Source organism: Hakea prostrata, chromosome 4 (assembly GCF_041222555.1).
Source record: "Hakea prostrata isolate BN-2017 chromosome 4, UWA_Hpros_2, whole genome shotgun sequence".
NCBI classification, from domain to species: Eukaryota; Viridiplantae; Streptophyta; class Magnoliopsida; order Proteales; family Proteaceae; genus Hakea; species Hakea prostrata.
Window position 1 is genome coordinate 53,165,848 of NC_142603.1, and position 64,675 is coordinate 53,230,522.

Below are 64,675 nucleotides of genomic sequence, written 5' to 3' on the forward strand. Positions count from 1 at the left end.
TAAGAACTCTAGGGTTCCATTGTTGCAGTAGATCCTGTAGCTATAGAATGTCCACAGTCATCAGCAGCGCTAAGAGGATATGGAACTTCCATTTGACCGCATTTAGAACACTGGTCAAATGTAGATACAAGAGCTAATGGAATGAACATAGAAACTATGATCATCACCACCTTCTTCATCATGGCTAGGGTTTGCCAAAGAAACTAGAAAAATGGTTATTTGTAGAAGTTCACTTTTTCAGTGTAGTAACCAATATGCACCCATTCTAATTGTATAATACTTCAGTTAATTCGAGTGCTTCTTCAGGTATCCTACTAATGTTTAGACACACAATGGCATTCCCTTTTAAAAGAGATCCCTTTCATACTCAAGAAGCATTTGACAACCCAGCCAAAGTATTGATGATCCATAAATGCGATCCAACAGTGACACCACTTAGGCTTTGCAGGACAGCAAGGTGAAGTTCCAACTCGATTAAATAGCTATCTTTGCTGTAGTTTCAATTAATACGACTTTTGCTTCTTTAACAAAGCCTAGCTATGATGAAGGTGGTGATGATCATGGTTCTATGTTCATTTTTTTACTTCATTCATCTGCACATAACCATTGCTCAAACCATAGCGAAATGGAGGTACCACACTCTCTTAGCACTGCTGATGACTGTGGAGTTTCAAGTAGAGTCTACTGCAGCACTGGAACCCTAAATTTCTTATCTGAATACAAGTCTTACTAAAAGATACTAAGCATCGATACAGATGCTTCCAGGCTTATAATTAGACCGCTGGAGATTGAGAAGAAGAAGCATTACTCATCTGATGTTATAGTTGGAGGATTGAAGATCCATGAGAGCTCTCCATTCCATCTATCTAAACGCAACACAGTCATGTTATTTTTTGTATAAGGGTGGTTTTTATATGTAGGAGATAGGGATATTACACATACAATTAGTGAGAGTCAAACCTACAACATCTTCCTTGAGAGGTGTTGATCTTACCAATCGAGCAACCTTGCACAGTCATGTTATTTAATTGCACAAAGGATATCGTTAAATCACCCTTTGAACTGTTCTTCAAGCACTCTGTGTAGGGAGCATGAGGAGAAAATCAAAGAAGGAAGAAGACTTTGCAAACACCCTATCTTGTACCTTCTTGAAAGATGCATCAATTACTTCCCACAGGATCAAAGCGGGTTGGAGGTTGCACTGCATAAACAAGTGTGGAGGATTTGAAGGTTCAAGACCCTCCAACTTCTTGGAATTATGGTATGGAACTTCAATGGATTCCAACAAACTAATTGTGGGAAGTTTATGTGTTTTTGACTAGGAATTGTTATATGTAATTGGTCTTTCTCCACTTTGTGATCTGGCTAATAACATAATCTTCTTGTTACCCTCTATTATTGTAAGGGCTAATATGTAATTCAGCCATTTGGGGTTGAACCGGAGATGAACCTATTGGTTCAAGCTTTATGTATATATGTGTTCTGTGGTTTGGCTTGTGAGAGGTTAAGTCATTTTGGTGGGGTTTATATTTTGAGCTCTATTCTCTCTCCTCTCTCACGCGATCGGAGGTCTTGCGTCACCGTTGCCGCTGCTATTAGAGGTGATCTTCTCTTGCAACCGTGATGCAGTTTTAGGCGTGGATAACGTCAGAATGGTGACAGTTACCTCTCTCTATTGAACATATTCTCCAAAAGTCTGTAAGATTCCAAACCTTTAATATTGCGATTGAACTCTCTCTTGAGTCCTAGAGATGTAAGTCGTGAGAGCAAACTCCGTCATCAAATATCTCGCCTATTATGTGTGTTTTCTCTTAATTCTCATAAGGATCGAATCGTAATGGCCGAATGGTGGGTTCAGAGCATCAATTTATTGGTTTCCTGATTCAGTCCTTGGTATTTTTTAGGGTTTCCTTGATTAGTATCCCTGTGGTTATGGGATAAAACTATCCTATTTGATTCTTGTTTTTTTATGGAATTATTGTTTGTATTTTGTTTAATTATTTTCATGGACTCAGTTCAGTTCTGGTAGGTCTAATTGTTCAATTTGTGATTTAGGATCTCTATGATGATTATTGGCATGTTAATTGATCAATTTTGCTAACAATTTTCTGATTAGATTAACTAATTTTTTTCATGGACTCGAATTTATGTTATTGTCTAGTGGGTTGGTTTGCACCAGTGTTGCATGTCAAGTTAGGTCATGCTAACAGTTGGACTTTAGAGCTTGTGAGCATTGTGTTCCAGGCATCGGCATAGGTGATTGGAGTTTGGTGCCTCATCTTGCGTTTCGCTAGTGTGGTCTTGTGGGATCAGTGTAGCTGTTGAGTCTTATGTAATTTACTTATTTTCTTTGTCCCTAGTTGTTGTCTACTCTATGTGACATGGATGTGTCTGGTAGTTGACTTGGGCCCTCCTTGTGGTGTATGGGTGGTGAGATCCTATTTGAGTAGCGGTTAGTAGACCAGCAATGGAGTTAGGAGAATGGTTGCCTTTGGTTTTGACTTGAATGATTGTTTCTTGATATCTTCATTTTGTTGTTAAATGTAAGTCAACAAGAGTGTTTGCTATCTTGAGTTGCTCCCTTCATCATATTTTGGGTAATTGGATGCTTGTTGTCTTTCTTCATACTAATGTAAAAGAGAGAATTTATTTGCAACTTCTTTAGGCTTTTTTAATAACTGAATTGAAAATATGACTTGTAAATGAATCCTCTTGTGGTTTTTTGCGTAATCCCTTGGCATTGGCATATAAGACTTGATATATGAGTTTAGCATTGTGTTTGCACTCATAGATTTGACAGTTGCCTCTATTTTTTCATTTCTTTTTATGTGCCTTATATCTGCCATTATGTGGTTTATATATTGGTTGTGTGTCCTATTTTTTAGAAATTTTAAAAGCAGAATTTTGAAATTGAAGTACTTGGATTTGTTAGGGATTTCCTAAGGTTTGGGATCTACCTGGTTGAGGGGGAGAGATCTATTCTTATTTATTTGAGTTTTATTTTGACAATGATCACTGGAAAATTAACCTTTTGTTTTCTATTTAGGTAAAGTTTCTTTAACTGGTCATGTGTTGTGTATATATATATATATATATCTTGAATTGTTTAAATTTATCTTCTCTAGTTGTTAAGTCCTCTTATGTATCATATGATATGTATTAGACTTGACTTGACTTATATTATTTGTGTAGATTCATGGCCTCTTTTGGCTAGATTTATTTGTTTGGTTCCAAGTTGTTCATTGTGATGGCCATGAAACTCTATTGACCTAGTTTGTCTTAGGGTGTCACCATATTTTTTCTTTGAAGATTACACTACCTTGTTTTTTTTTTTTTTTTAAGAGTTACTTGTTTTTTACATTCATATATGTTATACTTATGCTGGCATGGGTAAGTCTATTTGATGGTTTAGCACATCTTGTTGGAGTGTATTCTTTGTTTTTCATTTATCATTGGTATAGTGATGTCCAGGTGTGTTTGATTGCTTTATTAGGTTTTTTTTCTTCATATGTTGCATTTTTAGGGGAGATGCTGCCCAATTTTTTACAGCTCTGATTCATTCTTTGTCTCTAGTTTTGAGATGTATGCCTAGTTTGTGTATGGTTGTTTTGATCAAATTTATGAACTCTTGAGTTGTGTTTTATGGAGCTTCTACTACTACATGAGTTTGCATTATGTACCTGTAGTTTATGCTTTCTTTTGGCATAATCTAGATTTTGCTAGGTGTTGTTGCATAGTAGGTTGTGCATGTTTTATTGTCCATATGTAGTTGGTTCAGATTTATGCATTTTTTGAGCTGATTTATCGCTTCATCTAATTTGCATTCATTTGCATTTGTACCTACTAGATTGTATGTTCATGCCTATTTTGTTCAGGTTTTGCTTAGATATATGGTTTGTTTATTTTGATTGGTACTGTTGCATTTGTGTTTTTTGTTGTTTTACAGGTACATGGAGGAAAGTTCTTATAGATTAAGGGGGAGATTTGTAAGGGCTAATCTGTAATTTAGCTTTTGGGGTTGAGCCGGGGATGACTAATTGGTTCAAGGTTTATGTATATATGTGTTTTGTGGTTTCGTTTGTGAGAGTTCAAGTCGTTTTGGTTGGGTTTCTATTTTGAGCTCTGTTCTCTCTCCTCTCTCACACGATCGGAGGTCTTGCATCGCCATTGCTGCTGCTGTTAGAGGTGATCTTCTCTGGCGACCGTGATGTGGTTTTAGGCGTGGATAACTTCAAAATGGTCGCTGCAGTTAGCTCTTTTGTTGTATATAATTTCTCCAAAAGTCTGTAAGATTCCAAACCTTTCATATTACGATAAGACTCTCTCTTGAGTCCCGAGATGTAGGTCGCGAGCCCGAACTCTATCATCAAATCTCTCGCCTATTATTGGTTTTCTCTTAATTTCAAAAAGGATTGAATCATAATGGCCTAACTATGAGATCGATCGGCTAAGATATTTTTGTTTTATGCTTACTTTGTTTGGTAATTTGTATTCTTAATTTTATCCTCTAGATGAATTTCAAGCTTGGCGCAGTGATCAAGTACTCACTTTCTGAACATTTGATCACTGAGTGCATTGGTCACTTGCTCAGTTTTTAAACATTTTGATCACTGATTCAAATCTTAAAAATTAACAATACAACTCTCTATCAATAAGGATACATAAGGTTATTAAGATCTAGCCCTTTCTAAAGCCTGCTAAATATAGAAGTGTTGTGCGTTAGGTATGACCTTTATTTTTGTCCTTTAGATATACCAAATTATTCTAAGTTCATAGACAAACTTGGCCCGTTTCATTAACTATAATTATATATAAATGCAACATGAAGATTACATTATCATATAATTACAAAGTGGAGAAAGATAAGCAAATCCCTAGTCTACCAATAACTCTAAGACAAACAAACTTCAAAAGCTAGGCAAAGTAGTTCACAAGTAGATATTGACAGTTTAAAGACATAAGTTATAGTTATCTGGGTGGAATCCATTGAAGCTCTAAACCACAACTCCAAGAGTTGGGTCTTCAGCGTTCAAGTCCACCACACTTGTGTAAACACTGCAACCTCCAACCCTTGCTCTGATAAAATGCGAACTCAGTCCTGTACAAATCATTGGTAGAGGAACTAGCATAGCATGTAGGAGAGCTAGGTGGTGTCAAGAAAAATAAAATGTGTTTAAGGGCTGCATGTACCAAGGATTCAACAAACCTAGAATCCTGTTAGATTTATTTTAATAAAATCTATTTTCTATTAGGTTTCGAAGTTAGTTTTTGCATTTTTTTTTTTTGTTGGTATTTTGCATTTTTCTTTTATGTTAATGGATTTGCTTGTGTGTGACCCATGAGTTAAGGATGGTAATTTGGCCTTTCACGATATTGATTATGATCGATGCATTTTGACTTTGATCATGGATGGTGATATGGTTATGAATATCAATCGCAATTGATATATGAGCGTTAAAGACTTTGATCATAGGTGATGAAGTGGGTTTGTTTATTGGGTGGGATTTAGTCACATTCAAGCTTAGGTTACCATTGACCCAAAGTCCTTATTACCACCTCCATGACCATTCATGATCATTACCATGAATAGAGTTAAGGCAATTGAATGGATTAACTACAACTCATAACTATGAGAAGAATATGAGAATTGATTTTCTACTTAATGGGGAAGGTTGGGTCAAGGTGATTTATTCTCCACTAGTTGAGAAAGGACAAGATCATTAATTCTCCATTGATACGAAAATTGATTCTTTCCTTTTTGAGGGAGATGGGTCAATACAATTCAATGGTCCAATTCATTATCATGAGAAACTAAAATGACATAGGTTTAGTCTTGGGCTGAACTATATAGTTCATAGACAACACACGGTTGCATTATTACTTTCTTACTTTCTTGCAAAGGTCTTTTCTTTTGAGTTTATCTTAGCGTTGTGTTATATCTTTTAGTTTCTTGGAGGAAATAGAAAAATTTTCTTGTCTTCTAGTCAAAAGGTGTTTTTATCTTGAAGGTGGTGATATAGAAGAACCCCTCGTAGTACAATGCATCAATTACCTTAAAGGCAGCACTAAACTTGTGGCTGAACCTCATCCATTGGTAGTTCATTCTATTACAATATTAAGTTTTCCGGATCAGCTGGGGTTCTTCAAATTCTAAATTAATGTATTGTAATTTCATTTCTTAGTGTAAGAATTTGTAATACAATTATCCAACCTGTAACATTTCTACACAAAATTCACCTAACCAGAGACAGCATTCTTTACAATCAGCTAGACAATATATCAAAAAAAAAAAAAAAAAAACCCTTGAAACACTGTTCTGGTGTATAAAATATATACTGTTAATTTATTCATTATTGTAAGAAATCTCATTGCCTTTGTAAGTGGAATCCAAGTAATAAGATAACAAATTTATACTATTTAAATCAATCTTTTTTCCTACATTCACGGAGTTTGTTTCTCCAAGCAACATAAGTATTTTTTTTTATTCCCTAAATCATGATAATTTTTAATTAAATGATGGTAAAGTTGATTGTAGAAAGCTTTAGAAAACTGGAAGAGGTCCCTTCTCCAGGGTGGGCGAAAAGTAATGTTAGTGGGAGCTTAATTAATAACTCAGGGACTCCAGGTTTAGGGCGACACATGTAGGAATATCATACATTGTTTCTGATGAACAACTTCGTAAAGAACTTCATAGCAAATCTGGCAAAAGATATAGTTTTCTGGTAAGATTCAGGTTTGGCCCAACTTAGTTCGATAAAAAATACATAAGAATGCAAATGGGTAATGCTTGGTGATAATCATGGTTTCTATGTATCATTTTATTAGCTCAATCATCTGCACTCAACCAGTGCTCCAAGATCCACTGGTGTTGATTTTTATCTGGGTTCTTTATTTTTCAACCTAATCTGTTAAGACTTGTACCTTGGTTCAAAAATCTTCTTCAACCATGATGAAAAGGCTCCATGCACAGAACCTCAGATTAGGATTGAAGGTATACTTTTAAAAACCTTAAAACAATACGGATGAGTGGAACGTCTCTTTCCCTTGGTCTTGCATCACAGCTTCACAGGTGTTACTTAAAGAAACGGTGACAGCCAAACTAGAGAATCTATTGGTTTTTTGAGATCCAACAAAGAACACCACTTAGGCATTTTGGATTAAAGAGGGACAGGTGGTACTTTGTACAATTGCACAATTAGGGCACTGAGTATATTTTAGGTTTTTTTTAATAAGTGAAGGCCATTACATGTGTCTGAACACTACTAGACCATGTCACAAAGCACGAAAAGATTATTGTAAAACTTATATTAGTGTATCTCTGTTATGCATGTGGTTTCTAGAGTCAGTTGAACCTGTATAAGTAGCCTTAGTTTTTACTTGCATCTTCCAATAGAGTTTCTTTGACAGGGCCTGGATAAGCCCTGATGCAGATGCTTTCCAGGCTTATTATCTTCTGCTTGTGCATTTCTGAGTTCCTGAGTAGGGAGCTTGTCTTTCTCTAATTCGTGTGTACTTTTTCAAGTTTTCAACTAGAGCTAGGGCTTGTCTGTCTTCCTCCACTTTGCGGTCTAATAATATGATCTGTTTTTGATATTGTCTTCAGTTTATCTATGAATATTTGCTACGGTTACCATATTGATCTTATTTTGTTGAGAATAATTTCTTATTCTGTGTGGTTGACGACTACATCTGGAATGTAGGAAAACTTTCTACCTTGATGAAATACCAAATCTAGCTATATATGATGAAACTGAGGTCCATGCATGAATTTCATTCCCAATTGTCAATTGAGTTTTTTGGTTTTTTTCGTAAAATTTCCTTATGGGTGGGTTAGCATAGTCGTCATTTTGTTCTTAAGTTGGATTGATGAGTACCGGCTGTTGCAGAGTTGATTAGCTCAGTCCATTATACACCCATATTTGTTATTTAATTGCTCAAATGATATCCTTTTGTCACCTTTGTACTGTTCTTCAAACATTCTGTACAGGACACAAAACTCTAAACCCTAAGGGCTAGTTGACCTTGTAATTAAGGAATACCTCAGAGGTCTTTTAGTCTGAGTTCTCATACTTTTCTTACATGAGGTGTATAGTCTTCTTTTACTATCTCTGATAAACTTTAACTGGTCATTTTTCAACCATGACATTGCTCAATTCATCTTGGGTTTAGGCATTTTATATTTTGCGAGTTCATATAATTATATTTTGGTTATACTAGTAATTGGAACAGGTTTTTGGTTCAATTACGTGCACGGGATAAAAACTTTACAAGATATAATTGTAACTATATGGAAATTAGTTTTGAATTTTCATATAAATAAGTAGTCTCAAAAGTTAGCATTATGTGAGAATTTTTTTTTCTAGTAAATGTAGACAGTTTTGCTGAATTATATTTAATTTTGAACATAAAAAAAACTATATAAGGTACTGGCATTAGAGATTTTTATCAGCTCCTGTCCTCACAAACTCTTGTTTTCTTCGGTTGACTATTAGATGATGAGCAAATGTCCACTGGCACCATCACCGAGCTCACCATTGACATATTTTTCCATGAAATGATATAGATCAAAAATAAAATGATTGGGAAACCCAATACTCAAAAATGGGGGAAACCATTGGTAATCTTTGATGAAGTTTCTACAATTGTTCGCATGAAAAAATTCAGAAATCATGACAGATTATCAATCTGTCAGGGTGAAATCTTTGATATCTTCTTCACAAGGATGGAAATCAGCTGATTTCTGTAAAGTAGAAGTTTGGCTTAGAAAGTGTAACCCATTTCTCACACAGACACGCAGAGCTAGTTAGATTCTTCCACTTATGAGAGTCAATGGAGATAGACTTCTTGTTTCTTTTGATGTATCGGGCTACTTTGAGGGACAAGGAAGATCCATGCTCAGATATACTCGCCTGGGGTTATCGGCGTTTTCATGATATTATCTCTACTATTCCAACACAAAGCTTTTTTCTTTTGTCTACCAAGAGACCGATGGGATAAAGAGTTTGCTTTATTGCAGGCTTGTCAAACTCAGATTCTTCTTTTAATATCGTTGTGTGTGTTTAGAGGGTTGAGATAGGATCTTCGCAAGGTTATGCTCTACCCGGGAATTTGGTTGAGTTCGTTGGTTGATCCTCTTCTGGTGGAGATATTTATGTTAAGGAGTTTATTGCTGTTGCAGACTTTGTGCTGGTGGCGCCGGTAGTGAATCGGTGTTCCCACGGCTGAAGAGGGAGAAGGCAGAAACGACAGAGAAAAATCAGGGTCGAAGGTTTCTCGGTGGCTCGCGGTGCTATCGTGACTCGTCAGAGGAAAAAACTGAAGTGGTCGTACGGCTTTTGGTTTTAGATTGTTCTTTTTTCGTTTTTCAAACAAACTACTTGGTGGGAGCGTCTCGAAGTGGAACAGAAATAGGTAAAAAGAAAAAAGTTAATTGATTCGGTGGAGGAAAAACAAAAATGAAAAAAAAAATGTTTTGCTTTTATTAGACTTTTTTTGGTAATAATTTACTTTTATTAGACCGTACAGGTTATTTCCATAAGTTTTATTTACAAATATTGGCGTTTTTAGGATTTTTGGGCATTCTAAAGTTAGTGGAGACGAATTAAGGAGATTTCGTTCTACTGGTATTGATCTTGTAAATACATATGGAGATCAACGGTCAAGTTATTTAGGTGGATAATAGATATGATGTATATTGCACAGTTTGTATAGAATGTTAAAATAGGTAGAGCTCAAGTTGACACTCAAGCAAAGAGTATAGATGATAGCAGAATTTGTAAATTGTTCAAGCATCCAAAAAAGGCAAATTTAGAAAGAGGCGGATGACTTTTCCTTTAGTTTTGGTAAGTGGCGGTCATCTCTCAAAGTAGGCTACAACAATACGAGACGTAGAGCCGCGTCACATCTTATCGCAGAGGATGAATTGTACGAGACACCCTATGTGGGTGGGGGTTGGGGGGAGGGGTGCACTATGCTAGTTTAAGTGATTCCAGTTAGGAAAAGTATGCCTAAAGGGGATATGGGTTTTATGCAGTAAGGTGTGGCGGATACACAAAGACGAGTGATTGTAAATTAGACATCAACAATAGTTTTCCTTACGGTGGTTTATAGAATTCAAATCAAAGTGAAATTGGTTAGGTTTGTGTCTTATATTTTGTGGGTCCATAAAATTATGATTGTACTTATAATTGGAAAAAAAAAGTTTTTGTATTAATTACTTATACATAAATAAAATTGGAATTATATGAGAATTAGGATTTTTGGGTTTTTCTATAAATAGGCTGTGTACATGAGATAACCTAGAACATATACATGCATGTCGTAGAAGGAGATAACAGGTGGAGCCAACGACCCACTAAGACTAACGTATCTACAACTACATCCCCGAGCGGCAGTCAAACGGGGCCTAGAGGGGATGAGGAGCAAGCAAAGGTTTGTTAAGGTATGAGAGGGTGAGGTTTTCAAGAATAATGGAAAACATTTTTCTCTTTGGTAGATGTAAACGGTTTTGCTCAACCACATTAAATTCTTTACTATTGTGAATATGTTTTTCACTTGTATTCTTTTTCATGATTATGCATCCATCCCCAACAATTCGTGCAAATGTAAGATCAATATGAACTTGAAGGATTAACATACTTGGAGGCATCAAGGATTTCACATTAGGAGGTTTGTGTTGCACAAACAATTGTGTTGGGAATCATGATATCATATCAGCTGCAATGTACAGCATCTGGTTAACCATATAACTTATGTCATTAAATTTTCTGTTTCGTGTCAGCTTTTTATGAGTTTTTTTACCAGGGAACTTGTTTGTTCATCTTCCAATTCTTGTTATCTTTCAAAATCTTTTGAGTAGGAGGAGGCTTGTTTCTCTTCCACCAGTTTGTGGTCTAATTAATATGATATAATTTTCTTGTTGAATGCCCTCCATAGTTTATAAATAGGCCAAATAATTTATCTGTGAAAATTTAATTGCAATATATAGTTTGTTGCTATGTTTATTTATTTAGAATAATTTCTTTAATCAACAATATATAGTAAGAATAACAAAACAAATTAAACATAAAAGAAAGTAAGCAATTTTTTTCTGACAGACAAACTTGACCATTTCATTAAACTATAGTTGGCAACAAGAAGATTTACTATATCAGATCACAAAATGGAAAGATAATCAAGCTCTCCAGTTCAAAAGAAATGGCCAAAGACTAACAGGCTTCATAAAAAGGTCACCATTAAGCAGAAATAGCAGAATTAAAAACATAAATTATGTTTAATTAGGTGGAACCCATTGAAGCTCTATGCCATAATCCCAAGAAGTTTTTGGGTCTTGATCAACCTTCAAATCCACCACACTTGTTGATGCGGATCAATTATGCTTCTGGATCCGACTGAGCCTCCTCTCGTATCCGGGACGATGAGTCCTGCAAGAAAGGTTAGATGCGGGCCGGCTTGTGTGCCGGGCAGCCCCCTCCGATGGCAAAGTTAGATGATGAACCGAATGAGGTCTCGTGCAAAAGCTACACAAGATTATGCTCAAAGTGTATTGGTTGCTTACCGGAGGGGTAGATCTGTGCATTTATAGTGTGGGTGTTACCTTTTATGTATTTGGTAAGTTAGCCAGACAAGGGCTGATGTTTCTCCTCGGATCATGCTCCCTTGTCGTTGGTCCCATTCAATCAGCTGCTGAGTTGACCTTCTATAACAAGGATGATTGCTATATATGTGGCGTATGTTACGCTTTTGGTCATGGATGATCGGCATCTTTCCCGATTAACTAGCATGTGGAGCCCCATCGGGGTCAGACCCCATCGGGTAGAAATCTTCCGTATCATAAGCCCCCAATTCCGGCGTTGTTTACATCGTGCGGGATGGGAAGATTAAAAAGGTGTAAGTCCTTATGGAAGGCGTAAGTGAATGGGTTGACCCTATTCAAATTATTACCTTAAAGGGTGTTACCTTAAAAAGGTGCAAGTCCTTATGGAAGGCGCAAGATGATGGGATTGGCCCGATTCAAATAATTACCTTAAAAAGGTGCAAGTCCTTTGGAAGGCGCAGATGATGGGATTGACCCAATTCAAATTATTACCTTAAAAAGGTGTAAGTCCTTATGGAAGGCGCAAGATGAATGGGATTGACCCGATTCAAATTAGTACCTTAAAAAAGGTGTAAGTCCTTATGGAAGGCGCAAGATGAATGGGATTGACCCGATTCAAATTAGTACCTTAAAAAGGTGTAAGTCCTTATGGAAGGCGCAGATGAATGGGATTGACCCGATTCAAATTAGTACCTTAAAAAGGTGTAAGTCCTTATGGAGGCGCAAGTTGAATGGGATTGACCCGATTCAAATTAGTACCTTAAAAAAGGTGTAAGATGACCGGGATTGTAGAAGGACCCACACGGGTTTCCAACCGATGTCTTTGATCATTGTAAATTCTTGATCCTCCCGATCGTCGTAAATTCTCGATCCTTTCGATCATTGTAAATTCTCGATCCTCTCGATCATTGTAAATTCTCGATCCTCTTGATCATTGTAAATTCTCGACCATCTTGATCATTGTAAATTCTCGATCCTCTCGATCATTGTAAATTCTCAATCCTCTCGATCATTATCAAGAGCAACACGATCGTTATCACGAGCAACACGATCGTTATCACAAGCAACACGATCGTTATCACCAGCACCACGATCGTTATCACGAGCAACACGATCGTTATCACGAGCAACACGATCGTTATCACGAGCAACACGATCCTTATCACTAGCAACACGATCCTTATCACGAGCAACACGATCCTTATCACGAGCAACACGATCATTATCACGAGCAACACGATCATTATCACAATCTTAGTCTTTTTTCCGCTCCCGATGATGATCTTGATCCGAACATCGCGATCTCTGTTGTATTCTTTCTTAATTTTTAAGTTGTACAAATTCGCCAGGGGGATGCATCACCATCATTGTAGAATATCTTCGAGCTTTGAGGTCTCTTAACCTCACTTGCTACTAGTTTGCTCGCGTTCGAACTTTCAAACTTGGCTTTGATTGCTCTGATTTTTCTTGTCCTCTTCTTATGTTTGAGAGAACATGATATGGCGGGCTCATCGGGAGGCCATTAGATTCAATTCCAGCAAACTAGTTGCGAATATTTAATGCATTGTAATTGTAGAGAAGCTCTTGCAGCGAACCTTCTTGTTTGAGGCGTTGAACATCCTCCAGAATTATCTCCTCAATCTGGGCAAGATTTTGCTGTTTACACCTGGTATTAGCGTGGCTCCCATCAGTGGTGGAAGATGCATTGATCAATTCCGATCTTACCTATGATGCTGCTACCCACCTTGAATGTAATTAGTTGGTCGAGATGAACATGGACCAAACACTGGTTTAAGGCCAAGTGTTTAGATGCCATGTTGACCCTAGATCCTGTTCAACTCGGGTTGAGTGGACTCCATCGTCTTGATGTGTTTGATCTTCGGGAATTTGATTCCCGCCAACATTTTCTATTCGGGAACGTCCATTATTTCCTCCTCGTCTTGGCATGACTTGAAGTTTTGTCGTTCCCACGGGCGCCAAGCTGATGCGGATCAGTTGTGCTTCGGATCCGAATGAGCCTCCTCTCGTATCCGGGCGATGGTCCTGCAAGAAAGGTTAGATGCGGGCCGGCTTGTGTGCCGGGCAGCCCCCTCCGATGGCAAAGTTAGATGATGAACCGAATGAGGTCTCGTGCAAAAGCTACACAAGATTATGCTCAAAGTGTATTGGTTGCTTACCGGAGGGGTAGATCTGTGCATTTATAGTGTGGGTGTTACCTTTTATGTATTTGGTAAGTTAGCCAGACAAGGGCTGATGTTTCTCCTCGGATCATGCTCCCTTGTCGTTGGTCCCATTCAATCAGCTGCTGAGTTGACCTTCTATAACAAGGATGATTGCTATATATGTGGCGTATGTTACGCTTTTGGTCATGGATGATCGGCATCTTTCCCGATTAACTAGCATGTGGAGCCCCATCGGGGTCAGACCCCATCGGGTAGAAATCTTCCGTATCACTTGTATAAGCAGTGCAACCTCCAAGCCTTACTCTGATAAAATGTGAATGCATTGATGACTTCTTCAAGTAATGACAGCATAGGGTGTTGCCACACAGTTTCCCTCCCTCAACTTTCTTCTCATACTGCCTGCACAGACTGTTTGAGGAACAGTTCAAAGGTGACCGAAGGACACTCTCAGAGCAATTAAATAACATCACTGTGTTGCGTTTAGACACACTGAATGGAGAGCTATCATTGATCTTTAAACCTCCAACCATAAGGTCTGATGAGTAACACCTCTCTCTGTCCATCTCTGGTGGTTTGAGTACAAGCCTTGAAGAATTTGCATCAACGCTTAGTATCTTATAGTAAAATTTCTTTTCAGATAAGAACTCTAGGGTTCCATTGTTGCAGTAGACTCTGTAGCTTGAATCTCCACAGTCATCAGCAGTGCTAAGAGGATATGGAACCTCCATTTTGCCACACTTAGAACACTGGTCAAGTGTAGATACAAAAGCTAAAGAAATGAATATAGAAACTGTGATCACCAGTTTCTTCATCATGGCTAGGGTTTGCTAAAGAAACTGTATTGGAAGATATAAGTAAGAAATGGCTATTTAAGGAGTTCGAGTTCAGTACTCTTCACTGTAGTAACCAATATGGAGCATATCCATGACGGATCCAGCCATTCTAATTGTATAATACTTTAATTTAATTTGAGTGCTTCTTCAGTTGTCCCACTATATAATGTTTAGACACATAATGGCATTTCCTTTTAAAAGTGATCACCACCCTTTGAATAAACTAGTGCCCAGTTGTACAAGCACAATTAAACAATCTAATCCTGTTTTTGTGACCATTATAAATAGATTAAGAACTGAGAATTTTGGTAATTAAACCAGCCATGATAGGGTTGACATATACGTCATTCATTCAGAGAGGTTGTTCCAGAAAGCAACATAAACACTTCTGTTTCCTAATTCATGTTACTTTTCTAAAGCTGCAAGAACTATCCAAAATAGTTTCCATCACATATTGAATCTGGGTTTGGGTTTTGAAGCTGTAGAAATAGAAAGGCATTGTGTCACCTTCTTAGTAGAAAATTTCCCATCAAAGAATACCTGCAATTTCCACACTGAAATTCATCGATGAAGTTGGGTAATAAGATCCAACTCCAACCATTTTTAAGTCTTAAATTAGAGACTAAAGTAGAGTTAGAATAATGTGCAGGAGAGGTGGGTAAAGTGTGGGATTTAAGTGCAGGAAACAAGGATCATGCCATGGGAACGCATTGTTCACTAGGCAATTTCCATGAAGGCAATTTTCTTACAGGAAAGGAAGAACAGAAGCTACACAAGTAATATTCTAAAGCCTCTTTTAGACAATAAAATCTTTTGATAATAAAAAAAATATTGGAAAGTGGGAAATATTTTTGTCCCAAATGATGTACGGGCAAAACTTACTATAACACTACCGATTACAATATGTATCTGATGGATTGATGTGATACATAATACCTCGGGGATATTGGAGAAGAGATTGACATTAGCTGTAACGCATTTTTGTGGATGTTGGAGAAGAGATTGACGTAGCTTTAGAAGAGATGGATGTAGCTGTTACGCATTTTTTGTGGATATTGGTGAAGAGATGATGTAGCTGTTATGCATTTTTTGTGGATATCGGAGAAGAGATTGACTTCAAATATAAAGACATACATGAGTTGTATGAAAACATAATCTCTTTAAGGTACTTGACCACCTCTTATTGTGTAGACCGAATTGACATTGATGTTCACACTTGCAAGATAAAACAGCTTCCAATCCCAATAACAAGCATTCCAAAGGCAAATACTTTCAAAGAATGTCTAAAGATAGTACTCAAGCTCATGAACAAAATATACACTTCAATGTAAAAATCAAAACACTAAGATTTACGTGTGGGTCCTAACTAGACTAATATTTTTAGTCGCCACTAAGTATATTCAAATTTCAAACGTAGAGAGACCAAAATGACCCTCAGGTTATTAATACATTGTGTTATATATATATTTCATTAAGGGGCCAATATAAAAATGAGTCTCCTAATTAATATATTTTAAAATATAGGCAAAGGACATTCTTAAGCTCTCAATGGACCTTGACAAAATAGGGTGTGAGAGGGCTTTCTTCTGTTGGATGTTAAAAAGATCGACTCTTTTAACATTCTGAATATCCATTTCCTTTCATACTTCTGTTTCTTCCTGGAAATTTTGATCTGTACCTGTACCAGTAGTGCCCTTCAACTGTTCAACGATCTTTTTGGCAGATCAGACCTAGAGTTCCTGGTTTGCCTCTAGTGTGACAGTCGAGGGGAAGACCGGCTATGGTCTTTATAGCTTCATTAAAGAGAATCCCTGGTTCAAGCTTTACTAAAATCTTTTCATAGAAATGTCGGAAATCCAGGAATTGGGTAGAGATTTTCATCAGGTTTTGAGTTAATGAAGATCAAAACATTTCCATACCACCCTGAAAAAATATTTTGTATACTCAATGAAACAACAATTCAAGAAACGGTCAGAGTGGTTATCATCAGGCAACCTGGTTAAGTGTGACATCTCCTCTGAATCTGGTGATAAATGGGAAGTGTACCAGCAAGTTAAAAGCAAGATGAGAATTCCCTCAAAGAGACAGTAGCATTCTTTGGGCAGGTTGAAGAACCACAAGTCAAAGAAAGGTTCTGGGGGTGGGAAAATTTGTTTTTTTACAAAACTTTGATGCTTCAGCAGTGCGTATTTTTACAAGAAAATGAGTTCCAGAGTAATGTTGAGATATCTGGCTAGAATAGTCCTTCCTCTGCCAATACAAATGAGAGCTTCAGAATATGATAAAAATAATAATAATAAATAAATAAATAAGTAAAAATAAAAACTTTGAACATAACAACACAATTAAATAGAGTAGGGACGAGAACTTACTTAGATCATCAAAAGAAATGTTGCTAACACCTTCTCCGGTTTTTATAAGACGAATTTTTCCTGCAGGAGATAATTCACAAGGCACCAAGTTAGGAAATCTGCATAATCTAGCTGGACTAATGCCAACATGAAAGAACTGGTGATATCCAACAAAAGAAGCGAGTCAATTTCTGATTGACAACATAATTTATGGGGTTACAAAGGGTGAATAGGGATGGAAAGAAATCCTCGGCACAGTCATAAGCTTGCTCCACTGTGACCAAGTAGTCACAGGTTTAAGTCCAGAATTAGCCTCTGCAAAGGGGGAGTAAGAGCATATCTTACACCCATCCCCTATTTATTGGCAGAAGGCTTTATGTGACGGGTACGCTCATTCAGAGATAGCGAATTGGGGACAACACGATTTGTGGCACATGAAGTGGTAAATTTATGAGTCCCAATTCAACTAGTATTCTGAGTATCTATCTATACAAATCTAAAACTATGCAGTACAGGTTTGGTTGATATTCGAAGTCCTGCTAGTTCTACCAGATTTTCTAGATGAGAAGCTCTAAAAAGTGATTCTTGCACTCAGACATCCCCCCCCCCCCCCCCCAAAAAAAAAAAAAATCCATAAACCACCTTCCTCCACCCCCAGACTCCGCTTCTGTGAACCACACTGAGAAGCTCTCCCAAATCTGCTTTTAAACCCCACACAAATAATTGTGTTTATGTTTGCAACAAATATAAAGGACACATTGACTTAAACAACCTGAATGCTCAATGCATATTTTGACATCATGAAATAATTATGTTGATCAAGTACTACATTATAATGAGTGAGCATTGGGACTTGAAAACTACATTGCATACGAGAGCAATCAAGTCTAAATAAATCAATTCACTTGCCCTCTCTCACAGTCCCTTAAAAGGCATCTTTCAGTAGACAATGTTTTGACTATTTGTGCAGGTCCTACAGGATCCTCTGAGTTATCCATGCTCTATTGTACTCAAAACCTCATAGCTTCCCCAACACCTATCACTTCTTATTCCTATATGCTTTGGGTTTGGTTTGTTTATGCAATAAATTGATCTAGAGTACATCAAGAGGTAACAATTATATAGGCACACTTTTGGGTGTTACAGTAATTTTTAAATTTTCCACTAAGAAAGATGCTGCCAAATGGGAATATCATATTGCAAAATATAATAAGATCAAAGGAACATTTTTCCTGAAGAATTTGATTTTTTTAATTTTATTTTATTTGGGGGGGGGGTGAGGGTGGTGTTTACAGGATTGGAAATGGTATAATATTTTAATCTTTGCTTTTTCCTTTTCTTCTCTTTACTTGCCAAACAAACACAGCCTAGGGCTCCTTAATTACATAATAAGCATCCCATGAAATTCAGTAAATATTAATTTATAGTTACACCTTCATACCAGATAGACACGTATAGAGGAATGCCATTTCCCTTCCTTCTGAAGTAAATCCCCGGCATGCATACATCTTCCCAACAAAATGCCTAAGCTTTTGTGATACAGTGGATTTCAAATGGTTCTGAATATAACTCCCCCCCCCCCCCCCCCCAAAAAAAAAAAAAAAAAAAAAAAAAAGAAACCACCCCAAGGGGGCATCTTTAGCTGGTATCACAGAGCAATATAAAGAATGATTTCCAAAAATTAGGACTCACAAGACTTGCTACTCTCTCGATAAGGTTAACTCCATCATGTAACCAGAATCAGCAAGTATAGGGTCCATCAAAATTTGGACCCAAAACAGGGTCCTAGTGACGCAACAAAGGGCTGGCCAAAACTTCAGAAGCCAATTTGGTATTTTCCCCACCACTTTGGCCAAAAAAGGGTCCAGTGATATCCAAAATAAGTTTAGGATCATCGATCTACTTTCTGTTTTTCAATTGGACTAGTGGCTAGAGTCTTGATCTGACTATTAGTCCTAATTGGTATCCAATTTTCAAGTAGGACTCCTAGTAGTGGTGGCTTTATTTTACAAGTTGTCTTTGTTCAGGAGTTCTTGAAAAGACTCCTTTTCTAGTTGTTTTAAGTTGCTGAGTTGTCAAAGGAATCATAATCCATAAAGGATCCCCTAGTTGATTCTTTGTTGGTTTCCCTTAATTGTAAAGCTGTAGCCCCCAAATCATTGCACCAAATCGGTATTTGATATTGGATAAAAATTTCAGACTTGGAGTCGTGGGGAACAAAGCCCATGACCTGGGATTTTGAGGGTTATGAGTTGTCTTCAAATTCTGCAAGTTGTTCTTCATCTTCATCTTCTTCAAGCCTGCACAACCCTGGGAGCTGAACCAACCTGCTTTCACTAAAAGTCCCCTTTCCGGTCAAGTAAGTGTAATTCCAGCTCCCTCCCTACCCCATTCCACCCTCCTAACTCCTACACAGCCCTCCCCCTTCTCCCCACACCTTGTGGCACCCTCCCCTATCCCCAAACCCTAGTTGTGACTATCCCAGCCCCTATCTTCATTGCAACCTTCTTCCCTCTCCCTAAGGACCCCACCGTTGAGTCCCTTCCCATCCCCAACCCCTTTTCTCTCATTCTCTTCTTCTTTTTCTTCTTTCCTCTGGCGGCAGAATCTGGATATTCCAGAATTCGCAAATTCTGTTAAAACCCTAAACCCTAGGAGGAACCATCCATACACCCCCTCCCCTTTTACACACTGCCTTCGGATTAGCATTCCCATCCCCTACCCTACATTCAACCCCGACCCTGACCCTAACCCTAGAATCTCCAAAATAAACCTAACTTGTGAAAACTCTGCAATTACAGTCCTATTAAGAACAGAATATTTTATCTTATTTTCAGGCCTAATTCTAGTCAGGCCGAACTCTAAACCCCTCCCCCAATTAACCCTACACCTATCTTATACCTAGATCTAAGAGTTGTGAACCAAATCAGATCTAGCTGCAGGGATACTTGTGTGTTTTTGAGTGCCCTATAGCTGCTGTCCTCTGAGATTTTAACCCAAACAGCAAGGTACTGACCCCTAGATTGCCTGCTTCTTTCTTAGAAAAGGTCCTACTAGTGGCCCTGTATCCAGGGTTACATCACTCCAAGCAAGACAGTATTAACCTATCAAATGAAAACCAACCCCTATAGAAGATGAAGGTACCACCATAGCTCCATCCATAATTTCCCAAGGACAAAGTCATGTGGTGACATAGAGGAATTGCTCAGAGAATCTTTTAGGTTCCTAAAGAAGAAAAGCAAGGTTATTTTCCCCCTTTCTTTCCTTCTTTCCTTCTTTCCTTCTTTCTTTCTTCTTCTTCTTCTTCTTCTTCTTTTTCTTCTTCTTCTTCTTCTTTTTTTTTTTTTGGGGGGGGGGGGGGATGGTTTGCCGGAGGGTAACTGGGGAAGCGGGAAAAAAAATGCATTTATTTCAAAATCCTGTTTACAACAGGAACAAACAAAGAAGAATTGGAGATGCTACAGGCATGGTAGGAGAGATCTTGCTACCATGAGAAACCGAGATATCAACCATCTCGGTCGAGATATGTCATTTTTTGAGCGTCAACTCGGTAACCCACCTCGGTGGGTTTTAGGGTCCCAGTTGGACTAAAACTTGGTATTTAGCCAATTTAAGGCCTTTTGAACACACTAGTGGCCTTGGATTTGTGAGAAAACAACCCTAAGTACGATTTCTAAGCCTACCCATAGTGTGAAACCGAAATGTTGTAGGATTAGAGAATGCAAAGTTATATAACATGTAATATAAAACCATTAATGCTGTAGGATTAGAGAATGCAGGTTATATAACATGTAATATAAAACCATTAAGGCGTATAAATGAAAATCAAGTGTATCAAATAACTTAAATGTCATCAAGATCACATTCATATGAGTATTACAATCTTGACTTTCGAGAATAGAATGATAAAAGTATACAACCGTTAGAAGTTCTATATAAGTCATTAATGCATAAGTTCATAAGACAAGTAGAGGATGATTGAGCTTCCTTTGATGTTGTAGATGTGCTAAGAGTAGTTGCAAGCAAAAATTTTTCTGAAATCCGCAAAAAATTGGGCAAAAATTGAGAGTTCCAGCGAGATATGGCAAGATCTTGAGCTAGATATCCCATTTCGCAGATCTCGCCCTTGATCTCGTCTCAGTTTATGAAAAAACCGAGATATCTCGCGAGATCTCCCACCATGGCTGCAAGTATGAGCTTTACTAAAGGGACTTCACAATCCATTGTACATCTTAACCATTTCTTTCAATCATTGCATGCTTTACATAATATTGATATTCAGATTGACGGCTGTATAGGTGTCAAATATTTTCGCAACCCAAAGTGATGCAAGACAATGGGGCTTGAAGAGGAAGATGACTTTAGGAAATTGACCTAACTACCCTGGGAATATGGTTTTGGAATTGACGCAACCTACCCTTGGAATGCTTTGATGATCACAAGCACATATAACTATGAGCTAATGATCTACTTGGGTGTTCAAAGATAGGCCTTTCATACATTAAGACATACGTCCAAGTAGACAACGTATATTGCAAGGAAGCAATCCAACTACAATGAAAAGAAGATTTTGAGGACTTGAAGAGTGGAAGACCAAGGAATGGACATCCCCAAATGCAAACACAACCTCAAGGTTCAAGAATGACATGAAGCCCTCACTTGAAGACCACGCATATAGATTAGGAAAATGGCACATGCAAATACATGCATTTTTCAAGTTAGACACTACAAGAAACTAATCGCACGGGAAAAGAGGACTATTGAGTGATTGAGTCAATTCTTAAGGGTATAAATGTCCATTTGCTGCTTCATATCCATAACTGAACCCAAGAATGCCAAAGAGGCCTTGACTGACCCATATTGAGTTATAGCCACACAAGATGAACTAAACCAGATCAGTGAAGATGATGTACGGGAGTTAGTTCCTAGACCCAAGGACCAACCAATAATTGGGACCAAATGGGTATTTAGGAATAAACTAAATGAGAGTATGAGACTAGAGCTATAGTAAGAAACAAAGCTCCGTTTTATGGCACAACAATATAACCAACAAGAAGGCATAGATTATAATGAGAACCTTATCACCCATTGCAAGACTGAAATCAATTAGGAAGCTCTTAGAATTTGCTTGTCATCAAAACTTCAAACTATATCAAATGGATGTTAAGGGCGCTTTCTTGAATGGAGCAACCTCCAAGGAAGTTTTTGTAGTTCAACCTCCATATTTTGAAGACTTGAAATTTCTAAAATACATATACAAGCTGAAGAAAGCCCTCTACGGACTTAAGCAAGCACCAAGAGCCTGGTACAAGAGGCTCAAGCAAATTCCTACAAGAGCAAGGCTTCAAAATGGGTAAGGTTGACACCACCCTCTTCATCAACAACAAAGGCAATGATCAAATCATCATCCAAATTTACATAGATGATATAATATTTGGTGGTACTAATGAAAATCTTCACTCTGACTTTAGTACTTGTATACATAGTGAATTTGAAATGAAAATGAGGGGTGAGTGGACCTTCTTTCTTGGATTGCAAATCAAGCAACATGAGAAAGGCATATTTATAAATGTAAAGTAGAAATATGAAAGAACTTACGAAGAAGTTTGATATGTCACCCAAAAATCTGCTAGCAACCCAATGAGAAGCTCCCATAGCCCTACTGAGGATGCAGAAGGCACTCCTTTTGATCCAACATGTTATCATATAGTGGTATGATCAGAAGCATGGTATAAATTTCGACCAAAACAATCAAAATTTCAGTCGAAATAATTGCATTTTTTAAAAAACATGACGAAATCTCAAATATTTCATTTCGTCGTCATGTTTTGACCAAAACGGAATAAAATTTTGGCTTTCCGATCGAAATGGTGTGATATTTCCGCCAGTTCCACCAGGTTCCGCCACTCCAAGTTTCAACCCCTTCACACTTTTTCTCTGATTTCTTTTGGTTTCTACCCTTGTTTGAGCTGATTTTAATAACACTTTTGCATTCCAACTCCACTCTTGCTCCTCTATTGTTGGGTGTTTGAGAATCAAACATGGTTAGTTAACAAAGTTCTCCATTTTTTATTTCTATTTAGTTTATGCCTCAAATCAACTTAAATTGCTTTCAAATTAAAGTATGTTTAGTCTAGAGTGTTGATTTATGATTATGTGAAGTTAAAATTAATTTTTGGATATTGCTACTATTTTTTTATTTTTCTGTATTTAAAAATTAATTTTCAAAATATGTATATTCCTAAAATACACATGTATACACTCATGTATGAGCTTCAAATTGATGAATGTGAGACACCATCACTTGATCTACTAGGCATGTATTAGGCAGACTTGTACTAGGTAATCTTTTCAGTTCTACTCATATGGTAGTATATTTGAAAGTTAACTTTTCAATGGTTTTTTTTTTGGTAAATTAGTAGTTTCATTGTGTTTATTATGCTTGAAATAGGAGGGAGGCAAGAATGCAAATCATTTTGAAGCCATATAAGGCTCGAAATTGAAGTTCGAAACTTCAAGAAAAAGTCATGTTTCGACCGGAATTTCAGTCAAAACTTTAAAATTTTGGCCTTTTCTTGGGTTGAAATTCAGGTTTCGACCAAAATTTGTTCCTTAATCGGAAATTTTTTATACTTGACTGTTAGTGGACCCGACATCATGTTCAATTTATGTGTTTGTGCTTGGTTCCATGCAGAACCTAGACAGCCCGATGCTAGTACTGTTAAGAGGATACTAAAGTCTTTAAAAGGAACCATGGACTTAGGATTATAGTACCCCATGAATAATGAGTTTGAATTGTTGAGCTTTTCCAATGCAGACTTTGTCAGATGCTATGTGGACTGAAAGGGCACTATTGGCACCTAAGGTTTAAAGTATCCCATGATACGATTAAATACTAGCCGATACATATCCTTATTGTATACAACCGATACAATAAATATATATATCAATACATCTCTTGATGGCCTTACCATCAAGAAAATGAAGTTTGAAGACAACTCCCTAACTCCACCTCCAAGCAGAAAAGGATTTGAATTCATAAATGATGCTGCTATAGAAGATAACGGGGAACAATTCTGATGATGAGGAAGATTATGCTACATGGAAGGTTCATCTTTATCCTCAAGAAAAATTACTTGTGCAAATTTGAAAGAGCTACGAAAAGAGATGCCTCATGCTCATAAAAATCTCTTGAATATTATTAGAGCTGAGCACATGAAGTGAGAAGTGTTAAGAATTGAAGAAGCTGACCTCCTCCAGCTTTCTAGACTAGGACTAATATTATTATTTTTACTTCAGACGTACCTTAGTAAGTCGATGTTTTTATATTACCATATTGATGTGAAAAGGGTTGAAACAACCCCACCCCCAAAAAAAAAATAATTGGGCCCAAAACCCAGACCCAAAAGGTCCAATGCAAAGCTGGCTGAATACCCTAGGGGTATTTTGGTCATTTTCAGGCCCTTTTGGGGCTCAAGAAGGGTCTGGTTATAACCCCGTCAATCCAAGGGTCATGGATCTATCTTCAGTTTTTTATTTGGGTTAGTATTTTGCAAGATATTTGAGTCCTTGTGCAGGTGAGATTCCCAGTAAGGTTGGGATCCTATAACTTGAATCCACTTTGATCTGCTAATTGTTTGGACACCATATCTACTCTTAGAATTTGGATGGGAGTCCTCTAGAGTTAGTTACAGAGTTTTTGGGGGTCAGAATAGTTGGTCAAAATTAGAGTCTCCTAATTGGACTCTATTTTAAATTAACATCCTTTTGGATAATTAGGTGTTATTTTCCAAGATGGTTTCTTTTCATTTATGGTTATTATTTATTGAGTTGTAGAGGTGATCCTAGTCTAAAAGAGATTCCCTAGCTGAGTCAAGTAGTTTCCTTATTAGAGTCCAAGTCTTTAGTAGGCTAAAAAAAACCCTATTCTTTTTTTGTAATTTTCTCAAATCAGGATGAATAAATTTATCAAAATATTGCAGCCAAGAAAGGTGCAGCAGCGTCCTATTGGGTAGGACCTTGTGGTTATCTAGTTCTCTTGTTCAGCCAAGTCTTCCCTGCGATCCAGCAAGAAATTCCAGCAAGTCCAGCAAGCTTCCTTCTTCTAATCCAGCACTCAAGTTAAGTACCAGCACCCTCACCACCATTTCTTCTTCATTCAAACAACTCCAGCCCACTCCGTCACCTCCCAAACCCATCGCAAGACCTCCCCTACCCCTCTCCTGTTCTGTGCAACCCTAGATCCCACCCCTGCTGCTGCACCATTGGCAGCACCCTCCCAGCACCCTACAATCCCTAGAACCCCCTCCCCTACCCCTACTACACTGTCTCTCCCCTCCCCCACCTCTCCCATACCCTATGACACCCTCCCTCCCCTTTTCTAACCCTTTCCAGCTCCCTCTCTCTTCTCTACTGACTTGCGGCAAGTCTGGAAACAGGGGGAAAATGAAGAAAGAAACAGAAAGATCCAAGAAGATTGCCCAAGATCCATTCTCAAATCTTCTTCCATTTTAAATTCTTAAACCCTAAACTTTTCCCTATCATCCCATTTAATTTTGCTAAACCCAATCTTGCCCAAACCCTGCCCATTTAGATTCCAATTTTATCTCCTTGTCCATCCCACCATTTTTAACAAATATTATCCATCCCATCCAGATTTGATAATTATTTTTCTGGTTTAAATAAGATTATCCTAGGCAAACTCTTAATTTTAGGGAAACCATCCTCAGAACCTTAACCGTAAATTTTGGTTTTCATCATTTGGTATTAAAGCCACAGTTCCAGCAAACCCTAGTACCACCATAGATGAAACAGCAATCCCTAGGGCTATGGAAGAATTAGTAGACAGTCCTAGTGTTGAATGTTACTTTGAATATGGCCCATCGATGAACTTTCTTTCCAAGATTCTTGTGTCTGAAGTTGAAGATGAAGATTGGAGGAGGAGCAGCCATTTCCATACACATTAACGGGCAAGTAGATCTTTGGTTAGAGCCATTAATGATAATGGTTACAGCACTAATGTTATCTCTGAAGCAACCTACAGAAGGCCAAGTTACCAGTGGAAGGCCATCCAAACCCTTACACAGTTGGGCTCCTCAATCATGAAATTGTAAAGCTAAAGTTAGATGCTTAGTTCCTATCAGCTTAGATTCCTATACTGATGAGGTCTGGTGTGATATGGTTCCCATGGGAGTAATTGATGTAATTTTGGGTAGACCGTAGCTTTGTGATAATGATGTAAATCTGTAACAATCCATGGGGGGAATTAGGCATGGGGGGAAAATGTTGTGTTCCTTCCCTTGAATCTGCAAAAGGAAGTAAAGGACACACTCTAGAAATTCAGCCTGAAGTCCTTTCATTCTAGGAAAAGTTCATCATCATCAAGCCTTGTTCCAGCTAAATGGGGTCAGCGACATGGATTCTTGCCTTCTAATCAGCTCTATTTGAGGCCATACTAGATACAAGGCCTAAGCTATGCATATCTTTTTCATCACTTCTCTTAAGGTTATCATAGGTCTACCCCTGGCTCTTAAAATTCCTTCAATATAGATTATATCTCTTTTTTGTACAGGGGCATTTACAGCCCTCAATTGAACGTGGTCATGCCCCCGCAAACGACTTTCTTGTAGTTTATCACTTATCAGAGCAACTCCCAAACTAAATCTAATATGACCATTCCTTATTTTATCGTTCCTACTTTTGTCACTCATCCATCTCAACATCCTCATTTCTGCTACAATGAATTTATCTATATGATTATGTTTAACGGCCCAACACTCTATACCATACACCATACACCATAGATGGTCGAACGACGATCCTAAATAATTTTCCTTTGAGCTTTAAAGGAATACGTCGATCACACAAGACCCCGAATGCACCTCTCCCGTCATCCACCCTATTTTAATTTGTTGGCAAACATCATCATCTATATCATCTTTTTTATTTATGATTGAACCAAGGTACCTAAAACAATTGCTCCAAAGAATCTCTTATCACCAAGTTTCACCACCTCATCATCCACCTAATCACGACCAAAGTTACAAATGAGATATTATGTCTTCATTCTACTTAGTTTAAAGCCTTTTAATTCCAAAGCTACTATCCATGATTCTAACTTGATATTAATCCCTACTTGAGTCTCATCTATCAACACAATATCATCAATAAAAAGCATACACTAAGGAACCTCATCTTGAATGTCTTTGGTTAACTCATCCATTATAAGTGCAAACAAATATGGGCTTAAAGCTGATCCTTGACGTAGCCCAACTGTAATTGGGAATTCATTACTTTGTCCTCCCACTATTCTTACACTAGTCACTGAACCACCATACATATCATCAACTATATCCACATATTTACTTGCAACACTTCTTTTCTCTAGTACTTGCCAAATTAATGCTCTAGGAACTCTATCATAAGCTTTTTCTATATCATATAAGTCTTTCCTACACTCTCTATACTTTTCCATAAATCTCCTAATAGGGTAAATAGCTCATGTTATAGATCTTCCCAGCATAAAGCCAAAATTGGTTTTCCGTAATTGTGATTAATTGTCTCAAACAATTTCAATTGCTCTCTCCCATAATTTCATAGTATGGCTCATTAATTTAGTGCCTCTATATCTCCTTTATTTTTGCCAATTGAAACCACGATGATTCACCTCCATTCATCTAGCATTTTCCTTGTGCTTATAATCTTATTAAACAAGTTAGTCAACCAAGCGAGCCCATAGATTCCTGAGATCTTCTATACTTCTATTGGGATTTCAATATGACCTTGTATCTTACCTATTTTCATCCTCCTTGGAGCTTCTTTTACTTTGGACATCAAAATTTTTCGTAAATAAGTTCGAAAGTTGGTGCCTTGGTGAATGGTGTAATCGTTTGAATCACAAATACCTAAAGTATGCTCATTTAGTAGACTAGACTAATAGATTTTCCATCTCTTCTTAATGTCCTTATCATGTACTAAAACTTTATCATCTTCACTTTTAATACATCTAACATGGTCTTCCCCTTTTTTTTTTTTTCTTATTTTTTTTTTTTTTTCTTTTTTTTTTCTTTTTTTTTCCTTCTTCTTTTTTTTTTTTTTTTTCCCCCTTTTTTTTTTTCTTTTCCCCCCCCCTTTTTTTTTTTTCCCCCCCTTTCTCCTTTTCCCTTTCTTTTATATTTTTTTCTTATATGGTCCCTTTTCCCCACCTCTTGGTGGGAGATCTCGCGAGATCTCGCCGAGATCTCGTGAGATATCTCGCCTTTTAGGGCGAGCGAGATCTCGCGGGCGGATGCGAATGAAACGGGAATATTTTTGCTGCTTTAGGGGCTTTTAAAGCCCCTATCTCGCTCGAGAGAGGCATCTCTCGCCTCTCTCGAGCCTCTCTCTCTCTCCTCTAACTCGCTGGAAGCCCATATTTGGCCGGAAAACTTCATTTTTGGCCGGAATTTGGCCGGAATTTGTTGGGGATTCAACATAGCAACATCATCAACTCATCTACAACAACAAATTGAAGCATATTTGTAGTGATTCAAGCATATTTCAAGGGATCTTCAAGAAATGTAAGATTTTCCCCCAAATTTGATTTTTTTCAAATACAAGGTTCTACAATGATTGTATGAGTGTGATATAAATATATGTTGATGTTCAAGCTTAGATCTACACTTTCATGGAAAAAATTTTAATTTTCTGTTATTAATTTTTTTGAATTTTCGTATTTAAAAAATATATTATCTAAAAAATTAAAATTAAAGATTATAAATAAATACTTATGATATGAATGTGATTATTATTTATGTTAAACTACATTTAGAGGGCTACAATCTCATGTATTAATATTTTGATTATCATGCTTGATGTATTTTTTTATTTAAATAATTAAATAAAATAATTATGAAAAATAATATTTTATTAAAAAATTATCTGTTTTTTTTTAAATGATGCTTATATTATGTAGTTTATTTTAAAAATACAAACATGTCTTATTGAGCATTGTATATATGTTATCTTAGAACAAAGTGTGTGTTTTGTTGTTTTATATATTATTTTTACATAAAATAATTATAAAAAATAATATGTTATTAAAAATTTATCTGTTTTTTTTTTTTAAATGATGCTCATATTATGTAGTTTATTTTAAAAATACTAACATGTTTGTTTGAGCAGTGTATATATGTTATCTTAGAACAAAGTGTGTGTTTTGTTGTTTTATAAATTGTTTTTACATGTTTTTATGTATCTAAAAATTATTCTAATGATTATTTGGGAATATTCATGATTCATGTATGTATTTCAGACTTTCAGTGCTGTACATTTGAATCTTAAATGGCAACTAGTGGGAGTGGCGGCACTGGTAGTGGGACTCAGGACATTGCTTGGCAACATGGGGATCCACCGATCGGCCGACAAGAAGAAATCCCGATGCAAGTATTGCCTCAAGACTTTGAATTCCCGTGGTTCAACCAGATTAAAGCAACATTTGGCTGGTGGTTATAAAGATGTTGCCAAGTGTCCCAGGGTTCCTTATGAAGTCCAAAAAAATTGCAGCAACTTTAAGAGGAGGGAAACAAAAAAGGAAGAGATGGCACAAAAGCAAAGGGAATTTGAGGATATAGTGCTATCTAGACCTACTCTTGATGTTGATGAGGAATCAAGCGATGATGAAGAGAGGAGGAGGGTTATGGGTGTTGAGTCACGAGCCGAATGGAGACAAATGAAGGCTGCAATGGAAGCTAGCAGACAGTCCTTACATGCTGATAGTGTGAGGCAATATGAACAAACAAGGGGAGCAGGTGGTTCGGGGTCAGGGGCATCCATGCCACCTAGACATAGTTTTCGGGAACCGAGACCGAGAGGACCGAAAGGAGGAGGAGGAAGACTACACATTATGATTCCACATTTGACCAAGACCCCTCCTCTTCAACCAACAAGACATCTATCAAAGAAGCATTCCCTATATGTTTGCCGGAGGTAGAGAAGGCGAGGGAGGAGGAAGCTAGGTTAACAATCAGCAAATTCATGCTCTATAACAACATTGCACCCAATGTAGCCAAAACACCATACTATCAGGGGATGATCAATGCAGTTGCTAGGGCAGGTGTAGGGGTTAAAGGCCCAACAGCTTGGGAAGTAATGAATAAATATTTACCCAAGGTAAAGCAGAGGTGGATGAATACATTGAATCATTAAAAGAACAATGGAGTACATATGGTGTTACCGTGATGGCTGATGGATGGATTGGTCCTACTAGACACCCATCATTAATTTCATGGTGAGCTGCAATGGAAAGACATCCTTCCTCAAGTCGGTGGATGCCTCGATAAGATCAAAGATGCCGACTACCTTTACAAGCTTCTTAGGGAGGTGGTACTCGAGGTAGGGCCAAAGAATGTGGTCCAAATTGTCACAGATAATGGTGCAAACTTCAAAAAGCTGGTGAAATGTTGATGAGGAAGAAGAGCAGCAGGATCCACCTCTTTTGGACACCATGTGCTGCTCATTCGATTGATCTTATGTTGAAGGACTTGGGGAAAAGAAAGTCAATCAAGATCTGTGGTTGAGAGGGCTGAAGGGTAAGTAATTTTATTTATAACCATGGTTATGTGCTCAAGATGATGAGGAACCACTGTAAGGGTGATCTAGTCGACTGGATTGACTAGATTCGCCACCAACTATGTAGCTCGAAAAGCTTCCGAAGAAAGTGGTGGGTCTTCGGCACATGTTTGCAAGTGAGGAGTGGTTTGGTTGGCGTGGATCTAGCCATCCCGATGCAGACTAGCCCAACAAACCATTGCCGATGATTCCTTTTGGAGGCAATTGAATAGGACACTCGGCATTATAGAGCCTATTGTGTTTGTTTTAAGGATGGTGGATTCGGAGAAGAAGCCCACAATGCCCCACATATATGCTGCCCTCCAACGAAATGAAAGAGTTGGTTAGAGCTGCTGCCCCTAGCACCTTCAAATCCTACGAGAGGATCATTGATAATAGATGGGAGATGCACTTGATGCATCCTTTGCACTTGGCTGGTGAGTCACTTTTAAGTCTTTAAGTTTTTGTTGTATACTTTAATTTAAATTCTTTATTTGTTATAACTTATAACTTATAATTTATAAACAAGTAAGTTAGTAAACAACCAAATCACTAAGTCATTAACCAAATTTTTTATTTCCACAATGCAAGCTTACTACCTCAACCCAAAGTACCATTACAAGAATGATCCGGGGCTTGATGTAAAGTTGATGATCGGTGCAAGAGGTGGTGGAGAAGCTTGTGTCAAATCCCATCATGCAAGGGACAATTAATGGAGAGGTGAGAACTTATTCAATTGTTTCTTCAACTTCTTGCATTAGTGCATTAGCCATTAAGCATATACATGATAATAGTATAATACAATAATTGAAGAATTGGTGAATTGGTGTACAGATCGGGAGTTCAGGATGCCTCCGGGAGTTTTGGAAAGCCTTCATAGCTTGCAACCAGGAAAAAACTGATCCCGGTAAATAGTTTACTACTCTATAAGTCATTAAGTCTATAAGTCTATAGACTCTAAGTCTATAACTTTATAAATGATAACCGATAAGTTATATAAATATAAAGATTTGCTTGCCTAATGCATTCTTATTTTTGGTTATGCAGCTGATCGGTGGTTTCTATATGGAATTAGTGCGCCAAATCTCGTGGACATAGCAATTAAAGTACTCTCACAGACTTGCTCATCCTCCGGCGCGAGAGGAACCGGAGCACCTTCTCGCTCATCCATAGTAAGGTACGGAACGATTGGGGAGTAAGAGGCTCGAGAACTTGGTGTATGTGCATTACAACATGAGATTGAGAGTAGGGCACATACAAAATAATATAGATGACGACAATCGTGAACCGATTGAGTTGACCGATATATTCCACGAGCCCCCGCAGAAGATGAGGAAGATGATGTCATATATCGCTGGGTTAGGGATCGAGGTGGCCCAACGCCGGATGGGCCGTAAGGGCAGCCCGATCCTACCATTGCCGCCGCTGTGGGCCCGATGCGTGGTCGAGCACCTATCTTCCGATGAGGGTCGCCGCCGAGCGGCATCGAAGGATCAACCGACCATTTGTGGAGCCACCGGTCGACTTCAAACAACCGAGGTGACAACTAGTAGTGGGGATTCGGATGATGATGCCGATGATACCACTCATACCAGACGGCCAAGTGGCCCAAATCGGACATCGAGTTCGAGTCATGGAGGCGGCAGCTGGTCGTGTTTCCGGTGGAAGTCGGCGCACAAAGGGAGTCACCCGACTCACCTCCACCAGGTCCGAGTCATCCGACACATGTGAGCCACGCTTCCCCTATCTCTGGACTTATAGTAGGAGCTCGGAAGAGCAGATCAAAGCAAGGGCAGGGGCAACCGAATGATGATGCAAGCATGCATGATCTTGAATTGAACATGGGAAGCATGAGCCTAGATCGAGTGATTCACAACAGCAGAGCCCGTCATCGGGGTACCAATATGGGGATCACAAGACCGGGTCGACTACAGGGGTATTCTTCTTATGGAGGTCATACTATTCCTCAAGACCCTTCACCTGGAGAGTATGCATATGGGAGTGAAGGTGGGTTGTTAAATGAGTGGTTTAGAAATCCGACCCAAATACTCAACAACTATATGAACAACAACAACAACAATGGCTCTTTCACCCACCCATGATTGACGTTATCCGCATCGCTATTCCTCCAGATTCGACATGCAAACATATAATGATCATATAAACCGATATGTGACATACTTCATTGATCAATTGACTTGGGAGTCATATGTGGCCACCGCTCGAATCAATTGATGCGGAATGTTGAGTGATACTCTTAGTCTTGTAAGTTGTAAGTTGTAAGTTGTAAGTCTTCTTAATTCTTATGGAGTTATGGTTGTAAAATTTTGAAGACATTTAACTATTTAAGTGTTTAACAATTTATTACTTTGAATCTTTGATAGTTTGAAGTTTGAACTTTGATCACTTGTTGACTTGATTCTTGAATACTTGATGTGTAATGTTAATATGTTATTATATATTTGTATTTGATACTTGATGGTTGATAAATGATAACTCATTAACTTGAAGTCTTGAATTACTTGATATCTTTACATAATTACATTACATGTTGTCTATTCTCTAAGACTATAACTTTGCATTACACAGAATTTCGGTTTTACACATAGGGTCGACGTAGGAGACATAGTTAGGGTTATTTTCTCACAAATCTAAGGCCACCAATGTGTTCAAAAGGCCTTAAATAGGCTAAGTACCAAGTTTCAGCCCAACCAGAGCCCTAAAACTCACCGAGATGGGCTACCGAGACTATCGCCAATTTTCTGGCATATCTCGACCGAGATCTCGCCATCTCGGTCGAGATCTCGGTATTTCTGGGTGGCGAGATCTCGCTCGAGAGCGAGATCTCCCACCATGCACACCATCCCACCAATAATCTATAGAAATTGGAGCTTTCCTTTTGTTTCACCTATGACATATTTGGCCACCTTGCTAATACACGTAGCTATTTCATTCCACATTGCATTAGTGTCCCCCTCAAAATCGCATTTTCCTTGTTTGACTACTTCATTAGCAAAAATTTCAAGCACTCTTCTTTCAAATTCCACCATCTTATCCTAAGATAGTTAACCTCACAGCTTTTATGCATTTTCGGAGTTAGGAACATATCCAAGATCACTAGTCATTGTTAAGTGGTTAAGTTTTCCCCTGGTATCACCTTTTTATCCTTACACAACAATCTATTAGACCTTTTTAGGAAGAAATCAATTTGGCTTCTATGATGTCCACTTTTAAAGGTAACTAAATGTTTCTTTCTCTTTTTGAAGTGTTTATAATAAATAGATCAAAAGTAACAACCAAATCTAAACTTAATAGCCATTCCTCATTCCTTTCTCAAAAACCAAATCCTCCAAGCTCTTTAATATTTCTCAATATGTCCATTTAAATCACATCCTGTGACAATGTTTTCTCCTTCACAAATTCCTAGCATTAATCCATTCATATTTTCCCAAACTTCTAACTTTAGACTTTCATCCAATCCTACTTGAGGTGCATATGCACTAATTATATTATGATCTCTTTCTCCATTACAAGCTTGATAACAATGATCCCTATCACTTAATCATTTAACATCCACCACATCATTCTTAAAATCATTACAACAACAACTACAACAACAATAAGCCTTGTCCCAACTAAATGGGGTTGGCTACATGGATTCTTGCCTTCCAATCAGTTTTGTTTGAGGCCATGCTAAATACAAGGCCTAAGCTATGCATATCCTTTCTCACCAATTCTCTTAAGGTTATCTTAAGTCTACCCCTAGCTCTTCTAGTTCCTTCAATCTGGATTATATCACTTCTCCATACAAGCGCATTTATAGGTCTCCGTTGAACATGGTCGTGCCACCTCAAACGAATTTCCTGAAGCTTATCACTTATAGGAGCAACTCCCAAACCAACTCTAACATGATCATTCATTATCTTATCCTTTCAAGTTTTGCCACTCATCCATCTTAGCATCCTTATTTCTACTACACCGAGTTTATCTATATAATTCTTTTTAACCGCCAAACACTCTGCACCATACATCATTCTTAAAATCATTATCCACTATTATATCTACTCCACTTTTATTACTTTTATCCCAGATACCAAAGTTTAAAGTCATCCAACTATTTAGCTTTTTAACCCTTCTATCTAATCTCTTGAATGCAAGCTTCATTAATCCTTATTTTCCTTATAACATCTATTAATTCTAAGTTTTTACCTGTTTAAGATCTTATGTTCCAAGATACCAACCTAATCCTACGTTTCTAGACTAGCCTCTTTACCAGCACTCCTTCATGGCATGGGAACCCTTGCCTACTCATCACAGCATCCAGGCACGAACGCAGCACGGAGCTTACGAGGGATGCCCTAGCTAACCCTTTCCCATTTATCACTACACCCAGGCCATTGTGTAGTGCATCACTTCTTTTGTTGGGGAACGCCCTCACATAGCATTTATTATACAAGGTTGAATCCATAAAAAGGGTTTGGCTAGATTTTTTTCAATATCGGCTGTCGATCTGACGCACCAACCCTCCTTTACCCGGGCTTGGGACCGGCAGCAAACATTAGCGGACTTCATTCCAGGAAAGTTAAAGCTAGAAATTATAATCTAGGAGGTTTTACAAGAGGACAGCACCATTCATGATCAAACAAGCAAGGTCAAACTGCTTCTTCCAGATACTAGGCCTTCACCACCAACCCGGACACTTCCTCCAAAGGTAGTGCCAAGAAAGTAGATAAAATCAGCACTCCAGAGATTGTTATAATGAAGATCACTTAGCCAAAGAGCACCACCAAAGAGAGGAAGTTGCTGTCCACCACATTCACCAACCAACTCCTAACAAAACGGCCCCATGGCCGCCTCCAAAGGCAGCCCTTGAAGATTCCACTCGTAAGGTAGCACAGTTGGACCAATGCCAAGGCCTTAGTGAGATGACAAAAGAGACAAAGCTGCTGTCCATGACAACTACAACCACACTAGAGGAGTTTAATGGTGACAGTGGAAGTCAAGGAGACTCAAGTCCTTGATGACAAGGACATAATAGTTGACCAAGACACACCCACAAAGTACAGAGACATGCCCAAATCAGCAACACCAACCAAAGAGGTAATTGATGAGGTACCCACTCCACTAGAGGAGCCCTCTGCCCTTGACATTAAGGTTAGAGTAATGCTGCTCATAGACATCAGGGCCACAACAGCCCCTATTCCTTGTGTAACTGCCCCCCCCCCCTAGGTCTAAGATTTTTTCTTGGAGGAGATACTACGAGGACTCTCAAGGCTCTAGCTACGGTGTTGGAAGAGGTGGTGACAAGGAAGGACTCCAAGAGCAAAGCCCATTGACTTTGTCTTTCCTCCTTGGGCTTTTGATAAGAGGAACCTTAAGATTGAAGACTTCATGCCCACCAATCTTATCTTACCCAAGTTCTATCCAGGAAAGGTGCAAGTGGCACACATATGCTACTACCTCCCCACTGTAAGATGCGAGGGTGAGTACACACTATAGGCTTGCAAAGGATTGACCCAAGAGATTTGATCAACACATTCATCAGGAGATGAATACTTTCAAAAGGGGGAGAATTTATGTGATCAGAGCTAACCCCCCCCCCCATAATTGAGCCAAGACCTAGACCCAAAAGGCCCAATCCCAGAGCTAACCGAATACCCTAGGGATATTTTGGTCATTTTCAAGCCCTTTTGGGGCTCAAGAAGGGTTTGCTTAGAACCCCCTTAATCCAAGGGTCTCTATCTTCAATTTTTATTTGGGTTAGTATTTTGCAATATATCTGCAAGTCCTTGTGTAGGTGAGATTCCCAATAAGGTTGGGGATCCCCACAACTTGTCTGCTTTGATCTCCTAATTGTTAAGACTCCATATCTACACTTAGAATTTGGATTGGAGTCCTTAGGGTAAGTTACTGAGGTTTTGGGGGTCAAAATTAGAGGGTTCTAATTGGAATCTATTTTTAAATTAAGATTCCTTTTGGATTTAGGTGTTATTTTCCAAGATGGTTCCTTTTCATTTGTCGTTATTATTTGTTGAGTTGTAAAGGGGATGCTAGTCTATAAGGAATTCCCTAGTTAAGTCAAGTAGTTTGCTTATTAGAGTCCAAGTCTTTAGTAGGCTATAAATAAGCCAACTCTCTCTTTTAATTTTCTCAAAGTCTGGATGAATAAATTTGTCAAAATACTGTAGCCAAGAAAGGTACAGCAGGCTCCCATAGGGTAGGACCTTGCAGTTATCTAGTTCTCTTGTTCCGCCAAGTATTCCCTGAGATCCAGCAAGTCCAGCAAGCTTCCTTCTTCTAATCCAGCACTCAAGTAAGTACCAGCAGCCTCCCCACCCTTCCTTCTTCCTTCACTGCAACCCCAGCCCCCTCCCTCACCTCACAAACCCATCGCAAGACCTCCCCTACCCCTTCCCTGTTCTAAGCAACCCTAGGTGGCTAGGTCCCACCCCCTTGCTGAGAGACCATTGACAGCACCCTCCCAACCCCCTACGATCCCTTAAAACTCCTCCCCCCCCCCCCCCGCCCTCTCCCCTACCCTATGACACCCTCCTTTCCCCTTTGTAACCCTTTCGGCCCCCTCTCTCTTCTCTACTAACTTGCAGCAAGTCTGAAAACAGAAAAAGAAAAGAAGAGGGAAAGATCCAAGAAGATTGCCTAAGATCCACTGTCAAATCCTCTTCAATTTTAATTTATTGAACCCTAATATTTCCCTATCATCCCATTTAGTTTTGTTAAACCAAATCTTGCCCCAAACCCTGCCCAATTGGATCCAATTTTATCTCCTTGTCCATCACCCCACATTTAACAATATTATCCATCTCATCTAGATTCGATAATTATTTTCCTAGTTTAAAGAGGATTATCCTGGGCAAACCCTTAACTTTAGGGAAATCATCCTTGGAACCTTAACCCTGAAATTGAGTTTCCATCACCTATTTTGGATGTTATAACTATTTTGATACACTGTGGTTTCATAGATGCTATACTTTGATGCTTAATATGGATAATGAGATTGTGTTAGCTTATTTCTGTCCACTTTTAATTAATGCATCCATTGTGGAGGAGCCTGCTCAGATTCACCAAGTGTGTCTTAATGATGGGGAGCATATATTATGTCCACTACTCCATCCATTCACAGGAGCCTCGCCTTTTGACACGACAAAGGGGGAGAAGTCATATGATTCAATCTGCTCATTACCATCATTTCTAAAGTTTTGCATCTTATGGATATATCTTGCTATTTCCTATCAGCAAAATGAAAATTTGAATCTTCATTCTTGAGTTGAGATACATATGATCAATATGGTAGACAAATTCTTGTTTACATAATTTTGTCTCTATCGAATCATGTGTGTTTGTCATCATCAAAAAGGCAAAGATTGTTAGGGAATTGACCTAAATTCCCATGGGAAAATGGTTAGGGAATTTACCCAACTACCGTTGGAATTTTTTGATGATCACAAACACATATAACTTTGAGCTAATGACCAACTTGTGTGTTCAAACATATGCATATTCATACATAAAGACATACATCTAAGTAGAGAGCGAATATTGCATGAAGCCATGAAAGCAGTCCAAATGCCATGAAAAGAAGATTCTAAGGACTCAAGGAGTGGAAGACCAAGGAATGGACATCCCCATATGCAAACACAAGCTCAAGGCTCAAGAATGACATGAAGCCCTCACCTGAAGCCCATGCATATAGATGAGGAAAGTCGCACATATAAATGCATGCATTTCACGTTAGGCATTATAAGAAACTAATCTCATGGGCAAAGAGGACTAATGAGTCAGTCCTAAGGAGTATAAACAGAACCCTGCAATTACTATTAGAAAGCCTAAAATAAGCCTCACAGTCAGTGTGCCGGTTGATTGCTTGCTATTTATGCATGATTGAGCGCCCTAATCCCAAAGAGCTCATGGTACATACCATGAAGACTTCATGGCCGATTGTCAAACCAATTAGCACCATAGACGATAGACCCAGTTGACCGCTAATCAACCGTGAGAGGAAAGCCATATTCCAATAGCTAGGATGAGATGATAGATCGGGTGATGCCCAAGGTCAGTCAGTAGTTTAAAAACATGACTGTTTTACATCCGTTAGGACCCAATTTGGCTATAAATAGACGTCATTATGACACTCTCAAGCACGAGTCCCAAGGGTGGAAAACAAACTCATCATTGTGCATTATTGTAGCCTTTTGGTCTTCCTAATATCCAAATCCCTTCAGAGATTTATTCCCTCTTGACAAAGAAAGTTGAAGTGTGATCTCAAAGTAGAACTTCGAAGAGTTGAGGCTTGTTCATTCATTGCATTCATTTCATGCAAAGAGAAGTGCCATCCTGATGTATTTGAAAGGGATTGCTTTGTGTTTGTCTTTGTTGTTATTCATTATTAGGTTCTTGCCTGAAAGCAAGGATTTTGTAGGGTGTTCTTGCTCGGAATCTACAATTGTGTAAAAGGTGTTGTGTCCCCACCCATCATACTGAAAGTGCACATAGTAGTGAAAACCTTCTAGAGGTACTAGAAGAGAGTGTACATAGATTCAGTTGAATCAAACCACTATAAATCCATGTGTCTTATCTCTTTGTTTTATTTTGCTTTGAATTATTAAATTGTTAGGTATTTGCAAAGACTAGCACAGTTCAGTAGTCTCAACCTATTTACCCTTTCCCCATCTAGATTGACTTTCAGATGATCCAGCCATACAGCCAGGCTTCTCCTGTCGAAACACCCTCTACCATACAGGCCAGAGGCCTACATTATAGAACCTAAAAGCTGGACTTCAGGCCCAACTAATGGACCTAGTTTGGGACCTTTGGGTAATGGTGGATCCTAAGGGACCTGCACCTTAGATTCTGGAGGGCAACCAGACCAAGATGTGGTTGTCTAAGACCAAAACTAGGGTCTGCTAATTAGAATTTAAAGCTGTTACTTTGTTCCCAGTATTGATCAAGGTCGAACCTTTGAAGGGAAGAAGAAAGAAGATGTATTTGAAGGTAGGAGGCCTTCAGATTATGGAATATGAAGGGTTGATGATGATACGGATGTAAAATGGTAGATGGTAGGTTGTTACTTGAATAGGTGAAACCCATAGTCCGACTAGTTGCTGACTATCAGAGTCCACCAGGGTCATAATCGGAGGAGTACCATCTTGATGCTGTTTTAGCCTCACAAACCTACATGGATCCCAAGGATTTAGTTGCATGAAGAGGAAGGATATGAAAGATTATCGATAATAGACAAACAACAAAACAATTGCAGGGATATCAACTATGAACTCCGTTTAAAAAAAAAAAAACAAAGAATTTTTATGAACATATTCATAAAGATAATTGTAAATAAATGAAGCAAGCTTTCCAGCCATAACAAACAATGCATAGCCGTTAATTAAAGGAAAAGAATTTTGATTTCATGATAAACACAACTGTTCATCTTGGTAATCCAGATATGAATTCTTGCAACATGCTTGATCAGTAAGATAGCAAACCCATACAGCCTAAGGTAATTCCAATGAGAACCTACACAAGGAACTTTTGAGGTAAAGCAAGAATGCCCTAAATCAACTAACCACCAAATGATGATATGATAAGGATAACAAGAGATAATAGTAGGCAACATACCATCACGCCTTACACAAATCTCAGGAATATTCTTGACTTGGCCATTGATACTGTCATTGTAGACTCTTGTTTCAATATCACCTTCAACAAAAACTGAAGAGCTGAAGCAAAACACACGTATCAAGCACAATCACAAGAGGGACGGTGGGGGAAAAGGTAAAGTAGTTTTACGTGGAAAAAGGAAAATATTAAAATAAATACTTCTTGATAAGTTGTTGAACTGCAAAAGCTCCAAGTTGTTCATTATGCACAGCAACCCGATGCCATTGTGCTGGTCTAGGCAAATTCTCTGATCCTACTAGTCTCTGATCAAACATTCCCCCAGTCCCAACTGTAAATATGGTCACAGTCTTTCCATTCCTCAAAATTTTCTGCACAGGCGCCTGTCCAATCTTGCCACAAATAATCGCCTATAGTAGGCAACAATGAGACATTAAAGAATACGAGGAGTACTGGTTATTACTTCCTTCCCTCCTTTTTCCCGAAAAGGAAAGAGGAGTGAAATAAATCAATAAGTGAGACTCAAAACAACTTGGAAACATGAGACCCCTGCAGTCAGGACAAATGACAAATACCTTATGTACACCTCTGAAACCCCAACCTCTGCGAGGGTCTACACCTTGTGGTTCCAAGTCCGGCCTCTCAGGGAGAAAGTCATCATCCTCTATGTCTACATTGTTCTCTCCATTGTCAACAGCATCATCAAAGGACAACGTTGAGTGCCAGAATTTCAAACTGGTTTGTCCGCCTACTTACGAGTATCATAAACCAAGAACGGTTAAATCATGAAACACAAGGATATCTCCAAGACCCAAAAAAAGAAGATACAAACTAAAACACTATATGATCTACCAATTCCAGGAAATGATATCATTTCTGATGATAGAGAAGAACATGGGATCATTTTCGATTCTTTTTTATTTTTATTTTGGATGCAAGCACCTAGGAATGTTTTTCTTTTTTTCCTTTTTAGGGTAAGAAGCATCTAAGAATGTTACTTCAAAAGAACAATCACAAGAGGGACGGTACTTGCATCCAAAATAAAAATAAAAAAGGATCGAAAATGATCCCATGTTTTTCTCTATCATCAGAAATGATATCATTTCCTGGAATTGGTAGATCATATAGTGTTTTAGTTCATATCTCTTTCTGGGTCTTGGAGATATCCCCGTGTTTCATGATTTAACCATTCTTGGTTTATGATACCTGTAAGTAGGCGGGCAAACCAGTTTGAAATTCTGGCACTTAACGTTGTCCTTTGATGATGTTGACAATGGAGAGAACAATGTAGACATGGAGGATAATGAATTTCCCTCGCAAAGGTTGGGGTTTCAGAGGTGTACATAAGGTATTTGTCATTTGTCCTGACTACAGGGGTCTCATGTTTCCAAGTTGTTTTAAGTCTCACTTATTGATTTATTTCACTCTTCTTTCCTTTTCAGGGAGAAATGAGGGAAGGAAGTAATAACCAATACTCCTTGTATTCTCTAATGTCTCATTGTTACCTATTACAGGTGATTATTTGTGGCAAGATTGGACAAGCGCCTGTGCAAAAAATTTTGAGGAATGGAAAGACTGTGACCATATTTATAGTTGGGACTGAGGGAATGTTTGATCAAAGACTGGTAGGATCAGAGAATTTGCCCAGACCAGCACAGTGGCATCGGGTTGTGTGCATAATGAACAACTTGGAGTTTATGCAATTCAACAAATTATCAAGAAGTATTTGTTTTGATTGTGCTCCATACACATTTGTTCTGGTTCAGCTCTTTAGTTTTATATGGAAAAGGGAAAATATTAAAACAAATACTTCTTGATAAGTTGTTGAACTACATAAGCTCCAAGTTGTTCATTATGCACCTATGCCACTATGCTGGTTTGGGCAAATTCTCTGATCCTACCAATCTTTGATCAAACACTCCCTCAATCCCAACTGTAAATAATATAGTCACAATCTTTCCATTCTTTCCATTCCTCAAAATTTTCTGCACAGGCGCCTGTCCAATCTTGCCACAAATAATCACCAGTAGTAGGCAACAATGAGACATTAGAGAATAAGAGGACACCTAGTTATTACTTCCTTCCCTCCTTTCTTCCCAAAAGGAAAGAGGTGAAATAAATCAATAAGTGAGACTCAAAACAACTTGGAAACATGAGACCCTGCAGTCAGGATAAATGACAAATAACCTTATCTACACCTCTGAAACCCCAACCTCTGCGAGGGTCTACATCTTGTGGTTCCAAGTCCGGCCTCTCAAGTGAGAAAGTCATCATCCTCTATGTCTACATTGTAGACAGCATAATGCCAACGTTGAGTGCCAAAATTTCAAACTGGTTTGCCCGCCTACTTACCGGTATCATAAACCAAGAACGGTTAAATCATGAAACACAGATATCTCCAAGACCCAGAAAAAGATATGAACTAAAACACTATATGATCTACCAATCATCAGAAGAACATGGGATCATTTCAACTTTTTTATTTTGAAGCAAGCTTGCGAATGTTTTCAATAAGGTAGAAGCTCTGAATGTTCTTCAAATGGGATCATTTTCGATCCTTTTTTATTTTTATTTTGGAAGCAAGCACCTGCGAATGTTTTTTCAAATAAAGGTAAGAAGCATCTAAGAATGTTACTTCAAAGAAAGAAAAAAAGAAGGGAGAAAGAATGTACCTAGTGAAGGTACAGTTCTGGTAGAAGCTGCTGTCCTTAAATGCTTTACAATTCTGGCAGTGACTGAATTCATTTTGCCTTTGAACAAAGTAGAGGCGGGAGACCGGAAGAGAGGAAAGAAAACAAACTAGGGTTCTAAAAATCAGAAAGGGATACCGGGAGAAAAGAGTCAGAGATGGGCAGTTTAGTAATTATTTGGTCAAAACGGGCTTGTCATCTCTCCTGCTCGTGGGTTTCTTCAGATAAGAAGTCTTCTTCAGTCGGCAAGATGCAAGCCTTCTACAGTCGGCAAGATGCAAATCTTCGTTAAGAACCTCACAGGAAAGACCATTACCCTTGAGGTTGAAAGCTCCGACACAATCGATAACGTGAAGGCCAAGATTCAAGATAAGGAAGGAATTTCCCCAGATTAATAGCGGTTGATCTTCGCCGGAAAGCAGTTAGAGGATGACCGAACACTCACTGATTACAACTTCCAGAAGGAGTTTACTGTGCATCTGGTCCTTCGCTTGAGGGGAGGTATGCAGATCTTCGTGAAAAACTCTTAACCCTAACACTAGCTTAACAAATTCATATCCCTAAAAAATGCTTTGGCTTGAAGTTGATCAAAACATTAGTGGATTCTTTATGAGGACTATCTTGTCTATACACTGTACAACAATATGATTAGATTACATTATGTGCTTTAGGTGACTTAAATCCTAAGGAACATAGAGTTATTGTTGTCTCTGGGGTCTCAGCCACCTTAGTGACTTTACATTCAAGTCCCAAAGCCACAAAGATCCCACCTTGGATCAGGGGTTCCATTAAAAAGCACACCATTGCGCAAGTTCCACAAAAAATAACAAATAATAATAATAATTGAAAACCATCATTGAGGTATCGGGGTACAAAAACATTACATTGACCCATATTGCTTGGAACTCTATCTAGAGAGGGATTAACTAAAGAGGAATTGCAAAGTTTTTTTTGTTTTGTTTTCTTTTTTAGAAAAAGAGAATTTATATTAATAGAAATAAATAGAATACAAACAATATCGATTAGGTTCTAAGCCTCCTTCGCTCTTCTTCTTTGGGGCCGGCGTCCTTTCTGGTCCCGTTGCCGTCTAACAACCCCCACCTTTGTCTCCCTCCCTGCTCTTACTCCCAGTCTCGTGTATATCATCACTGTTGTTCCTCCTGTGGCGGTGTCCCAAGTCATAATTGCCACTGGTCGTGCCCACCTTTTACCCGTTTCTGCCTTGCGCCCCCGTGCGCTCTCGCTGATCCCCTTGCTCCACCACAGCATAACATCCCTCGCTTTGGCCATGCCCTACCCTCCAATATGTCCCCGGGCCTCCTTAATCGATCCACCCCTGGCGGTGGTACCTTGCGACTCTTCCGGCAATACCAATACTCCAACTGGAGTTGTTTCTCTCGGTCCTCCCCCTGCTTTGCTTGCCGTCGGTCATCTTGCCCTGTAGTGTCGGTCCTCAGGCCCTTCGGTCGCTATTCCTTTCCGCCCGTATCATGGTAACGCTTCGTCTCCATCATTCAAGCTATCGGTCCCCGTGCTCTGCCCTTGCGCGTCTCCGGGGGGCCGGTCCTTGGCCCTGGGTCTGACTCCAAACACCGGGAAGGCAGGGGTATGGCTGCATTCTCCTACCAATTGGCATAATGAGCAGTTGGTCATATTCTTCCCCTGGTTTCGGTCCTTGGTGGGGCCTCAGGCCTGCCCCCCCGTTTTGTTTTAAGCCAAATCACTTTCCAACCCACTTCTTACTTGCTTGGGCTCTTGCCCTTGGTGTCACCGCTGCTGTCCCCCCACGCGATATCTCTTATATTTCGGCACTTGTCAATCACGTCATTTACCTCTCCATTCCACATATCTGTCACTTATCGTTTACTCGTGGCTCCCGCCCCGCGGCCCACACCCGGGCTTGTGGCCCGTTCCCCTGTCAAACGTTGTTGGTGTCCTCTGCCTGTATCGAATCTTATGATATCGTGTCTCCTTCTTGGCCCGGGGCTCGCTCGGGGGACCAAATAGTGGGTTTGTTGTCCACATCCTCCTAGTTTAATGAAAAGAAATACAAATATGACTAATTGAGTCTGCACAACTGTCACAAAACACACAAGTAGATTCAAATGAGTTCTACTAAGACAAAATGAGCTTAACTGACATTCATGCATTCAAAATGCACCAAAAGAATAATTTGAAACTATAATGTATCTGCAATTTCCAAAAAGAACCTCCACCAATTAGAAAATTATTGAAAATATTATTTATTCTTGCATTAAGCAAACTCTTTCAAGCTAGTCTAGTTGTAAATTCCCATGAAATGACACTAAAGAAATCCAAGAATCAAACTCTTAGATAAAGTACTAGAAGATAGAATAGCAAGAAATGAGGGGGGGGGGGGGTGCAAAATCATATTGGATCTTCTTCCTACCATGTTTGCAACACAAGCTATCCTTTGGAAAAGATTGTAAATAACCGCACTAACTTTGTGATCTGTAAATTCCTAACCCATGGATCATGCCAGAAGAAGGTGGCAATGCTTGTCCCCACATGATGGAAGACTATCCTTGCAAGAGTAGGAATTGTACTGCATAAGCTATCCCATATCCATGAGCCACTTTTGACCATCATGTTAGAATTGAGGTGCGATGGAAATGTTTGGCTGTGAGAGTGGTGGATGTGTTTTTAGTAGAGTTGGTGATAGTCTCTTACTATCAAATATATTAAGACCAAGGAGATCTTAGGTTCAAACCTTTATACTTCTACACTTTTTCCCATCCCTTCCCAAGTTCCCATCCCAAAGACAACAAAAGTTGAGGGTGTAAATGAGTCGGCATATCAACTGTGACATGTTGCAAAATCTTTGGCTACTTCCACTTGTGTTATAAACTGAATCTATACGGATATAAACTTGTCTCAGAAACCTTGAAATTCAAAAGTGGAAAAAAAAAAAAAAACTCCTCTCTCACTCATTTATGGGAGTCCCTTGTTGAAGGGTTCCTTCTAACGCATGGGTGAAGAGATTCTCACACATGAGATCTCATAATCACTCTTGCATGAAGTTTTGGAATTTATACTCTTACCTTACATATTACATGAATCACATCCAACAACATAAAGTATTGGATCGATAGATGAAAAGATTCTTTCTTCTACATAGATGAAAGAACAATAAATGCAAACAAGTGAGGGCTAAAGAAAAAGAAGAAAAAGAAGAAAAAAAATCCTCCCACCTTGAACTTTTAATTGAAGTAGCTCTAGCACCAAAAGAAAAAAAAGATAAGAAATCTGAATTTATAGTCTTTTACAGCTTCCTAGAACTAAAAAAAGAAAGAATGTTTTCAATCCGTAAAATTTGTTTCCGTTAGCATCATTCTAAATTAATTAGAGAGTTTTGAGTTGCCATATTTAGAAGAAGCACCTATTTGCATTGTTGTCAGGAACCTTCTCCTCGTCTCATTAATAATATAATTTCCGTAGAGGTCATACTCACTTTGGTGAAGATCGTCATATTACGCTCAATCTAGATTCTATAAATATCTGCAAAGAAGCAAAATTTTCTTATTTGGTTCATCAGGTTATACTTTTCCAGGGAAATGTTGGGTGTACTAGTTAGCTTCCCTTCCAATGTGGCTAATGGCTCTCTCGTACCTATTTAGCTCCAAGATATGCTTTGATACGCTAGCCAACGAACTACATTAATGAAAGAGGTGATCTACTATCCTACTATATTACCTAGCGAAGCACATAGATAGTATTCAACAATTTAGATGTTCCGTGCATGTTCCACTAGTGATATCTTCAATTGCAAATGCAAAACTAGAAAGTGATTATTTGAGTGGGTGATCTTTATTAAAAATAATAATAATAAAATAAAAAAGATTATTTGAGTTGGTGACGATCTATCTTGTTTATATATGATCACATTGATTTTGATCCTTCATATTTGAATGCACACTTTTTTTTTTGACGGCCAAGAGAGAATATTTGAATCACAGCATTCAAAAGGTTGGGGAGTATAGGAGAAAAAGAAAAAAAAAAAAACGAATTGCAGATGAAATATTCTCTCTAGTTCGTCGATGGTTGGAAGAAATCTCGTACGGATTATGTATTTGTTTAAAAATATCTGTACGGATGAAACAATATGAGGATCCAAAACGGCAAGTTTCTATTCGCTAGAGATTTCTTTTGCGTTTGATGTATTTAGTTTCCTATAGCCGTCGCGGGTCTGACTCTTTCCGTCTCTGTCTCTTCCATTTTTATTCGTCTGCAATCAAAACCCTAGTTCTTCCTCTGCACACAGAAGGGGGTTTAAGCCTTACAATTCTTAGGGTTGAGTGGACTCGAGATTCAGTACTTAAAATGGAGAAAGATCCTTGGGTTCTTGAGGATTACAAAGCGGAACGAAGCGATCAGAGCTCAGATTGGGAATCTCAAGCTCATCAGCTATCAATTCCAACCCCTGGTTGGAATTCATGGTCACGCTCTTCGAATCAAACAGAGCCAACAGGGATGAAGAAGCCGGCGGAGATCACAATTGAAGATGTGGAAGAGGCTGATGATCGACAAATCTACTGTGTTACATTCTTTGGTGATCAAATCCGAACTACTCTCACTCGCATTGCCTCTGTCGTCGACGTTTGGATCGCCGACATTCAGCGCCTTCACCAGGAGAGAGTCGATCAGAAGGAGCTTCTCGTGGGTCTTGACATCGAATGGCGCCCGAGCTTCAGCCGCAGCGTTGAGCACACAGTCGCCATTTTGCAGCTCTGTGTCGAAGGCAATTGTTTGATATTTCAGCTTCTTTACGCCGATCGGATACCTAAATCGCTCGTCGATTTCCTCAGTAATCCGAGTTTCTCATTTGTTGGAGTTGGAATCCAGGGGGATGTGGAGAAGCTCTTGGTCGATCACGAATTGAATGTGGTAAACACTGTCGACCTTCGTACCTTGGCTGCGACGAAATTGAACATTCCTGATCTTCGCAATTCTGGGTTGAAAGAGCTGACAAGACAGGTTCTTGGGAAAGAAATTGGGAAGCCCAAGAAGGTGACGATGAGTAGATGGGATGCAGAGTGGCTCACCTATGATCAAGTTCAGTACGCTTCCCTTGATGCTTTCATTTCTTTTCAGATCGGGAAGAGCTTGATTCTTGGTGGAACTGTGAACTGAAACCTTGATCTGTCTCTGTTCGAACTTTCATGGTGATCTTCTGCTCTCTTTTTCAGATTTAGTTAGCTCATCCAGAGGATTATTAGAAATGAATAAATTTGTGACTCTAGAAACTAGATTATCTATCTGTAATCAGTAGGTTTGAAGCATATTGTTTAGATTTTGCGAAGATACATGTTGAAAGAATCAAGGCTTATAGATAGCGGAATCTTGATGAAATTGGATTTAATTTGTTGTTGTATGACTTGTTGGTCTTGTCAATTTCAACTCAACCAGGAGCTTGTAGTTGTGTTTAGTCAAAGTTCCAAGAACTATAATCGGATTGATGGATTCAGACTGGTTCTGGCCGAGTCAAATTCTGATTGTGGTTTATCTGGATTCTAGAGTGGTGGATCCATTTTGGGGTGTGGAGAAAACACCTAATGCCATGGCCTGATGCACTGCAACTTTGGTTAAGAGTGCATAAGCAATAAAACTTGAAATCGATCTCCATCTGGAAATCCTAGAAAATAGATCCTTAAGTGGTTGAGATTTCAATGGGATTAGATTTCGTTAGAATGTCATTCAAAATGCTTATAAATCTTCACACAAGATGTAAACCACATTGATTTTATGTCGTTTGGATGATCAAATGAAAGAAAAACCCAAGGATAGCTAATCACTTCTTGTTGGGATCTTCTACTTTTATAGGTATAGGATATATTATCTTCACAACTCATAATAAATTATATATATATATTATTTATTATTTTTTTATTTTTTTGGGTGGGGTGGGGGTTCACTTTTGATCGGTTTTATCAATGCGCTATAAATAGATCTTTCTCTCGAATATGTGGTGGAGATGTGTGAAGATAATACAATCTTTTACTCTCATTGTCACCGATAAAAATTTAGGCTCAATCACTTTCTAGCTTGATTTGTACTCGTGAATCTCAGTGTAAAATCAGCTAAAAGTGATTTTTTTTTTTTTGTAAACATTACTTCTATTCAAAGCGGGCAAGAGGGGAAGGTGTACATAGAGTTCCACCAACCACTGACTGGAAAGCGACCATTCTTTCGGACCCGAAACCAAAAGGGCTTGTAGTTGTATTTAGTCAAAGTTCCAAGAACTATAATCGGATTGATGGATTTAGACTGGTTCTGGCCAAGTCAAATTCTGATTGTGGTTTATCTGGATTCTAGAGTGGTAGATGGCCTTCTTGGCTAAGAGATCCGTTATTACATTAGAACTCATAGGAATGTAAGAAGGAAAACTATGCATACAACTATCAAGAAGATAAGAGATATCTTGCATCAATGGAGCTATACTCATCGGTGGTTGTACTTCTCCCTTGATATAGTTGATTAATTGCTTGCAATCCGTTTCAATAAGAATGGAATCATAACCACTTGCAATCGCCTCTAATAATCATGATCTGAAAGCCAAAACTTTGCCTTCTTCTGGCTGAATTATAATTCCCTGTAACGATGAAGCTCCAAGAGGATTACCGTTTGCATCTCTAATAATGATCCCCGCACCCCCCCCCTTTTTGTTTTTGCAATTCATGATGCATCTATGTTTACCTTCACGAAGTCTTGTGGAGGGGGTTGCCAACCTTGTTCCATCTCTTCATTGTTTCCCTCTGTCAAGATTAAGGATGGTTTGCATACCATCAGATTTTCTAAAAATTCTACAGCGCTCGCTAACAGCCATAGTGATAACTTCTATTGGTTTCCATTTTTTTCCTCCCACAATCCGATAATTCATAACTTTCCATAACCACCACGCCACAAAGGAGCTTAAACATTTAAATTTTTCTGCTTCATGATTTCCCAATTTACTAAATTCCTTCCACATTGTAATCCATTCCATGAGAGAATTGCAACAATCATTTGAAACTCTCAAAGACAAAGGGGAACCAAACCACACTCTTTTTGCAAACTGACAATGGAGGAGCACATGTGGAGTTGTTTCTTCTACCTGATCGCACTCCCCACATAGAGATTCCACACCAATTTTCTTTGCTTGTAGGTTGGTTCCTGGGGCCAGACATTCATTGCATGCCCTCCATATGAAATTTTTTATTTTTGGCAATGTCTTGCACCTCCAAGTCTCCTTCCAATGTTCTTCTTTCATTTCATCCCAACTGGGTATCTTAGATGATGATGGACTCCTCTTTTCCTCTGTAAGTTGCTGCTGCATTAAGATATTATATGCACTCTTAACAAAGAAGTTTCCATTGTTGTTACCTCCCCAAACTAATAGATCAGATGAAGGAAACAAAGCTAATTTAATACTTAAAATTGCATTTGCTTCCTCTTGAGAAAACCATCTAATAATTTCAGTGTTGTTCCATGATCTTGAATTTTGGTTGATCAAATCTGCCACTTTTGTCACCCCACACTCTCGAGGTCTTCTTGTTTGAATTTTGAAGTTCTTGAGGCCCGACACCCAAGGATCAGTCCATACATCAATTTGATCACCAAAGCCTATCTTCCATATCAGTCATTTTTTAAGAACTTCTCTTCCTTCTATTATGCTTGTCTATGCTCATGATGGGTTGTTTCCCAACCTTGCTTCAAGAAATGATGAGTTTGGGAAATATATTCTCTTGAGAAATTTTGGCATGGAACCCCTTAGGTGGGCCTTAAATTCTTGATGCCCCTTATATGGTTTAAATTGCATAATGCTCCCATTGATTAAGTTCAAATATTGCAAATCCCTCTTAATGGTCAAACCTTTTGACAATTAAGTTTGGGTTGTGAATTGTTCAATACCCTCTTAAATGTGTAAAGACCAAAATACCCCATCAATTAATTTTCATTCATTTTGCTCCCTTAGTGGGTGAAGGGATTCTCCTTTCAATTAATTTTCATTCATTTTGCTCCCTCGGTGGGTGAAGGGATTCTCCTTCACCCATCATATTCCTTCATCTCTCCAAAAACCCCACCAATGCCCCTCTCCTATTGGTGACCACTGAAATAACCTCCATTTTCCTCGTGGCTACCATTTTCCTTTTTTAGGCGAGGCTTCTGTAAATAATTGGATTGTCATGGATATCATAATTTCAGCAATGAAGATCTTTAAAGATTATATAAGACTCACACGTATATATATATGGGATATTAATATGCCTCAACAAGAGTCAAACTTACGACTTCTTCATTAAGAAGTGTTGGTCACACCATTAGAACAGCTCTGCGTTGGCATGACATGATAGGTATATTAAGATAGCCAATTTGTTGTTTGGCTGTCCTCCTCGACTTTATTTTTATCTTTTGGGAATAGATATGATATTGTACTTAGCCATGTAGCTTTTGTATTCTGCACTTTACACTAAGTATATATATAGATATGTTTGGTGGGCCGATATTGGGCAATCCATTCATTTTACCATCATGCACTTATTAGTCCACTCTGATACAGAATGAAATAAAGACAACGGTCAATGGAGTAGAGAATATTATGAGGTCATGCATCAGGGCAAAAGTTGTTCGTGGTTCCTTAACACATCGTCCACAGGGGCCTTTGACTTTGGAGAGAACACAAAACTAAAGAGTATAGCGAGAGTTGGTAGAGTAATGTGGATTTCTATAGGGTTAAAAGGATGCTAGATAACTTCGAGGGGTGGCTCAATTAGTAAAAGACCAATATTTCCACATAGGAGGTCAGAGTTCAAATCCCCTCGAGTTAGGGGCGAACCCCTTCTATATTAATTATATAATAAAAAACTCCCCTGATGATGTAGTTGTGGTGCACCCAAGCTGGTCGGATGAACCTCAGATCCAAAAAAAACAAAAAGATGCTAAATGGGTTAGCATCTCTAGAGATTTTTCCTTTTAATCACTTTTATTGGTTGTTGTTCGTTTGAATAGTCATTGGGGGTGTGGCAATTTGGGTTTCTATCAGTTCTTCCCCATTGAGTGATGTCCCAAATACCCAATGTTGCAAAGGAGAAGCTAAGCCCCAGCAATGCATAAACCATTGGAGGTGTTGATTTTACCAACCAAACAATTTGTTTTGGTAATGCAAGCTATGTTTCGTTAAAACAACAATTAGAAGTCATTTTAATTATATGTGATAGTCATGCAATTTTGGCGTGCATAAGATATTGCTATGAGTACAAATTAAGTTCAATATTATCTATATACACATTTTTTCCCCTTACTTTCCCTCACCTTCTCATTCTAAATGTAGGCTGTGAGAATAATATGAAAATGAGCTTTAATGATAAATTTTCAAATACAACTACTAAAACATTGGAGAAAACTAATTTTGTAAGTATTTGTTGAGCATAAAATTGTTAGATTATTTTTTATTTTCAAATCATAAAATTATTTTGAATCATAGGCCCTTTAGATATTTTTCATGTTTAAATCATAATTTTTTTTAATTATATTAAGTTTTACAAATAAAAAACACAATTTATATTTGGACGACATATACATAAGTATTTTTTTTTCAATGCTTAATAAATAAGGGAATAAATACAATACATGTGCCTCTTGTTCACTTGAATTAAGCACAACACATATGATTTTGTATGTCAGAAAGCCCATTCATGGAGTTTTAGTATATCTCATTACAGAGAATGTAGTCATATCAATAAACTTTGTCATTGTCTTGGTACAAGTACAAAGTACAAAGTAGATGAACACACACCCATTCTATAAATTCACCATATAAATTCTCAAATATTTGTTAGTCTTCATTTTCCCTTATATCTAGTACTATTCGAGACTTTTTAGGGTGTGGGGGGGGAGAAAATTGGGGGAAAACAAGAAGAAATTATTTAAAAAAAAAAAAAAGGGAGGTGGGGGGGGGGGGGGGGAGGAGAAAAAAAAAAAAAAAAAAACACCCCCCCCCCCCACCCACAAACACCACCCAAAAAATATTTTTTTGGGAAAAAAAATACCTCCCCCCCACCCCCCAACATCTATTTTTAAAAAATAAACCCCCAAAAAATTGAAAAAGTAGGAAATATCAACCCTTAAATATTTACACCCCCCCCCCCCAACCCCCCACCCCCTATTTTTTAAAATATACCCCCCAAAATTTGAAAACCCTAGATTTTTAAAACCCCCGGCCTCATGAAATCTATAGATTTTAATATATGATGTACATTATTTTTTGAGATGTAAACTGATGAAAATCGACTCGGATATGGTAATATCTGAATTCGTATTCAATTATTAAATACATTATCCAAATTCAAATCCAATATCTATTGATGTGTAAATTTATAATTAAATTTGAATTCATTTAATTAATCAGATTTTAAGATAATATCTGATCCAAATTCAAAGTAATCGGGTAATTAGATAAAAATACTCGAACATAGTTAAAATATTCGAATATAGTTAAAAAATCTAGTTGAATCAATGAGGTGCACTTGCATGACTATGTTGGTCCAGTCTTGGTTCTCCTAGTCATGTGAGCACTACAGTTGGTCTTTATATACTTTTTAGACTCTGTGCAATGTACACTAAGACTCAGATGTTAAATGTGTTTGTGATCATCAAAACCTTAAGAGGGTCCTTGGGTCATTTTGCTAACAATCTCCTCCGCTCACCACATATGATTCAATTGAGAGACCTTGAATGAGGTTGAACAGGAGGGCGATGAGATCTAAAATAAAGGGGGAAAAAGAAAAGAAAAGAATAGCATTCAAAGCTGTTATATGTAATGTTAATACTTAGATTATGAGTAACATTATATGGGCAATTGGTTATGGTCTTGCTTGATAGTATTTTGTCTATGATTTTTATATGCAGATGACCAGGTAATGGTCGAAGTGGACAATGCTACAATATGCATGGAGGATCGCCTAAGAGCATTAGGAGTTCTCACCAAGGAACTTAGTTTCGCCCGGATTTAAATAGAATAATTTTTAGGAAATAATTCAAATTTACCACATATTTGCATTAGATTAGGATAGGTATCAAATTTACCAAAATTATTGAGTAAAAAAAAATTCGCCCCTATAGAAATTTTCGCCCCTAAATTTTTTGAGTATTTTTACTCAATAATTTTGGTAAATTTGATACATATCCTAATTTGATGCAAATATGTGGTAAATTTGAATTATTTCCTAAAAATTATTCTATTTAAATTCTCTTACCTAGCCACATTTAATATGTTACCTTGTGAGGCCTACATCATTAGGACATAAATTATTTCATGTATACATTCTTCCCTAATCACATTTGGCATGTTGACTTTGATAATTTTCGCCCACCAGTTTCGGGGATATTTTTTTGTCATTTTGAGCCCTAATTTGATGCAAATACGTGGTAAATTTAAATTATTTCTTAGTAAATATTTCCATTTAAATCTCCTGCCTAGCCACATTTAACGTGTTACCTTCTAAGGCCTAAATCATTCGGACATAATTGGAATGATTAATCGACGATTCTATTACAAAATCTCTTCATAATTTAAATTGTTTCCATAAATTATTTCATGTATATACTCTTCCCTAACCACATTTGGCATGTTGACTTTTGAGGACTAGATCACTAGAATATAGTTGGTAAGATCATGGAACAAAATGTCGCCGACATTTTGCGATTTGTCGGAGAAAATTCGTTGAGTCGCTAGAGGGCGACACGAAACCCATGTACGAACGACATATCCAAAAGTCGCCGAAAATTCGGGCATCGCTATATCGCCGACTGAAGCACATATCGCGGCCTTTTCCGGCGAGTAGTTCCATGCTCCGGGGCTGCCGCCCTTCTCTCTTTTAACCCCAAACCCTCGGCGGGAAGGAACCCCAAATTGGTTCCCGTCTTCTTCTTGTTTTTTTCGCTTTCGGCGGTTCGTGATGGTATATTCTTCTACCCATGTCGTCTTTTGCATCTCCCATTCGGCATCTTCGATCTCCATGTGGACTTTTCCATCACCCTTTGCTTTGTGGTTTCTGTTTCCGATCCTGTTCTGGTGGTGGTTTTCTTTCCACATCTAAGCCCGCGGGAATTCACTCATTCATTCAATCCGCTTTTTTTGGTTCGGCTTTTGTTCCTCCCGTTGTGTTTGGTGCTGAGGCAGGTGTTTCGCGGGATTCCTTTTCGGTTGGATCGAGGATGTTTCGGTTCCTTTGGGTGTTTCGTTGTCCTCGGGGTCTCGGGTTGCTCCCGCCATCTCTCGCGGGGCCCTGCTCCGTCGGGGGGGTCTCGGTCCGGTGTCAAAATCATCTCCGGCTCTCTCTCTCATCTGCGGGTCTCTCCACGATCTCTTTCTTTTGCCTCGTTGCGCTCTCGCGCCTCTCTCTTCTCTCTCTTGCTGCAAACCTTGCTCCAAATCATCTCGGTCTCCCCCTGTCTTCTCTCTCCCCCGCAAACCGAGCGCCCATTTGTTTCTTTCCCTTTATGTCCGCTTGGCTGTTGCTTGGGCGACCCGACTTTTCGCTCGCTTTGGGTAAGATTGCTCATTAATCTTGAAGATTTTGTTATAAAATTTTTTCCTATTTATAAGTCATTCTATGTAAATTATCCTCCTAATTACATTTAGCACATTAACTTTTGAGTCTTGAATCATTGTGATAAAATTGGTAAGATTGTGATAGAATCGTGAGAGAAATCGCCTAAAAAGTGTAATAAATATTATAAAAATCACACACACAAAAATTTAAAAAATGAATTTTTCCAAAATATCGCAAAATATCGCGATATATCGCCGATTTCTCGGCGATATCTAGTAAATATCGTTTCGCCCCCTGGTTTCGTTTCACCGGGGGCGAAACTCGCCATTTCGGCGAAATTTGCCGAAATTAAGTTCCATGGTTTTTTTTTCTTCTTTTCCCATGGTTCTCAGTTCTCACTAGTGAGGAAGATCTTCCTAGAGATACTAGGTTTAATTATGCTCACTTGCAAGCTCAGAGGTCTGTCCTCTAGTAATTGGGAAAGTAACTCTTCTAGAAAATAGAAATGCACTCCACATGATTATGACACTTTCTAATATTAGTTATTCAATGCACGTAGTTTTGTTTTGGGTATCTATTACTAACCTTCTCTGTCTTCCCTTCAGATTAGGGCATTTGTCTTGTCTATGACTTCAGCTGATGAATACAAGTTGCTGGAGCATTTGATCTCAATGTGGGAATTAATGTTCAATATGCTCTCTCTTTCTGATGGGGTAGCTATGTATATGGGCATTGTTACTAATTTACTTTTGGTAGAAACCCAATGACAGATTCTCATCCCTCAGTGCACACAAACTCACACACACAAGCCGAGCATTCTGTTACACAAAACAATATTCAGAAAATAGGTCCATTTGTGTCCCACAACTTCCATAGGTTCAACTTCATAATTGATAACTCCCTCTGCCTATGTTTCTAACCTTTTGTAAACTTTGGTAATAAGGGCCCTATTTATCTCTTACAGTTCTGTACTGTTATACATTAGAAAAATATGTGAAAAGAAGTATTGATCATGGGACTCCTCTCCATTAAAAGAAAAAAAAGAATGACTTACTATACAATTCGTATGCTTCTGACATGAATAATGTTGTCCAGACAGTACCATACCATATGACTTCTCACTGATCTCTTTATAGGAAGTCTTTAGAAACCCATGCATTGGAGTATATATTATTTTAAGAGCAAATTGCACAAGCATTCCAAAATAGATGTTAAAAAACACTGACATCTCACTTTATGTTTGAAAAATACGAGTCCTATTACATTAGAATGGTTAACTATATAATCTTAAAGACTATTATACCCTTAAAAAAATTTTTATTTGACACTCAAGGACTTCAAAATATCAAATTTACAAAGATGAACCTGTTCAAGAATGACAAAGTGTGGCCGTAACTAGGTGGTGATGGAGGCGAGGCAACAAACAGTGGTTCGCCGGCCCTTCTACGGAGCCAGTCGACAATCTTGCCAAAGACCAAATCAACATTCTCCTGAGGTTCACCAACGATCTGATGCAAAATGTTGGAGCCAGTCAATTGATCTCGCCTATCCTCCTTGCCGTGAACAATCAGCAGCAGCAGATCCACCTCCTCAAACCTCTCTTGCAGTTCACTCAAAAGTTCCTTAGCCATCGCTGCTGGAGGTCTTCCCGGGGTTTACCTAAGAAATGCCATTGCTAATTTTCTCTTCCACTACTCTTTAAAAGACAACTCCATGATGATTCCTTAGGTAGGCACAACCTGTTTGTCTCATCTGTTAGATAAAGCCTCAGAGATCTAGCGTTTACATGTAAAATTTCTTTAGTATAAAACAACTTAAAATTTCTATTTGATTCATAAAAGTTGTTTTAATTCTATTTCATTACCTGTCAAGAGGTATATAGCAGAGAAATTTTGTTCAGAGCTGCTACTACCGCTGTTTAGAAAACCCTTCTCGCCCACCTTTCCTTGTTTGTTGTGAGAGCTTCCATTTTTATCATATAAGTCAAGCAGGCTTTACCTCAGCGGCCATGGAGGCATCTTGTTGCTCACTGCACTCATAGATCCATTTAGTACGTCGCCTGATCATGGCCACAAGGTGTTTGTGTTTTTGACTCTGAGATAGATGACTACTGTTTCAAACTCTCACGATACTGATCAAATCACATTTCAGATTTGGATTAGGGTATTTGGGAATTAAAAATATATAAACAGTGAGTTAACGGTGTTTGCAAACGGATTGGACTAAAGTGTTTAATGAAAACCTAATACTGGGGTCTCTTTGTTTCTCAAACATAAAGTGGGGTTTTTTTTTTTAGGCCTTCATTTTGGGGTACCTGTACAATTTGCTCTTATTTTAAAAACTAAATTTAAGATTATGACTAAAACACTGGCGTTCTTCAACAGGTCAGGCAATGAAAAGTATGTTCTCCCATGGATTAATAGTATATTGGTGATGCTATGTCATATTGCAGAACAAGGAAATGGTTGATTCCTGATACAAGGCAAAGCTCTATAATGTAAGCGCAAGACTATTCTCCACCAAAAATAAAATTTCTAAGTTGTCATTTATCATTTCTATTTAACACACCATGTATGGAACAATATATTTTTTAAAGAATAAATAAATTGTTTGGAAAACATAAATTCTTGATTCCTCTTTTTCTTTCTAGTAATGTTTTCAAAGCTATTTGGTATATTTTTGTGATTGATGGAAGCATTGATTTGTTAAGCAAAGCCAATCGGAAAATGTACTACCACTAAAAAAAGCTGATCACCATATGTAAGCTTTACATGAAAATTGTTCTTTTCTAATTTTCCTTCCAAGTTTATTAGTCTGGAGAAAGAAATGTCCTAAGATAATCAGAATTGATTTATGGTTCTTGTAGCTACACTGTTGTGTGTGGTTAGTGAAGAGTGCCTGTGGATGGTAACACTATGAAAAAGAATGAAGAATGAGAAGATAGTGGTGGGATAAAGCAGAGCCAGTGAAGAACATAGCAAAGAGTTAACATGTTGCCTTCACTTGGCCTGTTGTGCTCTCATGTCACTTAAATAAAAATTTTCATAGTTATTTTCTGAATAATTGATGGTATTTAGTGTGAAAAGACCAGGGTTTAGGCATATATGGATTAAGCTAGCTTGGGATTGTTGGAGCTTGATCTTGAGTTGATTGAGTGATCCTCCCCTGTCCCCCAGGGAACTTAATCTCATCAACCCTGGCTATCCCTTTATTAAGTCCATTAAGTGAATTAAGTGAATGCAAAGAAATGTTTAAAATTGTGACCTTTATTAAAATGCTAATCGCGTGAGGCATTTTAAGAGCATATCATTCCTTTTTGTATTTCTTCCTTGTAATTTGAACTACTTTGTTTGTACAATATGCATGATTTTTTTAGCAAAAATTGTAGGGATACCCCAAGATAATTGACAAAAAGCATAGATATCCCAAAACTATGCCAAAATGGCAATGACCCCCTTATTCGTTAGAAACGTTAATAGTTAAAGGAAATGACGAGTATACCCTTAGTTGTCTTATTCTATGTCTTGTCTTATGGTAAAAAATTACGAATTTAGGAAAGAGGAATTCATGGAGTAAGAAATAAGATGAAATTTAGGATTTAATTTTTTTTAAGAGCAACATTGTAAAGTCACAAGAGAGTAAGGGTAATATATGAATTTGCTAACCGGAGTGTACCATTGTGAACATTTAAGAGGCATTTTGGGGTGTCTCTGCCAAGTTGATATATTTTGGGGATGTCTTTGGTTTTTGCTAATTCATTTGGGGTGTTTCTAAATTTTTTTATTTATTTATTAGAATTCCTTTAAACACAATGATTTTCAATTTATCTATTTTTAAAGAATAAGCTTGATATTCTGGAGGCAATTGAAATGTAAGTAATTTATAAGAAAAAAATCTCAGTGGATTAAGAAGGGTTGGTGAGTCAAGTGACATAAAATTTTTTTATTTCTAATTCAATCATAACAATATAACTAAATTAGACTATTTGTTTTTAATGAGTTTGAATGATTATTTTTCAATTACAAAGGTAGAAGACGAGAACCGAAGGATCAAAGGAGGTCGTGGTCGTGGAAGATCTAACAATGTTGAAGAAACACTCATGGAGGCCTTACATAATGAAGAAACTGTGTTTCAAAATATTCAAGACCAGGCCCTTTGTAATCAAGAAACTGGAAACCAGGCCCTTCGTAATCAAGAAAAAGGATTTCAAAATAGTCAAGAATATCAAATTTAAACTTAAGTCATGTGAAGATGTGAAAGTGATAAGAATCTGAAGTCTCAAGAGAATATCAACTTTCAACTAAAGTCATAAAGTCATGAGATGATGTGAAAGTAATTAAATTCTCGTATTCCAAAAATCAAAAGAATCTTTGTTATGTTCCCTTTAATATTTTATTTTATTCGACCATATACTTACTCATTAAAGTACCTCTTTTGATATTAATGTAGTCTGGACCATCCAAATCTCAAATATCAATTTAATCTTAGAAAAGGATGGATGTTTTTCTATTTTTTTTTAAATATATTGAGGGGGGGAGGTGGCAGGTGGAGGTGGTGGTGGAGGTGGTGGTGGGTGGCGCTGTAGGGTTTACCTCCTTGAGGGTAATGTTGAAAAAACATTTATAGAGGATTATTCAGGTCTTCGTAATCAACAAACGAGGCTTCATAGTCAAGACCTCCTAGAGGGCAAAGGTGAATAAACACTTACAGAGCATTATACGGCTTTCATAGTCAAGGCAAGATGAGCGATCTTGTTAATCCAGACGAATCTGGATCAGCTCCCCCGACAGCGAGCACTTTGTATTTCCCGACGGGTTCCGGCCACAAAAAACAGTGGGGCCTACGGTGAAAATTACTTTTTGAAAAAAAACAAAAATAAAGTTTAAAATTTCATCCGTGGGTCGGAAACCGTCGGGGAGCACTCTATGCTACCCGGACGGGGTGAGGATCCAGATTCCAACCAGGGGTGGATGTAGATGCACCTATTAGTGAGGAGGGGTAGTGAAGGGGTGCATATAGAGCAGGTGGCAAGCTTCACAGCCTCCATGTCAATGCACCTGCTTATTCGGATCAGGTTAAGACAAAGTCATTCTATCAAGCATCACCAGACATTCTTTTTGGGATTCCCCACATATTTCAAGGCATATATAGATAAACATTGGATGGTTAAAGTGTTCTCTGTTAATTAATTTTGGGAAGTGGCATACTGGTTTTTGGTTCAGTGATTGAAGAACTCACCTGTACCTGTAACTTCTTTTTTGGTTTAGGGGAGAGAACTTCGTATGGTTCGTATATAGAGACGTGGTCAAGGAGTAACCTAGGGAGGGTCAAGGTTTAAAGTATCGGTATCGAGTATCATATCGGTCAGGTGATTTAAAGAGATGTATTGTCCTTGATCGAGTATTGTATCGTTCTGGCTAATGAATTTTAGTATAATTCAATGGAGAGATGTATCGAGATGTATCTTATCAGTTTTGTCAAATATGAATACGTATTGACTAGTATTGTATGGTATTGTAGGCAGTGGCGGAGCCACGTTGGGACCGGAGGGGCCATGGCCCCCCGGTTTTGAAATTCTAAATTCTTTTTTTCCTTGTTTTCTATCTTTATGGATCCGTTTGGCCCCCCTCCAAAATTAAAATTATTTAAGATAAAGATGTGGGTAGAATGTTTTCTAATCTCTTCTTTGGTTATCATTAAATCCCTGTTTTAGGAGAAAGTTAAATTATAATTAAAACTAACTCCGATCCATGTTTCTCCTTATATTTCTCTCCTTTTTCATTTCTATTTATTCTCTCATGTCTCCTCTTTTTTCCTCTTTTTCTCTTTTTTCTTCTCTCGTCTCCTATTGGTAGTTGCAACTTTGGTTTTTCTAAATCTTCTCCCATCGTATTCCTCTCTCTTTCTCAAATTTTCTTTTCTCTCTCTCCTCCGTTTTTATTAATTTACCTATTTTTAGGGTTTAGGAACTCTACATTAAAATATAATAATATATTCTAGATGGGACCTCAGTGGGTCCCACTTGGCCCCTCATTCGGCCCCTCCATGTTCAATCCTGGCTCCGCCCCTGATTGTAGGACACTTTAAACCTTGGGAAAGGTCACTGTTGTTATAGAACCCCTCCTAGAATATTAAAGGCTTCTGTTGTAGCTGGATGATTCTCCCAAAAGAAAATTCGAAGGGTGACTCAGTGGTGATCATAGACTTGAATATGATGAATAATAGGTGCTAGACAGACAAGATTGCTGAATCATTTAAAAGAAAATGAGACACAAATGTGACCTGGGAGGTTAGTGAGGAGGGGGTCCCCTTTTGTTATATATATTTCAATATATATATTAGGTGATTCTTGACATATTCTTTTTATTACAACTATAATTTTGAAGTAGTATTTCATTAAAATTAGTTGAATTTGGTAGAGTTTTGCAGTTGTAGAGCAAAGTTTTATTGGATTTCTTGTGGTATTTGGTCAATCTGACATTTTAGTGTTTATTGACATTCAAATTTTAATTTTTTTTTTCTCTTCCACAATAGTGTATGTACAAGTAACTTATCTTATCTCCTATAATTGAGAGGAGGGGAGAGAACTAGAATAACTAATTAGTTAAATTAAACAAAATGATAAGAAATAAAAAATTAATTACAAAGAAGAAAGAAAATAATTATCAAGTAATTATGCATTATTGAACATGGGATTGCATATAATATTAATTATTATTATATTGTTAAATAAAATTAAAGTTTTGGGTATTATTTTTTATTTTTGGTACAAAGGAGGCTTTATTAAGCCAGGGGATGAGGATATTAATATGCCTTAGCAGAGTCGAACCCAACGACCTCTTCACTAAGAGGTGTTAGTTTCAACCACTAGAACAGCTCTACGTTGGGTATTATTTTTTATTCTATGCAAATCAAATGTTTTGGGACTTTTAAGTAAATATAAATGTAGACATTTCTCTTGAGTTCATGCTTTTATAATAGTAGTATTATTATTCTCTATGGAAAAATCTTGTGTTTGATTATGGTAAGTTGGTGTCCAATCCGACTTGCGGTGTGTAGCTAGGGTGTTCCTTTGTTGTTTCACATCCCTCATTCATTAGAATGTTCATTTTTGTGACTTGCTTTCTGTTTTTTTTTTAAACAATCACATATATCCATTATTTTGACATCATGATTTCAGGGGACCTTTTCCATCTTAAGTTGTTAAACTTCACTTCAGCCTATTTCTATTCTGCTCTACAGTTTTTCCCCTACTGTGAATTTACAGTTCTGATTAAGATATCTCTGTAAGTCTTTGTTTTGATCCCATCTGATTTGTGCTAAAGAGAACCTTTCAAATCTGGAATTCATTTTCTGTTAAAAGATCTTGTTTGGTTACTATTTTGATCATTCAAATAGAGTACTGCATTAGTGAGGGGGGAATCCCTTACTGCTTGGAGATTGAAATGTCTTTAGATGACCTTCCGTCAAATCAAACACCGTGCAGTGAGAACTCCAATAATTTGAAATTCTGGAGAGAAAAATCTTCTTCATCAAACTCCTATGTTGCCTTATGATTCATTTTAAGCCCTGTAGAAGACTACACATATCAGTTTCTAAATTTGTGCTCAATCAGGAAGTCAATTACCTCTTAATAACCAATACGGATTGCCACAACAATAATTGGGGAAGAAAAAAGAAAAGAAAGGAATTCCAAAATTTCTAGTTAAATGCCATGTTGCAAGAAGTGTACTGCCGCAGATGTTACAAAAACCATGAAAAGCAAAAGTACAAGGTCAATGGAATACCAACTGGTTTAGCCTAGGCACCCTTCATGCTGTCCTGCTTCTGTTCTCAAGTTCTCAATTGCATTAGCTGCAAAACAACAAGATTTAGCATCCAAAGCTGAAGACTTTGAAATCACCTCAAGAGCTCCCAGCTCTTCATGAAATCCTGAGTGCAACACCAAGGATAAGAAATGCACATCCAGCATCAATCCAAGATACTTGAGAATGGACTCGGGGGACGGCACCCAGTTACAAGCTTTAAGACCCAAAACCTGAGCTGCTGCTGGACAGGGGACTACTTGGGGGAATCTCTCGTACTTCCCCAACCATTTCCTGATGTACTGAATCAAACTAAGCATCTCTGAACCATCCAATCTCCCAATAGAAGAAGACAATATCAGTTCATCAAGGTTTGTTGATGCAAACAAGTAATGCAAACAGAGTTCAGACGTCGAGAACCCATCATGGGCTATCATCAGCAGGAGCGAAGCTTGCTTGGCTAAATTATATTTCTTTCCTCTGAGGTTTTCAGAGGCTAACTTCTCAATGGCCAAAAGAGCTTGGCTTTCCCATTCTTTCCTAACCTTGACCATACTACCATATGCTTCTTTTGGTGGGGAAAGAAAGTATTTCAATACAGAAAGCAAGTCTGATGACCCAAAGTCAGAAAAATGCTTGATACAACAACAGATCAAATCAGATCTCTTTGCATCAATGAGAGCCTGAAGCACATACGTAGATGATGAATGGCTAACAAGCCCTTGAGTAATTATAGTTTCAACCAATTCCCAAAGTTCCAGCTGCAAAGAAGCCTCTAAAACCAAATGTGCAACATCTCGAGGAATGAAAGATCTCAACTTTTCAACCATTAGATAAGTGTACCTTGAATCTGAATAATCAACAGCACTGGAGGTACCAACCTTCTTCCCCATTTCCTTCAGAAATGTATTCAGAAGTCCTAGACACTCTTCCTTGTCAAAAGATTTATGTTTTTTGAGCTTCTTTTTCAATTTTTGGCAAAACTGGCTCCCTAATGCAATGATTTCTGAATCAGTTGCTGAAATCTGCCATCCGTGAAGGCGTTTGAGCGGAGAAAAATCATTGCAATCTTCATTTTCGGATTTCAAATTGGATAATATATCATCACCATTTAAAATAATGGGATACTGCGATCCATCGAAGCGGCCTGAGTGATCAGCCACAGCCTTTCTGACTACTTCAAGCAACGTCATGAGCACCAAACGTTGAAACTACTGACAAACTGGAGCCAAAATCACAGAGAAAATGCTTTGAGACATGGTTAAAATAAGAAGCAACAAAAAAAAATTTTGGGGGCAACAGGGGTTGGAGGAGGATAGGAACAGCATAGAAATTAACCAAAAGTATATGTCAAACATTTTAAGAATGGCAAAGAAAAAATGAAAGGAATTGGATGGGTTTCAGTCTTTCAGACTCTATAACTTGCAAACAAGACTTGAAAACAAC

The 64,675-nt window shown here is 38.1% G+C and overlaps 4 protein-coding genes across 5 annotated transcripts in view; 1 reads left to right on the forward strand and 3 right to left on the reverse strand.

Annotated features, from left to right (window-relative positions):
- Positions 1-12,592: 12,592 nt before the first annotated feature.
- Positions 12,593-15,253, reverse strand: LOC149019587 (wall-associated receptor kinase-like 20). The gene is made up of 2 exons (XM_089154111.1): positions 13,998-15,253; positions 12,593-12,796 (listed from the first exon to the last, which is right to left on the reverse strand). The coding sequence occupies exons 1-2, from the start codon at positions 14,592-14,594 to the stop codon at positions 12,593-12,595; spliced, it is 801 nt and encodes a 266-aa protein (XP_089010237.1). The 5' UTR covers positions 14,595-15,253.
- Positions 15,254-16,400: 1,147 nt separating this feature from the next.
- Positions 16,401-43,462, reverse strand: MTSSB (mitochondrially targeted single-stranded DNA binding protein). The gene is made up of 6 exons (XM_089153564.1): positions 42,856-43,462; positions 40,759-40,931; positions 40,385-40,593; positions 40,184-40,284; positions 16,985-17,044; positions 16,401-16,862 (listed from the first exon to the last, which is right to left on the reverse strand). Exons 1-6 carry the CDS (start codon positions 42,926-42,928, stop codon positions 16,846-16,848), a joined length of 633 nt encoding a protein of 210 aa, XP_089009690.1. The 5' UTR covers positions 42,929-43,462; the 3' UTR covers positions 16,401-16,845.
- A 3,467-nt stretch (positions 43,463-46,929) lies between these two features.
- LOC149019589 (3'-5' exonuclease-like) lies at positions 46,930-48,565 on the forward strand. Its single transcript, XM_089151064.1, has one exon. The coding sequence runs from the start codon at positions 47,050-47,052 to the stop codon at positions 48,022-48,024; it is 975 nt and encodes a 324-aa protein (XP_089007190.1). The 5' UTR covers positions 46,930-47,049; the 3' UTR covers positions 48,025-48,565.
- Positions 48,566-62,122: 13,557 nt separating this feature from the next.
- Positions 62,123-64,675, reverse strand: part of LOC149019590 (uncharacterized) — a 6,239-nt gene continuing 3,686 nt past the window's right edge. Inside the window, exons 2-3 of one of the 2 annotated variants that reach the window (XM_089153566.1) lie at positions 63,212-64,451; positions 62,123-62,993 (exon numbers count right to left, since the gene is read on the reverse strand). In XM_089153566.1, coding sequence (XP_089009692.1) covers positions 63,220-64,422 — 1,203 coding nt within the window. In that variant the 5' untranslated portion in view covers positions 64,423-64,451 and the 3' untranslated portion in view covers positions 62,123-62,993; positions 63,212-63,219. The other variant, XM_089153565.1, reaches the window with a different exon arrangement.

What these genes read in the sequence shown, in the direction of transcription:
- LOC149019587 (XM_089154111.1), bottom strand. Translation starts at nt 14,594, where the DNA reads ATGATGAAGAAACTGGTGATCACAGTTTCTATATTCATTTCTTTAGCT. An exon ending in ACCCCGATGGGGCTCCACAT is followed by an intron (nt 12,797 to 13,997) that starts GCTAGTTAATCG and finishes GCTCGTGATAAG; the next exon opens with GATCGTGTTGCTCGTGATAA.
- MTSSB (XM_089153564.1), bottom strand. Translation starts at nt 42,928, where the DNA reads ATGAATTCAGTCACTGCCAGAATTGTAAAGCATTTAAGGACAGCAGCT. An exon ending in CAGAACTGTACCTTCACTAG is followed by an intron (nt 40,932 to 42,855) that starts GTACATTCTTTC and finishes ACTCGTAAGTAG; the next exon opens with GCGGACAAACCAGTTTGAAA. An exon ending in GATTTGTGTAAGGCGTGATG is followed by an intron (nt 17,045 to 40,183) that starts GTATGTTGCCTA and finishes TATCTCCTGCAG; the next exon opens with GAAAAATTCGTCTTATAAAA.
- LOC149019589 (XM_089151064.1), top strand. Translation starts at nt 47,050, where the DNA reads ATGTATTTAGTTTCCTATAGCCGTCGCGGGTCTGACTCTTTCCGTCTC.